The sequence below is a fragment of the Dipodomys spectabilis genome, unplaced genomic scaffold, assembly GCF_019054845.1.
Source record: "Dipodomys spectabilis isolate Male_0828 unplaced genomic scaffold, ASM1905484v1 ptg000092l, whole genome shotgun sequence".
Taxonomy (NCBI): domain Eukaryota; kingdom Metazoa; phylum Chordata; class Mammalia; order Rodentia; family Heteromyidae; genus Dipodomys; species Dipodomys spectabilis.
The window spans coordinates 11,480,108-11,552,196 of NW_024870769.1; positions in this window are offsets into that span (position 1 = coordinate 11,480,108).

A 72,089-nucleotide genomic window follows, 5' to 3' on the forward strand; every position below is an offset into this window, starting at 1 on the left:
AGGTGGAGCATATCTGTTAGAAAAACAATCTTGCTTATGAGAGTATCTCTGGCTGGCCTCCAGGTCCAAGGAGGCACGTCTGGATATCTTGCCTGGTGGATTATGAAACTGTCTAAAGAGTTCCTTGAAATCCCTTCATAAGCTTTTCCTTCCAATTGTTCTTTTCTGGGTGAATTCTGATTGGTTTTGCTGTAGCCACCAAAATGGAAAGATAGGCATTGTTTCTGAGTGTCAGATATAGCACTTTTCATTCTGTGACAAGACAGTAAATTTAGAGTTGGAACCAAGAAATTGAGCACAATAATTACAATAACCAAGTTCAGAGAGGATTTCCATTATGGCTTACAGTGATATTGTTTTTAAATTTTAAGGTTTATGTAATCAGGTAGGGTGTTTTCAATATTTTTAGCTTGATTTAATACCACTAGATTGTTTCATGGATTTGCATATCCCCCTCTCATGACTGTTACTCTGGTCTAGGTATCACACTGCATAGACATAAAATCATGTGAACAAATATAATGTCCATAATTCTATGTGCTAACAAAAAGTAATAGGGAAAAAGGAGACAGAGGTTTTGCTCTGCTCAGATGCTGAAACCATGGAAGACCCACAGTGGTGCAATGCTACTTTTCAGAGCTGCACTAGCAAAGGCAAAGGCTGAAGGACAGCAGGATTCTGGGATCCAGAATTAAAAGGGTCTTTATGCTTCTCTTTGGAAAAGCCAAGAGTGCTATTGTCTTCTCTGAGAATCTTTCTGAAAGGCCATAAAGATACTAAAAACTAATAGAAATCTGGAAGCAGGAATGCCTTTGAATCTCCAACCAGGAGTTGCTTCATCCCAAGTAGGTAGAGTGGGTAGTGACATTTTGAAGATCTCAGAGCAGGACTAAACTCAATCTCAACCACACAGATATGAAGTTGCCGCATACTTAGCTTGTATTGTGTAAGAGAAACTTGTTAAATAAACAACAATTATGTAGGAGTCAGGGAGGAGAAGAAAACCTTGATCTCTAAATATATCTAAAGTAACAAGGATCTCTCCTCTTCAGAAACAGTGTAACATAAATCTGAGTAGGAAAAAGAAGTGAATTTAATAGGCGCATTATTGGTGTTAGAACCCAAGGGAATTCTGTGTTAGAAATGTTTTAGGTATTAGCCAGTAATTCTATTACTTTATTGCAATTGATATTAACATGTTGACTCAAACTACATTTCTGCTTCTAGGAATGGTAAAGTGGGGTTGTTTGAATGACTCCCGCTGACAAACAACCAGCATACCTAGATAAAATAGTTTCATAGAAAATAGCTATTCCATTTCTAAGATAATGAGGTCAAACTCTGGAACAGATAGGAAAACATGAGTACACCATCATTTATTTGCAGACTCTGCCTGTGTCTGCGTGGCTCAGAAACTTGGTAGTGTTTTGGAAAGATTCTTTTAAAAAAGCAATACAACTAGAATTTAGACCTTATTCAGTTAGAAAATTGCTTTCAAATACCCAGAATTCCACTCTAAGTATAAAAATGAATGGAAAATAGACCTACAGGGTGAGTATACTAAAACTAGTGTACATTTCCAAAGCTTTAGTTATAATAAAAGCTACTTGAATTAAAGTAAATAGAAGAAAGTTGGAGGGAATTCTTTTTTTTAATTGTGAAAATACCGTACAGAAGGGTTACAATTACATGAGCAAGTTAACGAGTACATTTCTTATCAAGCATTGTTGCCTCCTCCTTTGTTTCCCCTTCCCATCCCTCCCTCCTCCCCCCCCACCCCGCCAAAATTGTAAAGTTTGTTTTTCGACATAACGTCTTGTATACCTCATTGTTGCAATGAATCCACCTGTATCCCTAATTAAACAATTTGTTTTTTTCCTTCCCCTCCATAAATTATACCAACATCAAATACAGTGAGAATAGGGGTTATACCGTGGGGGAGGGACATATAAAGCAACAAAACAATCATCTTATGAATATGTTAGAAACAATAGCAGAAAGAAAAACTATTTGTGTCCTTATCTTGGGGTTCATTTCGCCTAACATCAACTTGTCTGACAGTTTCTGCTTGTCTCAGACATATACTAGTTATTGCAAATAAGGGAAACCATGGGACCTATGTTTCTTTGGGCCTGGCTTACTTCACTAAATATAATTTTTTCCAAGTCTTTCCATTTCTAACAAATGAGGCAATGTAATTCTTTCTGATGGAGGCATAGAATTCTATTGTGTATATATACCACATTTTCTTGATCCATTCATCTACTGAGGGGCATCTGGGTTGGTTCCATATCTTAGCTATGGTAAATAAGGCTGCAATAAACATAGATGTGCTGGTAGCTTTAGTATGGTCTTGTTTGTGATCATTTGGGTAAATGCCCAAGGTGGAGGGAATTCTTAATACTCATTGTGATGGAAAGATTGTGATGCATCTATTAGTAAACGACAGACCAATCCCACCAAACGATAAATGTAAATATAGCACATCAGAACAAAATTAACAATTGAGCTAGTTAACCTAAATAGAAGGTTGAACACAAAACCTCAGAATCTGGTTTCCAAGAATTTCTGGAATAGTTACTAAGCTGGACTTTGTGCTGTGTACATAATGCATAGATCAATTTGGCCCAACCATTTTGCAAAGCAATCTATATACTTACTACTTCAATTGTTTCAACATAATCTTATCCTTTTATTCATTTTTGTACTAAGAACATAATGTAAGTTAGGCTTTTCTTCCTTCTTTTCTTCCTTCCTTCTTTCCTTCTTTCTTCCTTTCTTGTTTGCAAACATGAATTACAATGGTTATATTATAGGCAAAATATTCAGAATAAGTAGAAAACTTATCCTATACATGCACACACTCACATAAATACCTGTGCATATGCAATGTAATAGAATGATGTCATTAAGTTTGTATGTTTAATCAGCAAGCTTTAAGAGAAACAGAAGATAAAATCTGAAATCCTAATTGTGTACAACCATTATATAAATTCTACTTTCCAGCATTTCCTCCCACACTGATTTACACTAGCCATTGAATTTTATGAAGACATTGCCAGAGAAATATATTTTTTTCTTCTATATTTTCACTTAATGTTTTCCTTCCTCTTTGCTTCCCTTTAATAGAGTTTTGTGAAAGAAAAACAGAATATACACAGAACTAAAAACACAGTATTATTAAATAGTCTCTAAAGAAGCATGTAAAAGAGTTCTACAGAAGTCATACAATTTCCAATTGTATAATACTATTCCTAATCTACATGTGACAACATTTTATTACATTTTGATTAAAGATTTTTGTAAGCTACATTTTTTATGTTTACAAAAAAAACACAGCTAAAATACTAAGTACCTAGCTTTGTCTAACCCTAGAAATACACTGTAAGTAGAATCAATTCATCCCAAATCTGTATTCTTTGGCACTTTGGCCTTCTCTTGATTCATTCGTCTTATAATATGTTCAGCTTTTTCAGTGTTTCTGGGGATGGGTCAAGTCACTGAATGTTTCCCTCCAGTGCTTTCTTTCATTTCTTAACCTGCCCAGTTTCACTTATTAATTCAGAAAGACAAATGTACCATCACTCTAAAGTCTACAGAACTCTCTGGGTGGCGTCCCTGACATTCATATTTTTGCTTTGCAGAGTGTTAAAGTACAGTCCTTTCTTTGGAAACTCCTTTTCTGATGGAGATTTCCTCCAACTAAAAAGATTTAGACTATGGGAGAAACACCTTTTCCTAGCATTTTATCACATCAACCAGAAAAACCTACATGTCATGACATTATAAAATCTTCCCTCAAACATGTTTTAAAAATACAACAGACCTAGAGAAAATAATATCTGTTGCTGTAGTTGTTGTTATTTTATTTTTTATTGTTTGGAATAGAGTGTAGCTATGTTGCCCAGGCTGTCTTGGAGTATATAATCCAACACCTCTGATTCACTAATGCTGGGACTGAAGCTAATAGCCACCTTGTTTGTCAAGAGGAGGATGTTTGGAATGATGTGATGAAAACACACTGTGAAGGGACCAAGGAACAAGGAGTCCTATAATAGGAAATGCTATTTTTGTCAGTTTATTTTCTTCTTATGCTCAGGCACAATTTTTTGTGTTCCTTATAAAACAAGCAAAAATGTATGCCCCCAATAACAGTTCTCTTCCTCATTTCTTCTTTTGTTTTGGTGCCTGTACTGGAGTTTGAACTGCAGCCTTTTTTTAAATTCAAGGCTGGTTCTCTGCCACTGAGGCCACACTTTTATTTCCAGTTCTTGGCTAGTTAATTGGAGATAAAAGTCACATGAACTTTTCTGCCCAGGCTGACTTTCAATTGATAGCTTCTGATCTAGCCTCCTAAGTAGCTAGAGCTTTAAGCATAAGCCACCAGTGCCTAGGCTCTATTCATTCTTTTTTTTTGTCAGTCTTAGGGCTTGAACTCTGGGTCTGGATGCTATCCCTGCATTCTACAGCTCAAAGTGAGCACTCTACCACTTGAATCACGATGCTACTTCTGGTTTTCTGGTAGTGAATTGGAGATAAGAGTCTCATGGACTTGTCTGCTCAGGCTGGCTTTGAACTACTATCAGATCTTAGGCTCCTTAGTAGCTAGGCTTACAGGTGTGAGCCACTGGTGCCTGGCTCATTCATTCTTATATGTAGCATGTAAATACTCATGTATAAATGTCATTGATTAATGTCAATCAATACAAAAAGGACATATAATTTGAAACTGGAAACACTACATATCACAGCTAGATTCTAACAATCAACAAATTACTGAGAATTAAGGAAAAGATTCCTTAACCCTTCTTAAAGATAAGAGAGGAAAACAATAAAACCTTTTAAAATGGCTGAAAATGTGTGTTTTTATATTAAATTGATTCATAGTGTGAATATCAGACCCTGAATTTGATTATGACAGGAGGACAGTGCCCCACCCTTGGTTCCATCTGTCTTTCTCATTACAGAAACAATCACAATCCTATCAAGATAGACTGTAAAGCCTTACAGTAAAAGATTACCAGCCAAACCTTCAAATTCTTCTTGGTTCTCGAGTATCTTTGCTCTTCAATTGTGTTGACAGAGGTTGAGTTTGCAGTGCTGGTTGTTTGGGAATTCACGATTGTAGTTTAACTGTGCAATTTTGAGAACTGTGTGCTGACCCTTCCAAAATGACATTTCCATTGTTCAGAAATTCTGAAGCCAAACAATGCAATCATCTCCTGTACACTTGAAATATTAATCTATTTCACATGTCACACTTGAAGTCTTCTACTTCTGCAAACTTACAAAAAAAAAGATGAAAGTAAAACTGTAAGAATAGGGAAGATAAATAAAACAGCAAAAAACAAAGCACATTTGAAAGATGTAAGTTATGCACAAATGCACACCCATACTGTGCTATTTCAATACCAGCTTTAGTTCAGAGGAGTGAGATAATGCAAATTGAGAAAGCTTTAGGATAGTACAACCTTCTGAGTTGGTTGATATTAATTATGTGTAAAATGTATTTGCAAGGCATACAGGGTGGTGCCTAATGGTCAATCAAGGTGGACTTTCTTCTTCTTTCTTTGGCAATAAACTGGAGGCCTTTATTCTGGAACATTGAAGGTCATGTTTTCCTATCCACTCAGCAAGTTGGATTTTTGAGCGAAGGGTTCAATATACATGCAGGTTTGTTGGATAGTTTTTCTTTATTTTGGCCTGTAGTTGTTAACCAATTGGCACATTGTCTCTTTCTTGTCAGCCCTAGTAATTAAATTCTTTCTTTCATCACTACAATTCCTCTGTGGTACTAGTTTTAGTTAATAATACTCTGATCCAAACATCCGCTTTCATGCAATCAGACAGCTCTATTTCTCTTGCAGCTACATTGATTCTTGCATGAGTCAGCTTTCTTTCATTGTAACAAAATACCTAACACAGTCAAAATACAAATAGAAAATACTTACATTTGCATCATAGCTTTTGGAAGATTTTAGTGCACAATTGGCTGGTCATTGCTTTGAAGCCTGTGGCAAGTAGAAAATCACAGTGGGAGCTTGTTGTAGAAGAAAGGGAAAGAAGAAGACAGGAAGAGGCCAGCATTCCAGTATCCTATTCCAAAAAGGAAGAAGAGAAATATAATAAGGAGGAATTTCACCAAAGCAAGACAAAACCCAGCCGGGCGAACATTAAATCTTAGCACTCCATATCTAGAATTCACTGCACATGTTCTGGAACATGAAGGACCAGAGGGCTTGGGCAGTTCCTACTCTATTCCCTCACCTACTGACGTCCATGTACCACCCTCCCGGGATGACTCTGCTTGCTGCCTGAAGTTTCTCTGGGCAGCTTTTCCACATCACTGGCATCTCAAGCTTCCTAGAGTCTCTGAGCTTTCACTTCACAGCTTTAGGCAAAACTCTATCAGGGCTGCTTTCAGAATCTCTGATCTGAGTTACCCAGTGTCCTAGCCTTTCCTTGGAAACCTTCAGGGGACAGAAACCAGCACCATGATATGACAACTCCTAAATTAACTATGCTGGTCCAACCAGCATCATATAGATAATGTCCACTGTCTGTTTCCAGCATGACCTGTAACTGGGCCCACTAGAGGCACGGCTGCAGAAGATAAAGAACATTGCACTCCATGGATGAACGCAGGAGAAATTGGAGGATACAAGGATCTCAAGAAAAGAGCCCCAGAAGGATGCTGAAACTAAGCTATATTTTTTGAGTCTCTAATAAATGGGGTGATTTTGCTGATTTTTGAGATGCTTCTGAGGCCTCTTCTTTTTATCTCAAGGCAAAGCACTTGGCTTCTTTATCTTGTGCTCGTCTTTTTGTAATTACTCTTCTTAGCTAGTCTATATACACTTCTGTAGTCAAGCTGAGGATTTTTTAAGTGTTTCTACTCTACTCCTTTTTGCTCCAAACTCTTGGCTATAAGCAGCTAATCACTCCAACTAAAGCCTGAATGCTTCATTGCCTGAAACTTGCCTTCACCAGATGAACTTTAACCTTTAACTTCACCACCTTTAACCTCAGAATCCCACAAGGTTCACGACATGGGTAAAATGCTTCCATATTCTTTGTCTTGTTATGACAAGGTTGACCTGTGGTTCAAGCTCACAATAGAGATCTCAATTTAATCTCTTACCTCATCAGTCTGGCCTTTCCTCTGTGACCTCATTTTCTGTACCAATTTTCTCTTAATCAGATTTCAGTCTGCATAATGAAATATCTGCGGTAATTAACTTACAAAGAAAAAAATGGCTTTTATTGTATTTTTGTGAGACAAGACTCAACCCACTGTGTTCTATAGTCTAGGATATCCTAAAACTTGCACATGTTTTGTCTCAGCCTCTCTCAAGTTCTGGGATTACAGCTGAGGAAAAGTTTATGTTAGATCACAGTTTTAGAGGCTCTAAAACAAAAGATTGGACAGAGTCATTTTTTTGGGCGTCTGAGAGTTGTACCATATGGTAACACTGAACAACTGAGAGCTTATGACAAAACTAACCACTTACCTGAAACCACAAAGGAAAGAGAAAGAGAAAGAGAAAGAGACAGAAACAGAGAAAGAGAAAGAGAAAAGGGTCAAGGCTCCCCAAGGACACATCCCCATTGACCTCATGAGTTTGCATGTGGCTCCATCTTCTAAAGGATTCACCACATCTTAATGGCTCCATTCTGGGGACCAAACCTTAAATACACAGATTCAGGGGGACTCACCCTCAATTCTGCAAACAACTTGAGCTCCAAAGCCAAATGCCAGTAACTTATGCCTCTATTCCTAGCTACTGAGAAGGCTGAGACCTGAGGATCTCTGTTCAAAGCTACCACAGCTATTTGCAATAACTAGTATATGTCTGGGATAAGCAGAAAAGGTCAAAAACTATGCACATATGACCATGTAAGATGATGTTAAGTGAAATGAACCCCAAGAGTAGGACACAGTGGGTTTTTTTTCTTGCTTGCTATTGTTCTTAAAGTATTTATAATGTACCATGTGATTTTTTTTGTTTCTTTGTATGATCCTTCCCCATAGCATAAACCCTGTTTTCACTGTATTTGATATTGGTGTCCTGCATCCTGTATATACACTTCTCTAGCTTGGGGAGGGGAAGGGAAAAAACAAAATGCTTAAATAGGGATACAGGTTGACCCATTCTAACAATGAGATGTACAAGACGCTACGATGAAAAGTGAACTTTACAATTTAGGGGGGGAGGGGGAAAAGGAGGAGGGGACGAATGTAGTTGTGGAGGTGGGAGGGAAGGGAGGGTAGGGGAAAAACAAAGGAGGAGGTAACAATGCTTAATAGGAAATGTAACCCCTTTGTACAGTATTTTTACAACTAAAAAAAACGCATTAAAAATAAACAGTACTACATACCACCTCACAAACATTTATTTTTTTAAAAAAGTTACCACAGCAGACAAACTCAGAAAATATCATCTTTAGTAATCAGTGTGTGGGGAGGGGGAGGAGTAAGTGTCTGCAAAGAGAGGTGTGGCTCAAGTGGTAGAATCCCACCCATGAGCAAAAGTAGCTGAGTCACACACATCACATGCACACACACACGCACACACACACACACACACACACACACACACACACACAGGTACACAGACACACACTAACCAATTTCCAGCTGATTCCCCCAGCAACAATTGTTTTTTTAACCCTGAATAGTTATCACATAACAGACGTTTCTTCACAGTATTAACTGCAAAGGTACATTAATAAAAATCTCCATGGGAATCTGACTGAGATGATGTCATACTGCGTCATATTTTTAAGAAAAAGGTAAAATAAAGAAAAAGAGAAAGCTCCCACAGATAATGATTTTTTTGACAGTCTTTCTTTTGTGTTTAGAAACAAGGTCTTCTTTCTTCCTGTATCTTTCTCACTGAGTCTGGAAATTTCTCCCAGCTTCAGTCTTTAGTATTCTCCAGGTTCACCCTTGGTTTGAAAACAATTTTATTCTCTTGTGTATTTACCTACTTCATTTTATGCAAAGAAGAAGTTATGATTATCATGAAGGTAAAGTGGGCATTTGAAGGCTTCAAGGCTACAATCAAAAATTTTATCACCTTCCAATGAGGGAAAATTTTACATAATGAGACCTGGTGGAAAAGCGCTTCCTAACTGTTGAATTGCAAAGCTGACACATTTGAAAATAAAACATGCAATCTAAGCCAATTCCTTGTGAATTAAATATCTGCTGAATTAGCTATGGGAGGTACCGAGAATCCTGTCCAGGTCATGTGGTCCTAACTTGCCTGAGATTCTCTGAAAATGGAACAAGCTCAGCAATCCTAGAGTGTGTTCGGCAGGACACACAGCCTTGGCTTTGATTAGCAGGACAGGTCCCTCTGGAGTCATGAGCCGAGAGAAATGCTGTTATCATCCCACAATACTTCAAGTTTTTGCCTGTTAAAAAATTTAATGTTGTTCAGATTCAATTATTTCTATCAATCTATGTCCACTTTGTTTGATTTTGGAACAGCTCAGGAAATACCATCTCCCAATCTGATGCTATGGTGTAATTAATTGCTTTGAGCCAAAGGCACTTGTGGAAATATAGGCACAACATTTCTCAGAGCCTCTTTGTCTGCCTAAACTTAGATTCTCAGAAAGGAATTCAAGTATCATCTGACTTCTCCCCCAAGGCATATTACCCACCCAGAGGAGCCAGGAGATTCATTCAGCTCACTCATTCAGGCAGAAGGACACCTATTCCTCTTAGGGGTGCTTTAATGTTTTCTACATCACTTGACACCTTTTTGATAACAAGACAGTATTTATTCACCACAATTCCTCTCTTCCCCTTCCTGGACTGTGTCTCCAACACCACTACCCACAAGTCCAGATTTCCTATTTCTTTCTGTATTAGGGTACTGTAAAATCCCCTGTAATGTGAAGGGGAGATTATTGAAACCTAGATAGCATTATACCCTTCTCGAACTCTAATAATTTGTGAGACTACTATAATCATATGTGTTTCTTTGTTGTTAATCTGTGTATGTTGATTGGATAGCCTCACAAAATTCTCAGAAGTGTAGAGAGAAGACGTTTTCTCAGTTTCTTTTCTCTTGTCTGCTCTGCTTGTTATCTCTGTTCATTTAGTAAAATTACGTTTCCCCTTCTTTTCTCCCTCTTTCTTCTTCTTCCATTTTCCCCTTTTGTCTCATTTATTACATTGTTCACTGTCCTTTTACGTGTGTCATCATTATCTTTCATTTCCTTTCTCAGTCTTTTCTTTTTTCAGTATATTTAAAAAATATTTGCAATGACTTTTTGGGAATTTACAGTATATATTGTTCACCCTTGATAGTTAATTATAACATCAGGGTCACCATATGTTGACATCTGTTGAGTGTTTTGCCTATGTTTATTGACATGATCTTTGTCCATACTTACTAATTCTGGATATTGCCTTGGCCTTTTTCATCTTATTAATCAATCTTGTTTAAGATCTAAAAGAATGTAAATTTATGTGTTTAATTTTTCAAGCTGGTAATCACCGTAATTAGGTTCAGGTTGTACTCAACTTTTCTTCACTGTCTTTAATCTTAATGCCACTTTCTTAATTCCTTATTAAGTATCACTTTGGTTTGACCCATCAGCTTGCTGCTCTGTGTCCGTTACTGGGTATGGGTCCTAGCTTCTATTCTTTGAGTTCTTCATGATGCTAAAATTGGCTCTGCACAGGAATTCATAAGCAACTTTGTGTGGTGGCTTTCCTGATTTCTCCCCGGTCTAACTTCTCTCTAATACTTTCCAGTTCTCATTGCTTCCTCTTTCAGAAAGCTGAGGCTTTTGTTGCATTTTACCAAGGAGTTCTCTAATTGTGTAGCGAACCAGAAACAAGTGACTAAAGGACAGGAAGGAAGGAGAAACTTGGTACGTGTCATGAAGTCACAGCCTTCCTGACTTTACAGGTAGATTTAGCTCTGTGGCTGAATGTCATAGTATTGTTGTATTGTTTGGAGATAATGGCCCAGGAGAATAAAGGAAAATAAGAAGAGACACAGAAACTTATTCTGTTTTTGACTATTTGAACTTTTATTTCTCATTCTGAGACAGAAAAAGGCTCCTTTGCCTGCAATCATGTTGATATTACTCACAACATAGTAAATGAGAAATAGAAAAGACATGGCCATTTAGGTAGCTTATTAAATTATGACCTTTATTTATAGTTGACTGAATACTACTTACTCTTGAATTTTGAAATCGTTGGTCTTTCCATTCCTTCCTGATTTTTATTTGCTATGTCCTATAGAAACATAGAGAGTTTATTCCATTCTATATCCTTTCCCAGGATTTTAAAAATTAGAATTAATTAGAGTACCAAAGGGATTTATTTTCACACACACACACACACACACACACACACACACACACTATATATATATATATATATATATATATATATATATATGCAATGTACCTTGATCAGACTCAGTTCCTCCATCCCCTCTTACATTCTACCTACCTTTTGCCCAAATCAATTCAGTAAGCTTCATTGTTGATTTTTCATACAGGTATATCAAGTATTTTGACCATATTTACCCTCTTTCACTATCTGTACTTGCTTTGCCCCACTCTCACAAATATCCCAGCCCAGAAAGTACTGTTTTATATTGGTATAATTTATTCATTTATTATTATTGTTTTTGGTGTTGAGGACTGAATTCAGGCTTGCACTTGTTAGATAAATGATCTTCCCATTAGCAAAATTCCCAACCCTCCAACATTTATTTTTTTAAGTGTATGCTAATTGTTCAAGAACTTCCTTTTATTTGGAACTAACATGTTAGCACTTTTAACATATTAATTAAGAAGTATTAAAATTATCTATGGAAGTAATTGTGAGTTTTAAAACTAGTTGCATCACTTTCTGAATCTTCATGTTGACATAAATATATGTATCAAGGTTGTGGGGAGCCACACTTCCATTCACAATGTTCAAAACCTCATTGTAGATCCAAGTCCCTGTGGCTTACAGCATAATCCTAGACACTTAGGAGGCTAAGATCCAAAGAATTGTTATGTGATTCAAAGCCATCCAGAACAGAAAAGTCTGAGACCTCATCCTCAAAATAATAAAAAGCTGGACTGGAGGTCTGGTTCAAATGGTAGAATGTCAAGTAAGCAAGAAAGTCCAGAAAATATGAGCTTATGAATTCAGTCCCCAGAACTGCCAAAGCAAAGCAAAGTGAAGCAAACCAAATTAGTCTTCTTTTCAAAATAACCATGGAGGAAATCAGCCACTACCTTACTATCAGCAGGAGCATATCACAGTAAATATTCCATAAATGGCTTTTGGGCCAGAAGCAAAATAAAAGCATTGTTTGAGATTTACACACTTTTAATGTTTAATCATCATGCTAAAACATTTTAAACTATTCCTCTTCAGCATTTTTTCAGTTTTCTATTGATATCATCAATGAATTAGAAACAGGTAATTCAAGAGTTAGATTCGTCTAGCAGAGCTATAGTCCTGAGCAATAACTTCACTTATAGAAAATGTTTATTTAGTAGTGACACTTCCTGCATTCAATTTTGTGATCCTTTTCAATTTCCACTTGTAAACAAATACATTCATGCTTTATGGCTGTATCTCAGCGAGTCAACTACCTAGAAGTTTCTTCTTTATCTCTCTGCACCGCACCTTAGTCTGTAGGTCTGTGTGTGTGTGTGTGTGTGTGTGTGTGTGTGTGTGTGTGTGTGTTGTCTCTTAATTACTCTTAATTAACATACCCCTTTCTAGCACTGCTCTGAAATAAGTATAGATGTTTAAAGACAACATGCCATTATTGACTTATTTTTTCTCACCAGTCTTAAGCATGTAGCCCCAGTTTATTTCCTGTTTCATTCAGAGCTGCTGCAGACCCTCATGAGGTGTTCATGAAAAATAGAATAGACACCGATTCTCTGGATGATAGGCAAACTCATCCTCAACCAACATTTAACTTGATTCTATGTGCTCACCTTGCCTTTCCATCTTGACTGTTGACGTTTTACCAAGTCTCTGCCTTAGACATCTTACTTTTGTTAAGCATGTGTTAAGCATTTGTTAATATTCTGGTTCTTCAGCTAACAATGCAAATGCTAAGTTTTAAAAATATATTATTCTAGTTGTAACTTTCCTCACTTTCCCCAGATCTTACTTCCTCTGGACAAACTGTTCTGAGTGGCCCAAATTTTCCTATAACAGTTGCCCAATGTATGAACTCTCCAATGTTGAGTTTCTTTTGTTTTGTTTTCAACATTTAAGGAAGCTACCTTCACTGGTGTGATGGGACATTCCAGTAATCTGAACACTTAGGAAGTGAGGCAGGAGGATTGTATGTTTTATACCAGCCTGAGTGATGTAGAAAGATCTTGTCAAAAAATACAAAACAATAAACAGGGCTGGGATGTGGCTCAGTGGCAGAATACTTGCTTAGGATGCAACAAAACAAAAAGCAGAAATCAAAAGGGAACAGAAAACATCCAAGACATATAAACATGTGTAGCAATATGATTTCCTTTTATGATTAGAAACAATGAATCTAGAAAGAATAGCAATAAAAATCATTAAGACACAGGAAATTATTTCTTAAAAAAATCTTACTCTCTTATGTCCCAAATATGAGGGCCAGTTTAATTTAAAGATGACCAAAAATTACAATGAAAGAGTTTGCTAAATCTGACACAAATTTTATTAAGCATTAGAATCATTTTTTGTGTGTGTGACTTTCAAATAGTCTTATCATCCTTTATTAACACGATTTCAAACTTCACGGGTGCAGGCTTTGGTTGAAAACCTCTTACTGTTGGTTTCTCTTTTGCATAAATATAAGGCACTTAAAACCCAGCTAAATTCGCAGTGTTTTCAGGCATTTAGTCACAGGCATGCTGAAATAAAATACCACCATTTATGCAGAAGCAGGTCTGAGGGCATGCGTGAAATATCACACATTACAATAAGCCAGATTCTGGTGATCTTTTAGCAGGAATCCTTTAGTCCTTTAATTTGATGTGTGTGTGTGTGTGTGTGTGTGTGTGTGTGCATGTGTGTGTGTGTGTGTGTGTGTGTTTAGAAAGTTTCATCTAACTTTCTTCTTACCAATATCTACAAGAAGTGTATGGGAAATAAGCCCAATAAGCTACCTTTCCAGTAATTAGGTCTTACTTGCAATGCTCACAAAATCTTGTTCCATGTAATAAGCATTATCTTTCTTTGATTAGTCAATAAACCTTTGGCCAGAGATAGTTAAAAGCATATGTGCTCATTATTAGTGAAATTATTAGTGAAATAAAGACAGAAATTGTCTCATATTTCTTCATGTCTTTCCATTGCATTGTGTTGCCTACATAACTTTGTCAGTTATTAAAGAGCATTAGAATTATATTATTGAATACTTGATCAACAATAAAGCTTTAGGATGACTTACTGTTTTAGAAAAGGAAACAATGTAAACACTTTAAATCTTCATTTCAGGAAATAAATTTTTATCAGTCCTGATAGAACAAAGCTGTGGAGTGTATTGAAGATGTCAGATAAGGCATTTAAGATCTGCCATCTCTAGGGATACTGGTAGAGGAGTGAAAGGCATTAGGTCTTTAAAATGCAAATTAGATACAAGCAAACGAACACTATGCTTAACATATGAAACCCATTCTGAAGTCTCCATAGCAACTACTAAAATGCTGAGCATAAATTATGTGATTAAAGTTACCACCAGATAGTTTTCTATCAACCTAAGCAAATTCAAATCAGACGATAAGCTTGGTTCTAGTTTCCAGAATTATCTACTAAGTACTCCTCTGGAAGATAATTAGAACAGCTTTTACCTTTGATAGACAAATCTGATTAATAATTTTTGAAATGTAGTACTTTAGTACAAGTAGACTTTAGGGCTAATCTGTATTTTTTAAATGGTATGCTAGTTCTGGTTTGGCATCTCTTATTAGTTTGGTAGCATATGATGTCCTGCTCTGGGGTAAATGGGAACAAAGCTCCATATTCCCCATAGCATTTTAGTGGTAATAACCATGTTTCAATTAGTTTATAATTAATGTTATTCTTTGTATTAATTTGTCTGTGTACCCATACTAAAAATTACCTTGTCTGCTGGGCATTATACTCCTAGCTACTCAAATCTGTAATCCTAGCTACTTGAGGAGATGGGATCTGAGGATCTCACTTTACTATCACCCAAGGAGGAAAGTCCATGAGATTCTTATCTCTTGTTTACTCCCCTTAAGCTGGAAGTAGGGCTAAGGCTCGAATGGTGGCACACCAGTCTTGAGCCAAAAAAAAATACAATGCTCGATAAAAATGTACCCATTACCTTACTCATGTAACTGTAACTCCTCTGTACAGTATTTTTACAATTTAAAAAACCGTATAAAATAAGCTAAAAAAAAAGCTAAGGGATATCATGCAGGCCCCAAGTTCAATCCCCACTACTAGCATGCATATGTGCGCACATATACACACACAAATATATTTATCTTGAGCAATTACATACCCATCATTTGGAAGGGTAGCAGAATATTTCATTTTGATTTATTATACTTTGAAAAACATTGATTTGAGCTAAGACAATTAAGTAGAAGATATAACAACAACAACAACAAGAACAAGCTTTCTGACTGCTCCTGTATATCTAAAAGCAGTAATTTTATGTATGGAAAGGTGACTTTTCCACCAGGAAGGACGAAGTTTAACAACAGAGATGCCTTGGGACCAATATCAATCTAGAGGCTACAACAGAATAACCTCCACTAACCAGTCTTTATTACCCCTTTGCTTTTCTTGACCACTTGCTGGCCCGAAGAAGCCTGTGATCTGTTTTCTTCTTTTTATCACTAGTCTAAACATTTGTTCCTCTTTCTTGAAGATGCTGCTTCAAATTTTGGACTTTTAAGCCAACTTCCTAAAAATTGTTTCCTGTGTATGTCTCACAAAAACATTAAATACATTTTAGCACACTTGTTTGTTTTTCTGTTATGAATCTGTCTTAATTCCAGCTAAAATCTCATGAAAGTAGACAGAAAAAAAAGTCACTTTGTTTCTCTTGTACAGATTAGTTTCGGTCTTTTTAAAAAGAAAGACCAAATGACAAATAATGAAATCATAATTAAGAATTTTGTGGATATCATTTATAAAATATCCTAGACTTCATCAACTGAATATCCCTCTTTATAACTCAGAAATATTTAACAAATGTTTTGGGCAGTAATTCAGTTTTTTATCATTGGCCTTGTTATGCAGCTCTAACAGTTGAACCACACTGCTAATACTAAATGCATATTTTATGTAAATTTCTTTAGCTATTTGTAAAATCACCGCAATTTCTTCAAGCATACTTTTTGTGCCTCTATACTCTTTGAAAAACACTGTTCAACAGTATAAATCTGATTATATTGCAAAGACTATTTAATTTAGATAGATAAAAATTTAGATAGATAAAAAATCAGCTGATTAATAATGGCCCAGGTAACTGGTGCAAAATATTTTATAAACAAGTCATATATATATATACATGTATGTATACATATACATATATACATATACATGTATATATACATGTATATATGTGTATATACGTGCACATACACACCCACACACACACACACACATATATATATACTAGTAATATTATGGAATGTCACAGCAGGTCAACAAACTCGCATTCGTAGAGAACAATTTGATAAAAGGACAGATTGCCTTGAAAATACAAAGATGAATAGAAGCTCAAATATATCTAACAGATAAATAATTTTCCTTTTGTTCCACAATACTGCATTTATAACTGTTAATGTTCTTGAGAATGACCAATTTCTTATTGCTTTAATTTGTGACTTTTACTTTGCAAAGCTGTAATGTCATCACAGTAATATTTATATTTCTTTCATTTGTAGCTTAATTCCCTTCCCATGAGTACCTGGTCAGGTATGGCTTCTACCCTTGGTAAACCCTCTCTTCCCACTCTTCCCTTCGTAGGCTGGGACACTGTCTTTCTCTTTAATGCTTGCCATCCTTTTGCGGCTTAAACACCTTTCCTTTTTATTCTCCTTCAATTTGTGAGCGCACCTTGAGTTCATGCATGACCTTACCACATCACATTTCTGCAGTGTCTATTTAGGTTTTATTTTTATGTCTGCCATTGATTTTGGTCTATTGTGAGCTCTTTCAACATTGCACTCATTTCAGTTTCCATTTTTCAGTATACACACCCATTTTCTGCTCCTTGTACTAATCCTTCTTCATAAATGACGATATGTCTTTGCATTTTATTCTCTCGATATTTTGAAACCAAAACTCAGAAAGACTTGGTGTCTTTTTAAAAATCATCTGGATTAAGGTGTCCTGTATTTTGATTGCTGAAATTATGCACTGCTTGTAGTTCTGGCATGTTATTGTAAATCTCTTCATGCTGAGGTAGATTTTATTTGAAAATTTTCCTCTGTACTGTGACCTGTTGTCTCTGTCTGTCCTTCATTGCTAATATTTCTTTCAAATTTCATCTTTTCATTGAGAGTTTGAGAGTTTTATCTGTGTATAACCCCAACTCTTAACCTGTTAGCTGTTAACAGTTTCCTGAATTTTCTATTCTTCTTTGAAGTGCAGTAATCCAAAGTGAATATTACAAAAATAAAAGTACCCTTGATTAGAGCCTCGACATTTGCTTGATATTCTTAATAGTTTTTTACATAGAATAACTCAGGATGGTGCTACAGGATGGGTGTAGCCATTATTCAAATCGTAAAGATGGTACAACTGAGCAGAGGGAGGCTGAACAATGTATCACAAGTGATTTAGACTCAGGCCCAAGCTACTCCTTTCATTTCGGTTTGCAGACATTTCTGATACTTAGTTTTGAAGATAGCCTGGTTTTCTGCCCATCTCTTCCAACCATTACTTATATTTAGTTCATTTCACATGCTAAGCCATTCTGGATTGCCACTGTATTTTGCTAAGTCCCTATGTCACTGATATAATGAATAATCCCATAAAATCAGGATGACAGGGAAGTCAATCTTCCACTACAATTCCCCACTGGGGTTTCATGTGCCCAACAACATTTCTGAGGTCCTGAAGCATTCCATAGCTAGGCAGAATACATCTCCATAGAATGCTATGAAAGGAGATTATTCTGACAATTTAAATAAATCCAGGAAACAGATAGGACAGCAACATTTCCTAAAGCTTCAGCCTATCGCTTTAACCCAGATGCACAAACTACCAAGGATTTCCATGACAGTCCTTACAACTTGGATCCTGAGAATAAGAAAAACAAGAAGAATACAAACATCTGCATATCATACCCCAAATACAGAAAATAGCATTATTAAAGGAAATAACCATTGCTAGACATTTGGCAAAAGAAGAAAACTTCGTATTACAGATTAGACATATACTTGGGAGAAATCTAAATTTAGTGTTAGATGTGAATTTATGTCATGAGCTTTTTAAGCTAAACTTACAAATGATAAATACAGGGAAATAAATGTATGCTGAATATAAGAAATTTAGCCAAGCATTTTGTTGGGAGAGGAATTGGTAAGGGCCAACTGTCCTTTAGGAAACATCACCTACTAATCTGTTTTGTGTGTGTGTGATTTTGTGAATAATTAACTTTAAATTTGTGATTGGAATAAATATGAAAGATGAAAGCCATCTAGTCTTATTTTCTTTATATGTGGGGGAGAGGATTAATTTATTATTTCTGATTCAACTACTTGATTTACTTCACATCTATTTAGATTATCTGTTTCTTTTGATTTTGATTCTGTAGTGCTTGCTTCTCTGATAATTTCTTCCATTTTACCTATGCTATGAAATGTATTGGCAGGTAGTTGCTCACATAAACCTTTCGAGTCTTTATTTTATTTCATTAAAATAAAGGAATGTAATTTAATTTAAACTTAAATTTAGATTGATTTGCAAGGCTGAGACTTGAAAATAATGATGCAAAGCCAGCCCAGGTAGGAAAGTCTGTGAGAGAGTCCTGTTTTTCTTTTTTTTTTTTTTTTTATCATGGGGCCTGAACTCTGGGCCTGGGCTCTGTCCCTCAGCTCTTCAGCTCAAGGCTAGGGCTCTATCACAGTGCCACTTCCGGATTTGTTTGTTTGTTTGTTTTTTGCTTCTGTGGTGCTAAGGAATTAAACCCAAGGCCTCATGCACGCAAGGCAAGCACTGTACCACTGAGCCACCTTCCCAGGCCCATGTGAGGGTCTTATCTCCACTAAATTACAAAAAAAAAAGCTAAAGGTGGAGACAAGGCTCAAGTGTTAAAGTGTGAGCCTTAAGCAAAGAAGCTCAGGACAAGTGCCCAAGCCCTGAGTTCAAGCCCCAGAACACTTTCTCTCTCTCTCTCTTTCTCTCTCCCTCCCTCACTCTTTCTCTCTCATACACACACACACACACACACACACACACACACACACACACAAAATCTAGTTTAACACATTCTATCTTCTAGCTAGGCTGGTTTATTAATTTTTATTCAATTTCATGCACAGTCGGGTTTGTGTGTTTCATTGTACTTTTCTCTACATCTTCTATTTTTCTGTTCTTTGTGTTAGCATGCTTTTATATTAAGTGTATTTCTTTTTCTATTATTATTATTATTATTGCCATTATAAAGGTGATGTACAGAGGGTTACAGTTACATGTCAAGTAAAGAGCACATTTCTTTTTGTATGTTACTCCTTCTCTAATATAATTTTCTTTCTTTTTTTCAACTATGTAGCGTTTTAGTTTCTTCAGAAGATTTTTTAAATAGTTTTTGTTTATTTGTTTGTTTTTGTGGTTCTGGGAAATGGTTTACCCAGGGTCTCATAAATCCTGGACATGCATTTTCCCTCTGACCTATGTCTTCTGCCCTCCTCTAAGTTTAACCTGTACCTCATCATTTTAGAAAATCTTCCTTATGCTTATAACATGAAAATTGTGATGTAATGGAGTCACATTCCTCCTATAAGCTTTATTTTTTTTTTTTTTGTCGGTCATGGGGCTTGAACTCTGGGCTTGGGCGCTGTCCCTCAGCTCTTCAGCTTAAGGCGAGCACTCTATTACTTGAACTACAGTGCCACTTCTGGTTTTCTGGTGGTTTATTGGAGATAGAAATCTCACAGTCTTTCCTGCCCGGGCTGGCTTTGAACTGTGATCCTCAGATCTCAGCCTCCTGAGTAGCTAGGATTACAGGTGTGAGCCACCAGTGCCCGGCAAGCTCTATTCTTTTTTTTTTTTTTCATGAGAATTTGTGTGTTTTTTTGATATGTTTTTTTGAATTTTTATTGTGAAAATACTGTACAGAGGGATTACAATTACATGGGCAAGACAATGAGTACATTTCTCATCAAGCATTGTAACCTCCTCCTTTGTTTCTCCTACCCATTCCATCCTCCCCCACCCCCCACCTAACCCTCCTCCCCCACCCACCAAAGTTGTAAAGTTTGTTTTCAACAAACATATCTTTTATTATTGTTTGAACTTGGGACCTTGGACTTGGTAGGCAGGTGCTCCCCCGACTTGAATCATCATTCCAACCCTTTTATTTCATTTGTTTTTTAATAGAGTCTTATTATCTCCCTCGGCTAGTCTGGACTGTGACTTTCATAATTATAATTCTCATATGGCTGGAAGACAGACATGCATTTCCACACCAAGATTTTGTTGGTTGAGATGGGGTCATATTGAACCTTATACATCCAAATCTGATCCTCATCTCATCTTCCTGAGTAGCCAGAGCATCTGTGCCAGACTTCCTAAGTGGATCTCTTCAGGAGGTTTTGTGCTTATAGATGGAGTAAATTGTGTTAGTTGTTCTCCTCAAATTTCCCCTAGAAGATTAATGATAGTTAATATATGCACTTAGTCTCAAACCTGGCTGCTGCTGAGAGCTTAGAAGCAGAGAAAAGCGGTTCTCCAAGCTCACACGAGATGGGGACTGATGCAAGATGAATTATAGACCCTGAATAGGTCAAGACTGATGGTGTCAGAAGGAAAGGGTGTAACACAGGAACTAAATCATCCAGTACACTTCCGAGTCTGCGTTTTTAAGGGAGTCACCAGTGTACCCTGAGGATTCTGACATTATGCCAACTCAAAATGTTGTTTAGAGTAATTTTCTGATAATATGAGGGGTTGTGGCATGTATGCACACACACACACACACACACACACACACACACACACACACACAGTGAAAGTGAGAGAGGGAAGGAAGGGTATGGGAGAGAAAAGAGAGAGAATGAGAAAAGAAAAATTTCCATACAAATGGAACACACTGAAAATCCGTTTTCATGCTTGATACAAAACATAACAAAGCAGTTCAATCTATGTTTAGGTAAAGTTTAAAATAGTATCACCTGCTCTATCATCCCTATATCAACATGAAGCACAGAAGGAAAAACAGAGAAAGAGGAAGAGGTGCAGGGGATAATTAGGAGAATAAGAATGATGAATCAATGGAAGAGCAATAAGAGAAATAGGAGAAGGAGGAGAAGGTAAAGTAGCAGAAGGACGTGAAAGAAGACAAGCAGGAGGACCAGTAAGAGTCAGATAAGAAAGAACAGATAAAAAGAACAAAAGATGAGGGGATAAATATGAGTAAGCAAACATTTGGAAAACAGTATCTCAAATATTAAATAATGTCTTCTCAGGGGTGGTATTGAGAAAATGGGTAATCTTTGTTTATTTTCCTTATACTTTTAAACCTTTTAAAATACCACATAGTGGCTTGAGGTAATCATGTAATTATATGGAAACAATTAAATAAGGCTGCACTGTGGTCTCCACTGCAAATAGATGATCACACTCTCATTTCTCCAGTTGCATCCTTTATTCTCCAGATGATGAGTGTTGAGAGGTGAGTGTAGCATTTTTCTGGGTGCACTTTAAACCTCGTGTTCTAGATATAATCACTTGCATAGGGGAAACTATATCAACTCCACTAATTTATATTACAGTAATGTACTTTGATAATTCAAGTTGGGATGATTGAAGTACCCCATTAGAACCACCTGACCAAACTTTGAAACTTCTCCAAATTAATTTCACATTTATAACTCATTTGAATAGCTAATTCAGAATTCAAAAAATCTTATATTAAATAGTGGTTTGTCATTGATGTCATCTGAAAATCAAACTTTTTTTTATCTCTCAGTCATAAATGATATTAATAGATGACTCTCCATGCTCAAGGGTGGATTTTTTTTCAGATTGCATTCATTTCATAAATTTAATTAAATTTAGTTACTATTTGTGTAATAACACAATTCAAACCAATAGCTGACTCTATATAATAAATTATGTAAAAGATTACTAGAGGGATTAAAAGGTCTGACATGGGACATATTTAGGATAGCTCAGTTAAAATCACTTGTGAGTTCTTTATGTCCATACTGTACCCTCCACTCCATAATATTTACCTTCTCTCTTATCTGAATTTCTTTTGGTTGAGTTTGCTTTTTACATTTCACTATGGTATGAACTGCCTAAAACCTGAATGAAATTCTAATCACTTCAAAGTGACTGATGTAGAGTTGGCTCAGCCATTTCCTCTGTTTTATTAACTTATCAATAAGACCTATGGATTTCTTTCTTCTGCCTTATTTTTATACTACTGTGGTCCAAGCTTGGTAAATCTCAAAAAGGCTAAGTCCCTGTTACCTCTTCCACAAACTGCTATACAGTCTTTTAAAAAAGTTTTCTACTTTAGTATTTCACAGTAATTTTCCTGTCTTCAGTTCAATCCCTGCCCCGAAACAGAGTGATCATGAAGTGAAATCTAAATTCCATTTCCACTTAGAGTGGCATAAACAGTGCAGAGTAAGTCCCTTGCCCTCCATGTGTTTAGAACTGACACGTTCACCAAGACACACATGTTAAAGGGTTGGTTCACAGCCTGCGGTGCTACTAGGATTTAGTAGAAACTTTAGTATAACCTTTTAGGAGATGAAGCCTCATGGAAGAAAGTTAGGTCACCGGGGTCATGCTCTTGAAAATTATACTGGGACTTTAGCCCTGTCTTGGGATGCTCTTTTGCTGCTGGGCAAGGAAGTAAATGTTCTCCTATATCACTTGCTCCTGCCAGAGTGTGCTGCTTTGCCACAGGTCTGAAAGCGATGGAGACAGCTGACTGTGGATTCAAAACAAGAGCCAATATAAACCTTTCCCTCTTATAAGTTGATTCCCTGATGCATTTTGTCACAGCAGCAGAAAACTGACCAAACCTATCCTCCCAATGTTTGCCACTACTCTCCCCATCCAGAATCTTCCCCATTGCTCTGTCTTTTTGCCATACTGTTCCTTTTGCCAAGATGCTTTTCTCTCAGCACACTTGAGAGCTTCTTACCAGCACCACCTTGGTGCCTTGACCATCCCTGTCACACTCCAGCTGATTTTCATTACCTAAACTTGTTGCACTCATTTATGTGTTTCCCCTTGCACGGTCTATCTCTTTGCCTGGACCTTGACTTCTACATCACCAAGGTCCTTGTCTGCTTGCTGTCTACAGAATGCAGAATACTGCATAATGCATAGGACTAAACAATCAATTCTGAGAGCAGATGACATTATTTCCATCTCCAATTTCCTTTTGCTATTCTAACATATCTTATTTCACATACTTTAGTGAACTCACTAGTATTTTTGTGAAAGTATAACTTAACATTTCTAAATGTCAGACTGTGAAGCAACTTATGTTGCTGCCCTGGTCATGTGGTGATGAGTGTAAGGTTAGGAAACCCAGGAATATGGTGCATATCTAAGTGTGAAGATGGCACATGCCAACTAGGTCCCTGACATCCTTAAACAAACAGCAAGAAGCCTCTGCACTGTCACATTTGCTGTGATAGTCTTTTCATCACACTCAGTGGTATACACAGAATCACACACGTGAAACCTTAATCAACAGAAATCAAGCAGCTATCAAGCCATGAACAGACATGGAAGGAAGACCCATGCATGTTATTAATTAAAAACAAAATTAGAAAAGGCTACAGGGGCATACTTCCAACTCCTGGAAAAGGAAAATCCAGATAACCAGAGAAAGGATGAGTGAAGTTGGAGGGAAAAGGAATAATTAGAGGGAACACAAGCCTTGGGACAATGAAACTCTTCGGTATATTACTATCATTGTGGACCCCTCTCATCTACAGAAAGAACAAAAAACAAGAAAGAATACTAAGGCAAACAATAATTATCTAGTCATATTTGTATTTGGATTATTATCAAAGCTCCCTATTAGTATTTGCAAATGTTTGTAACAGGGAAGGCTATGCAAGTATGGGCTCAGGAATGCTAAAAAAAATTATCTGTCTTGTTTTCAAATTCACCATGAACCTGAAATTGCTCTAAAAAGAAAGTTGCTTGAAAAACAAATAAAAGATGTTTGGAACAAAAGGTTATGTTTCTGTTGTTGTTTGTTGTGGGGCTTGAACTCTGGTCCTGGGTGCTGTCCCTTAGCTCTTCAGTCAAGGCTATTGCCCTACAACTTGAGCCACAGCATCACTTCCAGTTTTTTGGTGGTTTGTTGGAGATAAGAATCTCACAGACTTTCCTGCTTGGGCTGCTTTGAACTGCAATCCTCAGATCTCAGCCTCCTGAGTAGCTAGGATTACAGATGTGAGCCACCATCCTTTTTTTTTTTTTGGTCGGTCCTGGGGCTTGAACTCTGGGCCTGGGCACTGTCCCTCAGCTCTTCAGCTCAAGGCGAGCGCTCTACCACTTGAGCTACAGCGCCACTTCCAGTTTTCTGGTGGTTTATTGGAGATAGGAGTCTCACGGTCTCTCCTGCCCGGGCTGGCTTTGAAACGCGATCCTCAGATCTCAGCCTCCTGAGTAGCTAGGATTACAAGCGTGAGCCACCAGCGCCCGGCTGCCACCATCCTTTTTTGGGTGTGTTCTGGTCACTTCTGCTGGGTTAGGGTGGTGTCTACAAAAGGTGTCCCACTGATAAGGTAAACACAGGTTAGGGGACACTTTGAGGTTTTATCTTCTGCATAAGGTGGGTGTTGGCCTCACAGACTCCCTACTCAATTGCCAATACTCAGAGATGCCATTAGTGGAATTTAAATACAGAGTCACTATTCTCATGCTATGCCACTTCCAACCCCAAAGTCTTAAAGCAAAATTCTGGTGCAAGAAAAAGGTGACATTGATCAAGACACATTGTATTCATAAACTCCTTTATTGAGTGGCAACTCCTTTGTATAGCTACTTGAAGATAATAAAAATATATATTAGAAAAAAGACATTTACATGTAATTACAACAATGTCATTGTTTAGGTTATTCTAGTAGAGTTTTCCTCCTAAATTCTAACATTTGATTTTCAAGGAATGAGATGCCCTCAAATTTTCAACTTAAAACCTATTCCTTAAGTTTCAACAACCACTGGCCACATTACTTTGGAATTTTGCACATCCTTTCACTAAAAAGTTTAATACTTATTGTCAGATTCCTGCATTGGAGAGATGTTACTTATTTATTCTACATATTTATACTTACTGATTCTACTGAGCAGTACAGGTAAACAAAACTATGAATCTAGTCTACATAAGACGTTCCAAAACATTGTACTTTATGATTGGTACCAAGTTTATAATGTTTGGGATTAGAAACTTATGAACACTATCCATGGGATTTGTTGCTGGGATGGGGCCCATTGCCCCTTTCTGGAGGGCAGCCCTGGCCCTAGAGCTTCTTCATAGATAGGCAAATACAGGGCTGCTGTTTGATGTGGGGCTTTGCCTATAGGGTTTGCTTGTACTTAACTTTCTCTGCTGCTACACTCTGGAAGCATACAGCATCTTCCTAGTTACGGCTTTCACTGCTTCTGTCAATTAAAACACCAGATTGAATACATGGATTCTGGCTCTCTTCATTCACTTTTGTAGTATCTTATATTGGCTAGAAAACGCATTTTATATAATTTCTGAAATAAATGTAAGCTCTGTTCTCTGAGAGAGATGGAGCCTGATAGCAATCTTTCTTTTCATCACTGAAGCGCCATAACATCAATTTTAGCTCTGATTTTAGGGAAAGAGGAAGCAAAGAACTAGAAGATAAAAATTATGTTTTACTTCAGTAACATTTTCAAATAATAAAAGAGTTGCGTTAAAACATTGCTTGGAAGACAAATGTATTTACAAATATAAGCAGGGCAGGTGCTGGTGGTTCCTGCCTATAATCTAGCTACTCAGTTGACTGAGATCTGAGGATTGAGGTTTAAAGCCAGCCCTGGCAAAAACAAAAGCCCTTGTTTAGTCAGCAAAAATTGCCAGAAATGGAGGTGTGGTTCAAGGGATTGAGCCTTGAGTATAAAAGCTAAGGAAGAGCGCAAGGGCCTGAGTACAACCATATATATCAGCAATAGCTGCCCAGATTTCTGATTCTAGTGGTTTTTCTATTTTTGGATTTCAGTGCAAGGAAAGGAGGAAGTAGTGTGAAGAGAGAAGGTGATGAAGAAGATGACATGGAAGGAACAATTCAATTACAGCCCAGTTGTGATGGTTAAAATTGTGTCACTATGAAGTATGTTTTGGACGGAACTAGCATTTAAACTTGTTATCTTTTGTTGAAGGAAATCACTCTCCATAATGTACATGTGCCTCATTCCTTCAGCAACAGGCATGAATAGATCATAAAGGCTGACCTCTGAAGGTGAGAGAATTTTCTAGAAATCTGTTTCAAACTGCAGCACTGCACCCATGGCTCCTTTTCTTTTTCTCTGTTGCTTTTTTTCTTATTTTCTCATCAACCAGGTACATGTGGTATTTATTAGTTTTGTCATTATGCGAGCAAATTCCTTGTAACTTATCTTTTCTCCCTCTGCCTCTCCCTTCCTTCCCCTCTCTACTTTATTGGGTCTATTACAGAATTTGATACCAAGGTAGTCCTAGGCATTAATTGTTCCATCACTTCAGCCATTCCCATATTCCTTTAGGCCTCGGTTAATTTGTAGTTTTTATTCTGTAGACAGCAACGAATCAAGGACAGAAAATACATTGGCAATGTAGTTGTCAAGATCCAGGGAAGAATTTCACCTGAACATATTAATTTATGAGTACAATGAATTTTGATCAATATCACTCCACCATCATTTTTCCTTTTTCTATTCTAATACTACCCATCCCTTCAAAATTAGTTCTTTTTTTAATACTTTTTTTAATTGTGAAAATACCGTACAGAAGGGTTACAATTACATGAGCAAGGTAATAAGTACATTTCTTATCAAGCATTGTTGCCTCCTCCTTTGTTCTATTTTCACATATATACATTGATTTTTATGAGGGTATGCACTGAATAATCCTTTTTCCACGTATCTGCTTTCCTTTAAACAAATCCCCTCAGACTCTTGGTATTCCCTGTGTTAAACTGCCAGTATACTCTTTAGAAGAATTGGACTACTGGAATGCTCCCCTGTATAGGCTGTAGTTCATTCAGTTTGACTATTTTTATATGTATTATTTCCACATATGAAAAATAATGTGCTCTTTGTCTTTTTGGCTTTAGTTATTTTTAAAGACTTGTATACACAGAAAACTTAAGGTCAAGTGGGCAAATGTTTGACTTGAATTTTAAACCCAGATTTCTTGGCCCTAAATCAATTCCTACACATGAATCAGGTCCTTTGGACCCAAGGCTTTTTGAATTAACATGAAACTGGGTCCACTTGAAGAAGAGCTGTGATAAAATGTTAAGCTTATGTTTAATCCTCACTGTACCATAGGGATTTAAATCTTTTCCTCGGGGTACATGAGCTCTGGGGGAAAAGGAAATAATTAGAACTTGTAGTGGACAGTGGCTCTGAAACTGACATAATTTTTGGGAGACACAACTGGCTACTAGTGAGCGACGGTTAGTGAAGGGGCAGTTGGAGGTCAGGTAAATGTCTCACAGTAGACCATGATTGCTCTTGATCTATTCTGTGATTATTTTCTCAGTTCTAAAATGCATCCTTGGAATAGGCATATTCAGCCATGCAGAGCTCCTCCAGTGGTTCCATGACTGTGAAATGAAGAGTATTATGTGGGTAAGCCTAGGTTGAACCTACCAAGCCGGCTTCTACCTAGGGAGATCATAGACCCAAGCAAGTCTGCATTCCAAGAGGGACTGGAATTACCAATGCTGAGTCAAGGGCTTGGAAAATGGAGGGCTTGTGGTCCACATGTACATTTATTTTGACCACATTTGTCTTCCTTCACCCTCTGTCTGTTTTATGTCAAGAACAGAATCTCCTTGATCTTATAGTGTTCCACAACCTTATGTAGGCTTCAGCTGGGTTGAGTACAGATTATATATTAGATATTTTACAGGCTTTGTAGCTTATCATGAGTGCTTCAGGAAATTACAGAAAGACTCTGGAAGAACATAAAATAGTAGATTTTAAAAGGAAGTTTATTAATCCAGGGGGAAATATTCTTGAGAAAAACCAGTACATATTAAACTTTTAAAGCAAATAGAAGTTTAAGAAATAAAATGTGTCCACCTGTTATGTGTGTTTGTGTTTTGAACACCAAGTGCACTGGTGTATTAGCAAAGCAAGCTGAAGGCCGCATCCAATCTCATAGAGCAAAAGCAATTTGCTTTGTCCGACTAATTAGGGCATAAATAATTATAATGATCAGTCTTGTAGAAAATAAAATAGTCTCATTAAAAGAAGGGTGTGAACAAGAGTACAATGTTAATTTGGTCAACATGCCTAGGCCCATATTGATTTTCAAACTGACACTCTTGAATGTCCAATGTACAAGAGTCCAACAAAATGTAGCATAATCCTTAATGCTTACTTCTGCAATTAACCAATCCAATTCTTCAAAGGGTAGCATTTTTGTGTATGTATATGGACTTCCAAAGTTAGAAACAATATGCAGTAAGGTGTTAATAAACTCTGTGGGCAAGGGTCTTTGAGGGACTATGGAGAACTGGTATTAAGGAAGCAATGTACACCAATTAAAAATAGGGCAGGTGTATGAGGATGGGATACAAAATCCTACAAAGTCCTAAATGATAGAGCTGATGAAATTCCAGCAGGGAAAAATCAGTCTTGATCTTAAATGTTTCAAGAAAGTTTATTTGCTGAGCCCTCCACCAGAGGTGACAGCCATGGTACCTTGGAAGAATGAATCTTATGATTTCTTCAAGTTCCTTTATAAGAAGCAATTAATTGATGACTACATTCCTAAGGATGTCTGACAAAGAGGAAGCAGAAAATCTCAAGGTATTATCAAAGAATAATTTCCAACATTTTATTTCCTACAATGCTTCCAGTTGAGATGGGAATTAAGACTATCTGTTGACAGGTTAAGTTGGTAAACTGAATACAATTTACCAATAGAAATAGAAAATAGTGTTTCTTATACCTTGCATCAGATCACAGGAAAACATATGTAATTCTTGCTTTTCTCCAAAGACCAGTGGTTCATGCCTGTAATCCTACCTGCTCAGGAGAGTAAGATCTGAGATCATAATTGGAAGGCAATCCAGGTAGGAAAGCCCATGAGATTCTTATTTCTACAACACTAAAAAAGGCAGATGAAGAACTGGGTAACAGTGGTTTATGCCTATAATCTTAGCTCCTCAGAAGGCTGAGATCTGAGAATCATGGTTCAACGCTACCCCAGGCAAGAAAGTATATGAGACTCTTATCTCCAATAAACTACACTAAAAAGTTGGCAGTGGCACTGTGCCTCAGGTAATAGAGCTCTTGCCTTGAGGAAAAAAAATCTCAGAATCAGCTTCTAGGCCCTGAGATCAAAACAGAAGGAACAAACAAAAAGAAAACCAAAAAAAAAAACAAAAAATGCCACATTTTCTGACACATCTATCTATTATACACACACACACACACACACACACACACACACACACACACACACACACACACATCTATGTTAGCTATTGAGCCTTTGTGATCCTTTCCTAAGAATATCTTCTTTTTTACCTATATTATTAAACATATTTCCTAGCATTTTCTTTGAACTGATTTTATACTTTAAAATTCAGGTGTATTTCTTCTTTTAAAATTTAATATATATTTTATTGTAAAGATACTGTGCAGAGAGGTTACAGTTACATGAGTAAGGAAATTAGTACATTTCCTATGAAGCATTGTTATCTCCCCCTTTGTTTTTCCCCTACCATCCCTTCCCTCCCCACTTCCCCTACTCTTCTCCCCCCCACACACACAAAGTTGTAAAATTCATTTTTAACATAGTGTCTTGTACATCTCATTGTTAAAATGGGTCAATTTGTATACTCATTTTAGCATTTTGTTATTTTCCTTCCCCTCCCCAAATTAAAAAAAATATATCTGCAAGATGTCGGGCACTGGAATCAAATACAGTGAAAACAGGGGTTATACCAATGAGGGAAGAACATACAAAAGAAATAAAAATCAGGTGTATTTCTTAACATGTCTTTTTGCTTGAATCTATTTTTATTCTTAGTCCATCCATATTGTATATTTGGATTTTTTAAAAGCCTATATCACACAAATAGAGGATCCAGAGATGAACTTAATGATTTATAGTAATGTTTGATATATGTCTATTAGAAAAAAAAAAAAAGAATCCTCAGCAACGTTTTATTCAATGTGAATCTTGTAGATGTGGAAAAAGAACATGATCCCTAAAGAAGACATGAAGCATCATGGAGTCCATTTTTGTAAGGCATAGGATTCCTTTGTGCTGATCAATTCTAACAAAAATGCTCCAATACCTTTGGGCAAGTACAAAGAGCAGAGTGAATCCCATTTTGAGGATTCGAGTTTGGGCTGTGACATTGCAAAGCTGGCCAAAGAAACAATGCCTTAGGATTGGCATAGAAACAGGAACAACAAAACACTTAGAACAAAGCCTGGCACTGAGTAAATATTTAGAACTGTTTGTCATCATTAATTATCATATATTTATTTGAAATGACTGCTTTAGATGCTCTTGCATTGATCACAGATGAGGTCATTGAAGAATAGCCAGACAAAGCCCTGACCACAAGCTTTTTTTTGGCATTTGAACAACTAAGTGTCAGTATAGATGTTGATTTTTAAGCAGCATCAGACCAATATGACAAAATAAGAGAAGTGTTTGTGTGGTCCAGCTGTTATGGTCTCTAGCCTTCCATCTGATTATATATGTCTTGTCCATTATCCTGAATTCTCTGTTCTCTCACTCCTATATCTAGGGAAACAGATGTGTGGGTGAAATTCTCTACTTCTGGGATTATTTTTCTAAAACTTCTTCCTTCTAAAGCACAGCATAAAAGACACACAAACATTTCTTTTCAAATATTACTGTTCAGGTGGATCACCAGGAGTTCTTTACAACATGGGATTGGAGTATAGCTTTGTGGTAGAGCATAGGATTAACATGCACAGAGCATTGATTTTAACCATAACAACAGCAACAGTAGCCACAAAAACAAATAATAGATACTAATTTAGTATAATTAGTGTGAAGTCTGCTTTCAGATCAGTTTAATAGTGGTGGTGAATTAACATACCATAGCTAAGCAATGTTATAGGAGCAAATTCAGTCTCTTCAGTTGCTCTTCTCTACTACTCAATACACAATTATTATTATTGTTATTATTATTATTATTATTTTATGAAGAAGGGCTTGGCTGGGGTTTGAACTTAGGGGCTCATGTTCTTGCTTAACTTTTTGCTCAGGGCAGGCACTTAACAATTTGAGCCACACATCAACTCCTGGCTTTTTGCTGGACTCTCTAGAATTTGTCTGCTCAGGCTGGCCTCAGACTTCAACGTGTTCTAAGTAGTTAGGATTGTAAGTGTGAGGCAACAGCACCCAGATAATTTTGTTTTAATTTTTAGTCCCTTTATTTATCTTATCAATTTTTATTCTATGGTCATATGTCCCAGGCACTGAAAGATACTTTTAGTATATGCATAAATTACAAATGAGGAGATTTCATATCTTCATGGAATTTGCAATATAGCATGAGAAAATAAATAATAAGTAATTAAAAGAAGAAAGGGAGCAGGGCAGCAGTGGCTCAGCCTCTCAGGAGGCTGAGATCTGAGAATTGCGGTTCAAAGCCAGCCTGGGCAGGAAAGTCCATGAGACTCTTATCTCCAATAAACCACCAGAAAACTGGAAGTGGCACTGTGGCTCACGTGGTAGAGCTCTAGCTTTGAGCTGAAGAGCTGAAGGACAGCACCCAGGCCCAGAGTTCAGGCCCCATGACCAACAAAAGAAAGAAGAAAGTAAGTTATGAAATTCTACAGAAAAAATATAGAGGAAGTCACACAGCTCCAAGTAGACTGCAGATGATATTTCAAACTGCATGGTTTAGGCTCTGTTGAACAGAGAGCATGAGAGAAATATTCTGAGAGAAATATTTGGATTCTGGGTACACAAAAGCAGAGCCCAAAGGACTTTTTTATGGATTGGAAGTGGAGAGAGAAAGATGGGGAGGGAAGATTCTAGAGGGAATTGATCTGGATGAAAGTGTCAAGGCTTAGTAAATGTGAGCATCAGTCTATTTCTTTTGGATTTGTGAGAATATTGAAAATACGGAGAGACCACTGCATCAGTCCCTCAGAAGCAAATGTTACTTCTCCATGATGTGTTGAGTCAGACATTTTCTCTTTCGTTGTGCCTATACTTTTTTTTTTTATCAGAAGCTGTTAATAAGTTTCTGACTATTCTGCACTCTTTTCTCACTTATAAGCTGTTTAGGCTTACCACACTTTGCAAATTGGAGAATCCATTTCTGTTTAGTTCTACAGTTAAGATCGTGGCATATTCAGATAAATTGATTCAAGGTAACTCATGTATTAAATGTTGTCATGCAATTAGTCTCTGGAAATTGGAGGTCCCATGACAATCTGACTGATAGCAAGTCAGATGCTGAGTGGAGCTCCCGTAAAGACCCTAATTCGGTGCTCTCAGAGTGAGTGTTAATGAATTCTGTTACAGAATTAGAAGTTACAGACCAAGAGCATCCATTCACAGATTTAAGAGTTCATGGAGATAAAGTTGTTTAGCAAACAAGCTCTTACTTCCCATTCCCTTGGCAGCTGGAAGTCATCAGGTGAACTAAATGCTTACTCTTCAGAGTGATGATAGAGATTTGGGGCTCCTGGGAATGACATCTGAGCAATTATGCCCATAGATTGCTGCAAAGCATCTGCGGCTTCCAGTCCCAAACAACCCTTGGAATAAATAAATAAGAAAAAGTAATAAAAAAAAATCCTCTCTCCTATTTGTTTGGAAGTGGTGAACAGACTCATACCCTCACTCAGGTTCCAGTCCTGGTAAGTGGATGTTAGAGACAAACAAAAGTAGACAAGATAGGATAGAGTCTGAAATGAAGTAGGTATATGCATAGCAAAGAGCTTTTATTAGTGAGTAGATAGGGAGCTGTCTTTGCCAAAGTCATTGGAGGCAGAAGAATGTATTGATATGGAATAAGGCTCTTACAGGATATTGTGAGCATTGGACTCATTTCTTTCTCTACCTACCCTGCATCTCTCCTGCCCTCCTTTATCATCTTCTTTGGACCACATCTTCATTGCTTTAACCCAACACTAATTCTTTACCTGGATTTTTAAAAATCACCTATGGCTTAGTATTATTCTCAAACTATTGTAAAGAATACACTGATGCACTACTAGCTTTAAGGCTTCCCCCAAAGATTTGGAATGACAGTCATTTACAGTGGAATACGAATGTATCTATGTTGCTTCAGGGCATGAGGATAGAGAAGAGACACTTAACGTTTCCTCAGTTCCCAGATGCTTCCCTGAACTATGAAAATACACAATACTGTATTAAAAAAATTTAGTCCAGAGCAAAGTTTTGAAAATGATTATATTTCGGAAGCCATGAATGTCCATCAATGCTTAGTTTAGAGAAAATAGCTATGTCCAAATTCCTTGTACAGAAGCTTCCACCTTGAGTGATCAGTGGTGCATTATCTAAAATGATAATTTTCTTGAACAGATGTAAATATCATGCCAATGAGGATTCTCTTACTCCCTAAGCAATAGTTTCTTGCTGCTCTGGACACAAAGCACTTTTTTTCAGACCCATTGATGTTAGAATTTTTATTAGCAGCTTGGCTAACTTCCTGCAATGAAGCTTTGCCCTAGCATTCAATCTCAATGACACATGCCCTGTGAACAAGTCTATTTTAATGTTCAGTCTTTCCCTCTGCTCATCATACTTGTCATGTCAGATGTGACATTAAAACCTGAAGTGGGATGGACAAACCATGTTCCATTCCCCTAACACAGTTCGTCAGATAAAATTCTTTTAGGGAGTCAGAGGTGAATAAGTACAAATGATGCTTTTCTGAGGAAGAGGAACTACAGAGCAGTTGTTCACCAGGAACATTCACGCTACCTTAGATACAAAGCTATGCTATATCACTCACTAGTTTGATCAAGTTATAAAAATTCTTTGTCTCCTTGACTGAAAGACTAATGATAAAGTAGTATTCATGTCATCTTGCTGGTGTGAGAATTAAACAAGTTTAGTAACATAAAATACTGAAAACTGTGCTTGGCAAAAATATGCACATAATAAATATTATCTACTGTGTAACCTGTTTTCCATGAAATTGTAAAGCTCAGAGAAGTGAGGAGATTTTTTGATAGTTTGTCCACTGCTATTCTAGCAAAACATAGTGTCTTCGACATGATGTTCAGTAAACATTTAAGGAACAAAAGAGTAACCTGGTTATAGTTTTAAGGTTGGTGTGAGTGGAGAATTTCACATATGCACAATATTGTTGTAAACAGTTTTGAGATTCAAATATGGCTTTTTTTGAAACTTAAGGATTTGCATACAATTATGGATGTAATCCTCTTCTGTACAACTACAACACTCATTAAGTATGATTTAATTAGGCTATTTTCCAAATGTATATAACAGAATAATTAATTAACAGCTTCAGAGTGACATTTGTGAAAGAATAAGTATCATGCAAAAAGCACAGAAAGCACTGTATTCATCTCATACATAAATACTGTTCTTGAAAGTTAAAAGAATGTTCCTTATCTTAAAGAAAAGTTACAAAGAAAGGGTCCCAAGTGGCATAGCATCCAGCTAAAACAGAAGATTGTTCTGTGGAGACCAATCAGGCTCTGTCAACATACAACAAAATCATTAAAATAAAGAGCAATCAAAAGAATAAGTCAAAGTATTCATTTAATACTCAGTGAAAGTGAGAGGCACTTATCACTTTAGAAGATACCTATCATTTGAGAAAGATCAAAGCTTTTGAAGGTCATTGTCCCACTATGATTTTTTTTTTCTTACCATGACTGTTAGCAGGTGCTATAGAAATTTTGGAATCTAATATAAGCAGCTTGGTCACGTGTAATCCTCATCATTAACAAGTTAAGGCCTACAACAGGATGCGTCTCCAAATAGTGAGTTTTTCATATAAGTATGTAATTTTCTTCTTGAATGCATTGAAGCAAGCCCATTTCCTATTGAGCTTCAAAAGATATTCTTTTCCTCAGTTTGCCTGGAAGGAGTCAGGATGGCATCTTTGTCGTATATTCATTACTTCTGGGGAGAGACTGAGAGTCATGTGACAGTTGAGCTGATACCTCTTTGTCAGTTACCTTATATATTCCCAAGAACAATTGTCTTGACTTATCAGCATTAGTTACTCTTTCAATTTTTTCTGTGTCAGGATTATTTGATCCAGCACTGTGTGCACGTCTTCTCTCTACCGTCTCGAATATTGTTGATTGCTTTGTGATTGACAATTCCAGGCTTTGCATTTGACATTTCCTGCCCAGTACCATAAACCATCTTCTACTGGCTCATAGTTTATACTTGGCTCCTGAGACAGGAGCTAGTTTCTTATCCATGAACAGAGAACTATTGTGCATATGCCTAAAATGCAGTTGTTATTTTGAAGACATTTACATTGAGCATCCTCCTACAATGAAAAAGTAATAAATGATTGGTTCTACAAGAGGCTTGAATCGTGACTCTTAGGTGTTAGTCATTCAAACAGCTTCTTAGAATACATCTCAAGTTCTCAGGGCTTCCACACTTAACATATAATTAAAGACTGCCAGCTGTAAATCGTAGCTTTCTTGGGAAGATGGTTTAGTTGTTTGAAGTAATCTATAATGTCGTTTTGAAATATGTTGTAGTATACTGCGTTCAATAGCCAGGTAGGTCACCTACATTTTTCTTGGAAGGAAATATCATAAATTTCGTATGGCAGGAGTTTTTGGTCTCTGTGGTATACTATCTCAGGAAATTCTTTTGTGTGGTATGGTAAAGACTAGGTAAATGATTTACTAGTATTTACTAGAAGGAATGATACTGTTCATATAAAGACATTATTTATTCATTATTTATAGAGAAAAAACTGAAGAAAAGATAATCTGTTTGGAGATTGGTGTTAGAGATTGATATGTAACTGATTGGTGATCAGATTATTCCAAAATAGTTAGATAAATGAACTTGAATTTATGTGGTGGATTGTGATGTTTTCATCCTTTTTTTTGAAGAAGCATCACTGGTTCTGCAAATAACATTTTCAAAGTGTGACAAAATGCGTGATTTATAAGTGATCATTAAAAAGTGGTTTGACTGGCAGACCTTGCTATTTGCAGCTGCTTCCCAGGTATAGTCTGAAGCTATGAAGAAGGAATGGAGTAATGTTCTCATTGATGAGTCTGCAGTCAATTAACTGGATAATGAATTAAAACTTGTGTATGTGCAACCAGTTCCAGAGGCAATGTATTAGCATAAGAGGGTGTACATATCCAAATAATGTGATGTTTCTTTAAAGAGAGTTGGCCTGCAAAGTAAAAAATAAAGGCAGCCTAAAGACCTATTTCCTAGGATTTCAAAATATTGATGCCACTGACCTTCATCTCTGTCCACTGAACAATGCAACACTGTGCATCAGGTGGGTTCATCCTTGAATAGATTGTATAGGTGACTCTTATTTCTACATATGGAAAACTGATGAGTTGCTCTTGGGCAGATGGTGTGAACTGTAACACAAATCCAGACAGTGGATCTGTTTGCTCTAGTTGTATGGGAAAAGAGCAAGATCTGAAAAGGGACAATTGTTTTGTCTGGAGAGACATAGCCATCCCCAATTGCCTTCCTGCCAATGTAGTATTTTGAGCCAGAGATCTTGTTTTCATTTTTCTGGGGTGATGATAATGATTCTTGAGCTTATTCTTTTGTGATTGATTTACTCAGGAGTCATTTGTGACACGTATCCCCACCAACCATAACAGTACTTGGCAGCAAGTAAAAGCAGATCGAATTATCTGATTAACGGTGCTCAACTAGGGTTTCAGGTCCCACTGTTGATATGTTTGTGTGCTTCCGCTCACATTTTTCCCTACCAAGGAATGGCAGATAGAGTGACTGGCACAAGAATTGCTTTTGAAGCTCTACATTTGTAAATATAAAGACATTTGCAGGAAGAATGGATACTATAAAAGAAAATTTAGTTCAGAATATGGAATCGGAGGGTGTATTCTGGAGAGATCTAATAGAAGGTCCTCAAGTTATGTTTTGAATCTGAGCTGCTTGTAGAACCAAGAGAATCCTGTGAAGTCGGCTCTCTAGGAGATTTATTTACTTCCTAGAAATAACTAACATCTACCTATTTATATGTCTTCAAAGTCATGTGTAATCATTTTTTGGAAGTGGTAGAAATTTAGCATTAGAATTAGAATTTAGTATAAGAACACAGACTGCAAAAATATATTGCAAAACTATAAAATAATATGCACCTTAAATTAAAAAAAAATATATGAGCTAGCATAAATACCAGCCAGCCTACTTCTGGGTACTTATCCATCCTAAATCTACAGCTTGGTCTCCACTTCTTTATTTATTCTTTCTTTCCTTTCTTCCTTTCTTTTTTAAAATAATTTTATTGTCATGGTGATGTACAGAGGGGTTATAGTTATATAAATAAGATAATGAGTACATTTCTTGTAAAACATTGTTACCACCTCCCTCATTTTTCTTCCACTTTCTCTCTCCCCCAACTCCACCCTCAAGTTGTAGAGTTCATTTCTAACATATTGTCTTGTGAGTATTGCTGTTTATTGGTTTTCCCTTTGTCCTTTGTCTTACCATTTTGTTATTCCCTTTCCCTTCCCCAAATTAGGTAAATGTATATACAAGATACAGGGTAGCAAAATCAAATAGAGTGACAACAGAGGATAAACCAAAGGGAAAAATGAAAGAAAAAAAGAAAATTTCACACAGCACAATAGCAACAACAACAATACAGAAAAACCTCTTGTCTCCATATTTTGGAGTTCATTTAGATTAGCTCAATAGCTATGTACATATGACCATATTAGATGGTGCTTTAAGTCTTTAGCCCACTTATTAATTGGGCAGTTGTTTCTTTGAGGATTTGTTGTTGGGGGATTTATTTTTTTGAGTTCTAAGTATATTTTAGATATACTTTCTGTTGTATGGCTAGTGAATATCTTCTCCCAGTCCGTGGGCTTTCTAGTGATCTTGCTAGCTATGTCCTTTGCCTTGCAGAAGCTCAGCAGTTTCATGCAATCCCATTTGTCCAAACTTTCTTTGATTTTTGTGCTTCTGGTCTCTATTAAGAAAATTTTGGCCTGTGCCAAGGAGCCCTAGAGTTTCTCCTATTCCTTCCTGTAATGTTTTCAGGAAGTCTGCTTTTATTTTGAGGTTTTTGATATATTTGGAGTTGATTTTGGTTCAGGGTGATATATACAGATCTAGCTTTAGTTTTCTACAAGTGTTTAACCAAAAGGTTGTCTTTCTTCGATTCTATTTCTTTAACTCCCTTGTCAAAGTTTAGGTGGTCTGTGGGTTCATTTCTGGGCTTTCAGTCCTATTCCATTGGTCCTCTGGTCTGTTCTTCTGCCAGTACCAAGCTGTTTTGATTACTATGGCTTTGTAGTAGAGTTTGAAATTTGGAATTGATATTCCTCCAGCACTGTTCTTTCTACTAAGGAAACAAGAATGGTCAATAGACACATGAAGAAATGTTCAACTTCTCTAGCTATAAAACAAGTGCAAATCAAGACAAAATTGAGATTCTACCTCATCCCAGTGAGAATTATTATATTATCAAGAATTATTATAATATCAAGAAATTTAGTAACAACAGATGCTGGAGGGAATGTGGCCAAAAGGGAACCCTAGTGCAGTGTTGGTGGGAGTATAAATTTATTCAACCACTCTGGAAAGCAGTATAGAGGTTCTTCAAAAGACTCCACATACAGCTCCCTTATGACCCAGCAATTTCACTTTTGGGCATTTACACAAAGGATCACAAACAAGGTCATACCAAAGCTACCAGCACAACCATGTTTATCACAGCATTATTTGCCATAGCTAAGATATGGAACCAACCCATATGCCCCTCAGTAGATGAATGAATCAAGAAAATGTGATATAGATAGATAGATAGATAGAGAGAGAGATGGATGGATGGATAGATAGATAGATAGATAGATAGATAGATAGATAGATAGATAGATAGATAGATAGATAGATAGATAGATATAATGGGATTCTATGCCTCTGTCAGAAAGAATGGAATTGCCTCATTTGCTAGGAAATGGAAAGACTTGGAAAAAATTATATTAAGTGAAGTAAGCCAGGCCCAAAGAAACATAGGTCCCATGGTTTCCCTTGTGTGCAATGACCAGTACATGTCTAGAACAAGCAGGGAAGGTCAAAGGCTATGTATATATGACCAAATGGGATAATGATAAGCAAAATGTATCCCAAGACAGGGACACAAGTGGTTTTTTCTTTCTTGCTATTGTTTTTAATGTACTTATAATGCTCTATATGATTCTTTTGTTTCTTTTGTAGGTTTCCCCCCCAAGTTATAACCCCTGTTTTCACTTGATTTGATGCCGGTGTTCTGCATCTTGTATATACGTTTTTGTAATTTGGCTAGGGGAATGGATATAGAAGAATGCTTAAATAGGATGCAGGTTGACCCATTGTGATGATGAGATGTACAGGATACTACGTTGAAAATGAAGTTTACAATGCCTGGGGGAGGCAGGGGGAGTTGGGGAGGTGGCGAGGGAAGTGATGTAGGAGAGAATCAAAGGAGGAGGTAACAATGCTCGCTATGAAATGTACTCATTACCCTACTCTTGTAACTGTAGTCCCTCTGTACAATATTTTTACAATAAAATATATATAATAAAAAAAAGGATATGGCAAAAAAATGAGCCAGAAAACTTATCTCTCTCTCTCTCTCTCTCTCTCTCTCTCTCTCTCTCTCTCTGTGCAATTTCTCAGCCTTGAAATCAGGGAATGGAAAAGCAAGAGTTTAATGGGTTAAAATTTTTAGAGAAATTAAAAATATTTTTTTAATTCACATTTGAAAAATAATAATTTTGATCATTTTACATTGAATTATTTATTGTGTTTATTGTTTTGCTTATTAAAATCATGCAAGCTTTGTAAATACAGGCCCCAAACTCACACATAAATGGTTTGTTCATAGATATAATTTCAATTTTACTACTAAAGGTCGAGGCTCAAATTGAAATATTTCCGGAGAGTTCTCAAGATGGCGACGGGGCAGTAGGGAAATGCCACAGCTCTCTCCAACCAAAAAGAGAGTTCGAGTTCCAACCTTTAATCTCCCCAAGAGACCGACAACAACAAAAAGACGAACACTCAGAGAAAAACCAGAGGTGGAAAATAACAAAAAAAGAAAGAGAGGAAAAGAAGAATTTCAGAACAGAGAAGAGCGAAGACCCCTCCCCCAACCTTTACTGGCCGCGCGGCAGTGCGCCAAGCCGCCGGCCAGCCGGCCCGGCAGGGGCTGCCGGAGCCACAGAGACACAGGGGGCTGCTTGCAGATCACCAGGTACCGGATTGCAGAACAGCGGATCGCCAGGAACAGAGAAACCTACCAGCCGGGAGTCTCCAGGAGGATCCCACCCCACCCATCACCCTCCACCGGAGCGGAGAGGCTCCATCCCGCCAAAGCCGCCCGGCACCAGCAGCGCCACAAAGGGACCTGTCGCGATCGCAACGACCCGGCGGGGGGCCGCCCAACCCAGCCCGCAACCACCCCAACTGAACTCGGACTGCAACAACAACTGACGGACTGCAACAACAACTGACGACCTACAGGGTGAGTACCCATCAGGGGACAGGGAATCCATCAAGGGAGACCAGAGCTGGAGGGAATCCCCAGACCCTGACCTAGACTCCCTACCCCAACACCCGGACCACAGGACCCACTAAAACTGGGAACTGTTCGAGAGCCCCACCAGCCGGTGGAGCACACTCTGCTGGCCAGGCCAGAGCAAGAGCGCCCCGGGAAGGGAGCTTAAATGCTCAAGCCAGGAACAGTGCCCCTGGGTCAAGACTACCAACAGTAGAAGAAATTTGAACTGTGTCCTCCAGGCTGCATAACCAAGGTGGTATACACATTAGCACAGGCCTAACGAGCGCGCTCCAGGCTGGGGCCGGAACCAGGCCAGGGGACCGGCGCCTGAACAAAGCAAAAAGGGTCAGAAGTGGGGCTGTGGCTCAAATGGTAGGGTGCCAGCCCTGAGCTGAAGAGCTGAGGGACAGCACCCAAACCTAGAGTTCAAGCCCACAACCAGCCCAAAACAAACAAAAACACATCAGGAGCCCATAGCAGACTCCAGTATTTGGGAGAGTGCATCCAGAGCATCTGATCTTCCCAAGAGCACCCGCAGGAGCAAACACAAGCAGTCTAGGCTGCTCAACCCTTCCAAAGGCGGGAATTGCTACAGCAGAGAGCTGAGAATCCTAAGTGAATAGCAGCTGGAAATAGGCTCCCAACAGAATCCAGATCAGACACAGACTCTCTCTACCAATAGAGAATCAGCAACCAAGCAAAGACAGACACACCAAAACAAGATTGAAGAGCAGTCTCCTGAACCCCCATGCGAAAATCACAGAGAAAAATCACAAGGTTTACCACTACCCAGGACAGCAAGCTCACCTCAAAAGCCAGCAGCCACGCAGGGGAGAGCCCCAGTGGGAGCAAAGCAGGAATGGAAGACAAAAACTACATCCAAGGGTTGCTGGAGGCAATGACTCAAGAAATAAAGCGAGAAATGGATCAGAAATTGAAAGAGCACAAGGATGAACTATCAAAAGATATACAGGATATCAAACAAAAATTGGATGCAAAAATAGAAGCTGCACAAACCTCAGTAAGAAGTGAGATAAACGCCAAATTAGAGGTAATGCATACTGATATCACCTCATTGAGAGGTGAGATCAGTACTCTGAGAACCAACATTGAATCCATAAAGGGATCCATTTCCATCATGCAAACCACAATAGAAGCCACGGTCAACAGAGTGAATGAAATGGAAGGTAGAGTGTCAGATACAGAAGACAGAATACACCAACTGGACCAAAAAGTGACAGATATGGAAAAATCACTCAAATTAAACCAAAGGGAAATTCAAGAGCAAGCAGATAATGCTAAAAAATTTAACCTTCGCATAATCGGAGTGGACGAAGGTGAGGAATTCCAGAGCAAGGGAATGCAACACCTATTTAACAAGATAGTCAATGAAAATTTTCCCCACCTCAAAAACGACCATCTTAACTACATCACAAAAGCTTATCGAACACCCAACAAGCAAGATCCCAGGAGAAACACTTCTAGGCACATAATAGTAACAATGATGGATCTGAATAATAAGGAAACAATCCTGCATGCAGCAAAAATGAAGAAGGAGCTATACTACAACGGGAAAAAAATTAGAATCACTGCAGATCTCTCCACACAAACAATGAATGCAAGAAAAGCCTGGGAAAGCACCATACGAGCCCTGAGAGCCAATAACTGCCAACCCAGACTGATATACCCGGCAAAGCTAGCATTCACATTCGATGGAGAACTGAAAACTTTTAATAGCAAAGAAAAACTAAATGAATACATAAACATTAAGCCAGCATTACAAAGAATTCTAAGAGGGGGGACACAACCTGAAGAAAGCAACCAGGAACTGGGACCTGCCCCAAACAGGCATTACTCAAAGTCTAACTGAGCAAGCACAGGAGGAAAGGAAAGAAGAAAAACTTAGGAAAACGGAATGGCAGGGACAACAATGCATCTCTCTATACTTTCTCTTAATATAAATGGGCTGAATTCGCCAATTAAAAGAAAACGAACTGAGGACTGGATCAGAAAACAAGACCCATCCATCTGTTGCCTTCAGGAGACCCACCTCTCAGCCAAACATACAAACAAACTCAGAGTGAAGGGGTGGAAAAGGATCTACCAATCAAATTCCCCCAATAAGAAAGCAGGTGTAGCTATCCTGATATCTGACAAAATAAACTTTTCATTAAAATCAGTACAGAAAGACAAGGACGGACATTACATATTAATAAAGGGAACAATCCAAGAGGAGGATATAACCATCATCAACTTATATGCCCCAAATATCGGTGCACCCAGATATGTTAAACAAATGCTCTCAAACTTACAGAATAAAATAGATCCCAATACGATAATACTAGGAGACTTTAACACGCCACTCTCACCAAAGGACAGGTCTACCAACCAGAGGATTGGCAAAGAAGCTACCGAATTAAGTGAGGCCATACTTCAAGCGGAATTAACTGACATCTACCGAGTATTTCACCCTAAAACAACACAGTACACATTCTTCTCAGCAGCTCATGGAACTTTCTCCAAAATAGACCATATCATAGTTCATTCAAGGAACTTAAGCAAATACAAAGGGATCGACATAATCCCCTGTATCCTATCTGACCACAGTGGAATCAAGTTAGCTCTCAATAACAAAGCATACCGCAGAAATTTCTCTAATACATGGAAATTGAACAGCACACTCCTTAACAAGGCCTGGGTAACAGAAGAGATCAGAGAAGAAATAAAGCATTTCCTAGAACTCAATGAAAATGAAAACACCTCACAAAGAAACTTGTGGGACACAGCAAAAGCAGTCCTGAGGGGCAAATTTATTGCCCTCAGTGCCCACATCAAGAGAATGGAGACAGACCAAGTAAATAATCTCATGTTGCAACTAAAACAGCTAGAAAAACAAGAAAAAATGGGACCTAAAGCTACTAGACGAAGCCAGATAACCAAATTGAGAGCAGAGATTAACCAATTAGAAAATCAGAAAACCATAACCAAAATAAACCAAACAAAAAGCTGGTTCTTTGAAAAAATAAACAAAATTGATGGCCCGTTGGCAAGATTAATTAAAAAAAGAAGAGAGGAAACCCATATTAATAGGATTAGGGATGCCACGGGAAACATCACAACACGTACCCAAGATATCCAAACAATTCTAACAGACTACTTTCAAAAGCTATACTCTCTAAAGGAAGAAAATCTGGCGGAAATGGATGCATTTTTAGAGAAATACAAGTTACCCAAACTGAGCAAAGAAGAAGTTAACCAATTAAATAAGCCAATATCCTATAATGAGATACAGGAAGCTATCAAAAGTCTTCCAACAAAAAAAAGCCCAGGACCAGATGGATTCACAGCAGAATTCTATAAGACCTTTAAAGAAGAACTAATACCCATACTCCTCAAGCTCTTCAGAGAAACAGAGAAGGAGGGAGCTATCCCAAACTCATTCTACGAAGCCAATATCACACTCATCCCCAAACCAGGCAAAGACCCAACCAAAAAGGAGAATTACAGGCCAATCTCCTTGATGAACACAGATGCAAAGATCCTTAACAAGATTCTAGCTAACAGAATCCAGAAACACATAAAAAAAATAATACACTATGATCAGGTAGGCTTCATCCCAGAGACACAGGGATGGTTTAACATACGTAAGTCAATAAATGTAATCCAGCATATCAACAGAGCCAAGGTCAAGAATCACATGATTATCGCCACAGATGCAGAAAAGGCCTTTGATAAAATTCAACATTCATTCATGCTAAAAGCTCTGGAGAAAACAGGAATAGAAGGAACATTTCTAAAAACAATAAAAGCCATTTATGACAGACCAATAGCCAATATTATACTTAATGGGGAAAAGCTACAACCAATCCTCCTAAAAACAGGAACAAGGCAAGGATGTCCACTGTCTCCACTCCTCTTCAACATAGTCCTAGAACCCTTAGCCAGGGCAATAAGGCAAGAAAAAGACATTAAAGGGATCCGCATAGGGAAAGAAGAAGTGAAACTATCCCTTTTTGCAGACGACATGATACTATACCTCCACGATCCCAAAAACTCCATCCCCAAACTTTTAGAAATCATAAGTCACTTCGGCAAAATAGCAGGATACAAAATAAACCCACAAAAATCAGTTGCCTTCCTATACACTGATAACGCACAGGAAGAGAGGGAAATAAAGGGAGCAACCCCATTCACAATAACCTCCCAAAAAATAAAATATTTAGGAATTAACCTAACCAAAGATGTAAAAGAACTATTTAATGAGAACTATAAAAAGTTAAAGAAAGAAATTGCAGAAGACACTAGGAAATGGAAAGACCTCCCATGCTCCTGGATAGGCCGACTTAATATAGTAAAGATGGTGATACTTCCAAAATTAATATACAAATTCAATGCAATTCCTATCAAAATCCCAATGACGTACATCACTGAAATACAGAAAACAGTCCAAAAATTTATATGGAACAACAAAAGACCTAGAATAGCCAAAACAATTCTAGGGGATAAAGACAATATGGGAGGGCTATCCATGCCGAACTTCAAACTCTACTACAGAGCTATAATCACAAAGACAGCATGGTACTGGCACAAAAACAGACCCGAAGACCAATGGAACAGAATAGAAGATCCAGATATAAATCCACAGGCCTACAGCCAGCTGATATTCGACAAAGGAGCCAAAGACATACAATGGAAGAAACACAGCCTCTTCAACCGCTGGTGCTGGGAAAACTGGGCAGCCACATGCAGAAAACTAAAAGTGGACCCCAGCCTATCACCATGCACCAACATCAACTCAAAATGGATTAAAGACCTTAACATTAAACCTGAATCTCTGAAACTACTGCAGGACAGAGTAGGAGAGACACTTGAACTAATAGGCACAGGAAGGAACTTCCTGAACAGAGTCCCAGGGTCACAACAAGTTGGAGAGAGACTCGACAAATGGGACTACCTTAAAATAAAAAGCTTCTGCACAGCTAAATCTATCGCAACTAAGCTAGAAAGACAACCAACTAATTGGGAAAAAATATTTACCAGCAATATATCAGACAAGGGGTTAACATCCTGTATATACAGGGAACTCAAGAAACTAATCCCTCCCAAACCTAACAAACCAATTACTAAATGGGCAAGGGAACTAAAGAGGGACTTCTCAAATGAAGAAATAAAAATGGCAAAGAAACACATGAGGAAATGTTCATCATCCCTGGTGGTGAAGGAAATGCAAATAAAGACAACCCTGAGATACCACCTTACCCCAGTCAGAATGTCCCACATCCACAAATCAGCCAACGACAAATGCTGGAGGGGATGTGGAGAAAGAGGAACCCTATTACACTGCTGGTGGGAATGTACACTTATACAACCACTTTGGAAAGCAGTCTGGAGGGTCCTTAGAAAGCTAAAGATTGACCTCCCTTACGACCCAGTCATACCACTTCTAGGCATCTACCCTGAACAACAGGAACCAATATACAAGGACACGTGCACCTCCATGTTTATTGCAGCACTGTTCGCAATAGCTAGGATATGGAAACAACCTAGGTGCCCCACCACAGATGAATGGATCCAAAAATTGTGGTATCTATACACAATGGAATATTATGCAGCCATTAGAAATGACAAAATAATGGCATTTGCAGGGAAATGGATGGAGCTAGAAGGAATCATGTTGAGCGAGGTAAGCCAAGAACGAAGAGACAAACGGTACATGGTCTCCCTCATAAGTGGATGCTAAATCCAAAAGGTTAGTGATACGACAAAACTAACAGGACTTAAGAAACAAAGAACTCCCGCTCATCTGGTTGAACCACTACTAAATATCCTCATGCTGCTGATCACAAATATGGTATATAACATGTGAACACTGTTATATATTACAGACTGTGGTAGACAATTTGCTCCAGGGAAGTTAGAATGAACTTGTGACTTTGAAATTATGTAATCATTTAATCACAATCAAAAAAAAAAAAAAAAAAAAGAACCTCGGGGAAGGGAGGGAGGGAGGGGATGGTAGGGGGAAAACAATGGAGGGGGTAACAATGTTCAAGAGGAAGTGTACTCATAACCTCACTCATGTAACTGTGACCCTCTGTATAGTAGCTTTACAATAAAAAAAAAAAAAAAAAAAAAAAAAAAAGAAATATTTCCTTGATGCTGCTGTTTGTAGTGCAATTACTATCAATGTTTTCATTTTCATTACTATTATTTATTTATGTGTTTATTATTATTACTACTTAAATTTTCATCAAGAGCTTGCTCAATCCAAGATGGCAGCTATGTTATATCCCAAATACAGCATCTGCTCACAGTCATGGAAACGAGAGTGATTCTATTTCATGATTTATTTTTGTTCTAGATTTCAACAGGTTTATATTTGTTCTGGGTTTTAAAAATTCTTTAAAATAAAATAATGCTCTTTGGGGTTTTTTTTAGTACCACTCAAGGAAGTTGATATAGTTTTGCTAAACTTTTATTTGTTACTTCAAACTTCTGCTCTGCTCCAGTTGAGATATAAGTGGCTGACAGTCAGGATCAGCAGAGTGATCCTTTTCATGCCAGTTTAAGCCTGAGAGATGACCTGCCTGGCCTTTCAGGTCCATCTAGACCTGACATAGCAAACATGCTCTTTTAAGAGAAGCAAGGTTGGATCTTTCTGATAAAACAGTCTCCTCAGGCATAAAAGAAAAAGAGGGTCGATTATTTTGCAGTCTTCATTACAAGAGGAAAAACCTGCAAAGAACAAAATGATAAATGCTTTATAGCAGTGTCCTCAGTTGGTGAAAATAAGAACTTATTAATTCTAGTAAAAGTTGTTTTCTTATTTTTAGAAAACTTTTGGATAGTTGGTTTGTTCATGTTGAAATAACTGTTTATTGTAAATGTGTTGTTTTTTATGCTTGTGCAAAGCTCAATATTAATTATTTACAATAGCAAGCCAAAGCCAAATAAAAATTTAGATGATTCAGTGTAGCATAGGATAAAATGATGGTTTTATTAGATTAAGGAACTTAAGGAACAGAAAAGAAGCCCTTGAGGTGGTTGCTATAAAGACACCAGACATGTTAAACCCAACGTAGCTACACTATAATCTATACTTGTTTTCAGTATTTCATACACACAACAAGCACATCTTGATTGTTGGTTAACAATATAAACACCTAATTCATGGCAATGGATGTAACAATCATATAGACAGATGGGAAAATAAGAAAATAAAAGAAGCAGATCATATTTATCTACTTGTATCTTGTCTTATCTTGTCTTGTATATATGTATGTCCTTTTATTTTTTTCTTGTTGGTTGTGGGGCTTGAACTCTGATCCTGGGTGCTGTCCCTCAGTTTTTCAGCTCAAGGCTAGCACTCTACCACTTGAGCCACAGCTCCACTTTCGGTTTTCTGGTGGTTTATTGGAGATAAGAGTCCCATGGACTTTCTTGCCTGGGCTGGCTTTGAACTGTAATTCTCAGATCTCAGTCTCTTTTGTAGCTAGGGTTACAGGCATGAGCCCATGGCTCCCAGCTATAAATGTCTTTAGTACTGAATACAATTTTATATATTGTTTTACAGTAAGTTAATTAAAATGTATATGACTTCAGAATAATGATTGAAATCAATCTAAATGTCTACAGTGGCATTGAGCAATGTTTAACATCAGCCCTTTGATATTTGTTTTCACATGTACAAAATTCTCATGGGAAAATAATAAAAATAGCTCATAGAATGAAACTTTATGTATTTTTACCATTAGAAATGTGTAATTATTGAAAATATGTTTCACAATGATGAGGGCATTAAAACTGACATTGAGGAAGCAAGTAGGGAGTTGGACAGATTACTGTAGCTCCTGCTTAAAACAAGTGTTGCTTTTCTTTATTAGCAACTTTCAGGGGTTCACTTTAAGGGTACTACCCTCAAGATAGAGTGTCCAGGACTAATTCGGTTATGTATAGCAAAATGCAATGAATTTGTTTCATACACTCTCTAGTATACTGTTTTTCAGAATCCTACTGAAACAAAACAAATACTGATGGACAAATTTTACTGTGCAACATTGTAAGTGGAAGAAAGGTTTTCCAAAAGAAAGCAAGTGGAATATACATTGAAAACATTGGTACTGAAATACACATTACAATAAGTAAATCACTGGGATGGAGAATGGTCTCCATTTAACACATTGTTTTTCCCCAGAGCTTACCCAGTTTTCTCAACATCTGTAAAGGGAAGCCCTCTTAGTGGTCCACAGAAAGGTCAATAAAACTACCAGAATTTTCAAATGCATCTACCAGAATGGTGTTCTTGACAAAGGTTGTATGTAATTCTCCCCATAGATTAAAAGTAGTGAGAACATGCTTACTGAACTAGTTGAAGCAGTCACCAGTAAAAGCAAAAGCACAAATGGCAGGTGCTGAAATCTTTCCGGAGTGTTAAGTATACATACTAGGTAGTAAATGAGTGATATTCTGCGAGATAAGTAGAAGCAATTAAGCTGAACATAAAATGTGGCATATAGAATGGGAAAATAGAAACAAGACAAAGCATACTCAAAAGTCATTGAATTTTCTGTAACTCTCACTCATCAACAAGTCAAATTTGGACAGTGGTTGCTGACTCCATTTTGACTCAGTGTGCTTTCTGCCCAGGGCAGGTGAAATGCTTACTTGTTCAGAGTTGTGTTGTCTCTTTGAAAGGGCAGGCCCATGATGGTCTGGTCTTCTTCCATCCATTCAGCCAAATTTCTCATCCTTATGCTGGTTCTCTAGGCCACGGATGCAACCTAAGCCTTTACCTGAGCAGCAGGAGCACAGCACATATGTTAACATATGTGTTACCATGTATGTAGAAAGTCCATCCCTATCATTAGCTTATTGGCACATCCTCCTAGAAGACACCAGAATAAGGACAGGAAAATTTGGCTATTTGTTACAAAACAATAGACTAAATTATAGGGTTGGATGTTTCACTCAGTGGTAGAGTATGTGCCTAGCATATGTGAGTTCCTGGGTTCAATTCCCAGCACTAGAAAAAGAAGAGAAGTTGATCAGGACAAAACTGAAATTGAATATGGAAATAATAAAATCATCTTCAAAGAAACATATCCAATTTTACTATTGTGATTCTATAGGGATTTAGGAGCAAATTAAACTTAATGACCAAATCATTTATTTTGGTATATTGTGTTCTGATTGTGACTTTCAATCTTATTCTCTGTAAGCATATGCATGTATAAATATGCCAAAATTATTTTCTAAAATGTATATTGGTTAAATTCCAAGTAAAATTTACATTGTATCAGATACTCTTACCCACATGTAATTTATTGACAATACAAATGCATGGAACTTACAGGCATAAAAATGTACATGCTACTCTCTCAAAAAATTAGATAAAACCTTTGGCTGGGGGTTGAGTAGCAAACAAAATTGAGGTAGCACAGCTGGTAAATTTTACCAAAACTTTAAAATTTTGAATCACAATCCATTAGGATCTATTGCTATCCATGTGTAACTGATCCCATCTTTGTTTCTTAGCTGTTCTTTTACTGACTTGTTCTTTCATTTTGATGGCCTATTTAATAAAGAGCTGTAAGTTTCAATAACAAATAGTACCTGTATGGAAGATGCTGGGAAGCCACAAAATATACAGAGAGAAACCAGCACTGGAAGTCATCAGGCCAGTACAGCCACTATGAGGTCAAGGTGAAGAACTGGTCTAGGTCAATGCCATCCCTGCTGCTCACGGACATCCTTTAGTGCTTCTGTGATGCTCTGCTGATAACTTAACATATGTTCCAAAGTTTCTTTGGTTTTTGTACCTAGGATCTTGCTCCTGAGGATGAATTATTGAACTTGTAGATCCATGAGCATTCCTTTCATGGTTATACTTCCCAAGCTTCAATGACACTGATCTCCAATCTTCTGTGTCAGTGAGTAGGAAATCACAATCCATCAATTTGTCAGTGGCTTTTGTGCTTTCCATGTTTTGTATTTTAACATTTGGTGGATCCAGCTAAATAGATAGCTTTGGTCCTCTCAAAAGAAGTAACAATGTCAACTTCACCCTCACTTTATGATGGAAAATCTTTTGCCATCATGGTTTTCACATGAAAGATATATTTGCCACTTCTCAAATGTCAAGTCCAATAGAAAGGGGATATAAATGACAGATTTCTTTGTAGCCATCAGCCCTTTAAGGTTAGGACATACTATGACACATTTATTTGTCATGATAAAGTAAGCATAAAAGCAAATTTTTTTTCATGATATGATAAAAATCGTATCAGAATGATGAGATAATTATATGTTTTTTTGCCTTTGACATGTTTGTTTTATTTATTGATTATCTGTTTATTTAACGGTGCTGAGATTTGGAATCCAGTGTCTTTTATTTGCTAATCAGACACTCTCATTTTCTGAGCTCTGCCTCTAGTCCAGACTTGTTTCACAAATTGTCCAACACACACATAAGTTAACAAGCAGAGGTCACAAAACATTGTTTGCCACTATTTCAAGTACAACATTATTTGAAATGATTTCTAAAAATAATATTATCCCTCATCATTTGACCCACTGTTCCTACTGGGTCCCACCAAATCTCTAATGCCTATTAGCAAGCACATGCAACATAAATGTCAGCATCTTCCTCAGATAATTAAATGCCTATGAAATTTTAAGTACTCACCGAACTCACTTTTCTTCAGCTGTAGCCCAAGACAGTTTCATCTCCAGATGAGCAAGGAGTCCCTCTCCCTCTCCCCTGGCTTTTGCCATCACAATGATCAATGGCTAGCTGGCTTGCTTTGAGGAAGTAGCACTGAAGTACTTAAGAAATTTATTAGAAAAAGATTTTCTGTTGAATAGATTGAGCTCTATTGACAGATTGACCTTTGTATTATATGATTGCATAATCTATGTGAGTCTATCTATCTATCTATCTATCTATCTATCTATCTATCTATCTAGAGTAAGTATACCTGAATTTTATAGTATATGCAGACATTATAAATATCATTTAATATAAATAAGATTGGTTCACTTTTAAAATTCAGCTGGGTGCACGTGGCTTACACGTATAATCTTAGCTACTCAAGAGGCAGAGATCTGAGGATTAAGGGGTCAAAGCCAGCCCCAGTACAAAAGACCATGAGAGTCTTATATCTGATTGACTACAAAAAATCCAGAAGTGGAGCTGTGGTCCAAGTGGTAACGTGCTCGTCTTGAGCTAAATAGCTCAAGGATAGCACGCAGGCTGGAGTGTAGAATATAATGCCATCTTTGAATCATGATCAATTGGTAGACATACGTATTATATCTGTTCATTCTATTCTTCATCTTATAAAGTGTTTTATACAAAATAATTTTGTATTTTGGTTTTCAGTATATTTAGATTTTATTATCTTTTTTTTTTTGCCAGTCATGGAGGCTAAACTCTGGGCACTGTCCCTCAGCTCTTCACCTCAAGGCTAAGGTCCTACCCACTTGAGCCACAGTGTCACTTCCGGCTTTTTTCTGCTTAGGTGGTGCTGAGGAATCGACCCAGGGCCTCAAGCATGAGAGGCAAGCACTCTACCACTGAGCCAACTTCTCAGCCCAGTTTTTATTATCTTTAAGAGGTTGTACAAAGGGGCTTCAATTCAACATGCCAACTTACAAGTACAGTACATCTTGATTAATGTCATCTCTCCATTATCCTGTACTTTGACCCAGCACTGTGTCCTTACCAATAGACCCATGCCCTTTGTGAACAATATCAGCCTAAGAAGAAGAATCTAGTGGTTTGATTTTTTAAAATCCTAAGTCTTAATTTGGTAGAAGCACTTCTTATAATAATTATAAGAAGAAAACATTACACGATAGTAGTAATCATTTTTTACTTAGTGTCCATTATGAGAAGCTAGGTACTTGAATGTTTCGACCTGCACCCCAATGCCTAGGGTAGGAAATTATTATACCCTGCACATAGGTGGGCTATGGAAGTAATGTATGATTGAAATCTAGGACATGCCAGAGACGGGATTTGCACTAAGAACAGAGGCTCCAGCTGTGTGCATGAACACAAGACTATGTTCCCTCTTTATATTCCAGGATGGTAAACAGTGATAAAATTCATAACCATCAGAGGTTCTCACCAATCGAAGACTAATCTAAAGGCCACTACATGGAGATTTTGCTTGGCTTGTGATAATAAACATTTTCTTCTGAACCTCAGATGAATTTCCATTTCTTTTCTGTCCAAATCTGCATCATTCTCTCACATGAATTTGACTTGTGCCATAACTGTGCTATTTTTTAATGCTATATTTTACTTGTATTAACTTTCCCAATATCTGGAAAACTATGGTCCTTCTTTCAAACACAACATTTTAAGCCAACTTTAACAGTCGTTTAGCTGGGCGCCAGTGGCTCACGCCTATAATCCACGCCTAAGGAGGCTGAGATCTTAGGATCACAGATCAAAGCCAGTCTGGGAAGGAAAATCCATGAGACTCTTATCTCCAATAAACCACCAGAAAACTGGAAGTGGTGCTGTGGTTCAAGTGGTAGAGTGGTAGCCTTGAGCTGAAGAGTTGAGGGACAGCACCCAGGGTCTGTGTTCAAGCCCCATGACTGACAAAACAAAACAAAACAAAAAAAGAAAACAAAAATAAAAGTAAACAAAAACAAAGAAACAAAAAAGACAATTGGAAGTTCTTAAAAATAGCTTCAGATTTATGCTTACCTTTATATTTGTATGTTAATAAGATAACAAATATGAAAATGGTTACAAATTATTTTTATACATTCTCTCTATCACACAGTAATAATGTAAGGCAAGATTTATCTTACAGAGATTTTCCTCTCAATATTGGAAATTCAATAATAATGCAAGCTACATAAACCCAGAATAGTTTTTTTTTTAAATCTGGGCATCTGGATATAGCTACTTTTAGTTTATATGGAGTTAAGAGTGGATTTTTATGTTATTTATATGTTTAAATAAAATCTCTGACAAATGTTGGCCACCCTAGAAAACTTACACTCATTTCCATGTGTAAATATTCTTGGTAACAGTTTCGTTGTAGTTTAATTTCCATAGCAAGTGTTATAAGCAGATGGTAGAAAATATTTTTCTCTCAATTCCCCTGCTATATATTTCTGCAGTTATGCCAAAATTTATGTGAGATTTTGAATCCTGAAAATCAGATGTTAATTTGAATTTTTAAAACCTAATAAATATTTGAAGTTCACAGTACTATTTAAAGTCACCTGCCAATGAATATTTTAGAACTAAGATAATGACTTCCTCAATTATATGATTAAGAATGACACCATTACTATGCATAGTTGCATAAACTGCTTTTTAAAAATAAAATCATTTCAGCTTGTAGATTTTTCATCCTTTCTTTAGTACTCTCTAACATCCTGAATCACAGGGAAGTTAGCCAATTCAGTGCCCCTAACCCCTGGGAGAAACTGAGAGTTTTATCCATATACCATCCATCATCTTCATAGGTCTCCTTAGGTCTTCCTACCTTTAAGGTTCTCCATTATTGGACAGATGTGGGGAAATGGAGCCATACATTCGATAAGTTCAGGGTACCCCAGCAAGGTAGAAGTGCTGGAGGTAAACTTTATTTAAAACCAGAAATAACTACCCCAAATGAGCGATCCCATTGAAGTAGCCACTTACAAGTTATGTCTGGTTTCTGCTAGGTTCTTCATGTTTCTGCCATTCTGCTTATTTCATTAGAAAGTTTTAGAAACAAAAACAAAAACACCATCCTGGAGAAGAGAGAGCGTTTGTATTTTGTAAGAATAATAATTTAGAATGGGAGTTATGAGTCCATGGAGGCAGGCAGAGAAAGAGAAAATGTCAGCAAGGAGAGAAGCAGGCTCAGGAAGCCACTGGGTGCTGAGATTGCGGTGAATGCACCTGGGTAGGTACAAATGAGAGGCACTTGGTCTTCCACGGTTGAAAGGACTCTAGATGAGAGGGAGGCCTGCTATGGAGTTTACTTTCCTTGCTGTCAGGTAAATTCAGTGCAAGGCCTGAAACATCCAACAAAACTCCTCTGGCATGCTTTGTCAGTATATGTCTTTGGTACTGCCTATTGTTTATTTTTTCCATTGTATAGAATCAAGGCAAGAGTTCCAGTGTCTTGACTGTCCTGCTATGACTACAGTCAAAAAATGTGCATGTGCAGGAGACTAAAGTGACCTAGTCTTCAAGGCAACAAAAGCAGATGCTCAAAGAGGAATCTCCAGGAATGTGAGTGGGTCTTTGAGCCTTCATGGGTCATGAGAGGGAAAGTGAGGTAATATTTTCCAGATATGATAGACATGACATGTCTGTGCTCTATGAATTAAACAGAGCAGGTGGAATACAACTCAGTATAGAAATGAAATGCCAAAAAGATGCAATCTGCCTTTCCTGGAAGCTGTTTCTTACATCCCATGTGCAGCTATTCATCATCACTACGTGCGACAAACCTCAAAGTTCTGAGAAAACAGAGGCCTAGAGGCATTCAGGGCACAAAGAAATCATTTTGAAGATATGAGTAGTACCATTGAAGTTCACTGTGTCCACCTTAGATATCCAGAAATATAAATAAATATCCCAAAGTATAGACTGTTAATACTAACAATCAATAACTGCCTCTCCCTGTGTGATGTACTATATAAGGTGAGAGTTTAATTGGAAAATAAATATGGAATCCATAGGAATGCGCTCTTATCTTTGTAATGTTTTTGTTAATTTAGGCATTGTAAAATGAATAGCTTCTTAACAGACATCAACTCCACTGCAACTCTGTAGCTCTCTGCTTTCCTATCCAGGCAATTGTTCTCCCTCTCCCTCCAATAAATAAAAGAACAATATATAGAATCTAATTTCTAAGCACTGCAAACTCCTGAACAAATTAACTTCTCTAACAAACCTCTCACAGCAGTCCTCACTGATGGAGAGGCTCCTAAGGGCTCCGCACCCTTAGGCTTCATTTTCCCACCTCTGGATTTCATTATTTGTCTCCATTACTCATCTTTACATGTTTTTATTTCATTGCTACATGCATGACTTGTTCATCAACTAACAGAGTGATCCTGCTAGGCTGAGAGTCCTAAATTTGCTGATATCCAAGGGCTGCCCAGTTAAGTTGTATCTGGGTAAAATGTCAGTGGGCACCTATTTGATTATACAAATTCTCATTTAGCTGCTCAAAGTACTTCTTCTTTCTCCTTTATTAGTCTGTTTGTTTTCCCTGTACATCATTATGAGAAATAGAGGCTTTGTGCTGTATGCTTGAAAATCCATGGTGAAGGGTTCATTGTCTATGGAAATATGGTATCTTTTCCTAAAGTTTTATTGTCCTTTGACTTAGGAAAACTATGGAAAAATCAGGGGCCAGTAACTCATGCCTATAATCTTAGCTACTCAGGAGGCTGAAATGTGAGGCCTGTGGTTAGAAGTTAACCAACACAGGCAGTAATGTTTATGAGACTTTATTTTTCAGTTTCCAAATAAGAAGTAAAGAATTGGAAGTGGAGATTTGATTCAAGTGGTAGAGCACCAGCCTTGAGCAAAAATAGCTGAGCGACCGTGTCCTGGCTCTGAGGTCAAGCCCCAATAACAGCACTGAAAAAAGAGAAAAAAAAAAACAAAAAAATGGAAATTTGGTTTTATCCCTTACTCTCTTTTCTCAGCAAGCCAAAGTATTGCATTTCATTTAAACACAGTCCACTAGCAAACACCTCTTCCCTTATACAACCTGTGGGAAAGACTGTTCCTCTTTTCTTTCCATGAAATGCTAAATTCCCAAGGAGGGCATAGTCTAACCTTATATGACCCCCAACATTTATTTCAGCCCAGCTGGTTTTCCTGTACCAGTGGCAAAGCCATAACTGCAAGGTTTTGCAGTATGGTAATCCCTGCTTTCAAACACAATTTATTACTATTATTTTGTATATATGTGTGAGTGTGTGTGCATGTGTGTGTGTGTGTGTGAGTGAGTCTGTATGCATGTGTGTGTGTGTGTGAGAGTGAGTGTGTGTGCAGGCACATGTGTGTGCCCGCTTAGAGCCTGGGCACTGTCCCTCATCTTTTGTGTTCAAGGCTAGAACTCTATCCCCTAAGTCTCAGCTCTACTTCTGGCTTTTGGTGGGTGCATTGCAGACAAAAATCTCAAGAATTTCCTTTATGGGCCAGCTTAGAACCATAGTCCTCAGATCTCAGCCTACTGGGTAGCTAAGATTATAGGCGTGTGCCATTTGGTACCTAGTTGACACAATTTATTTTGACCCATGCTTTATACGTGTGCAGCTGTGAGACCCCTTGCACCTTAGGGGTTCCCACAAGCTCCATTCAAATACAATAGTTTACAGTAGCAGGATATAAGTGCAATGAAAATTTCTAAACACTAGAATCCAGGATGTATACAGAGCAAATTGTGTCATTCATTTCATCAGTGTGTAACGTAGTATTGATAGAGGCACATGATGATTTTAGTTAATTATGTGCCTGAATTAGCTTGTATTGGATGAGTAGAAAAGACTATCTTAATTTCTGGAACATGTTTTAATTAAACCATTTATTACATGAATGATCATGGGTTATTTAAATGGCAAAACTCCAGCATCTTATGAGCAATAGAAAGGAGAGAAAGAAGCAGAGAGAAGAGTTGTTTGATTTTTACGTTTCAAGATGTGATGTGATTGATTAATTCAGTATGTTCCTTACACTGAACTAGAGATTCTTAAAGATTTCTTTTCTTACTACATAAAAAAACGCACATGCTTAGAAAATTCAGTCAAATGCATGTTGAATGGCAGAATAAAAAGTGGCTTCAGTAAGGAAGTGAACTGCCTAAGATTACAGCATTCATGTGATTTTCTAATGAGGACTTGAAAACAGAAATGATTAGCACTATAATAAAATGCTAAATGTCTCATAAGTGATCATTTGTAGACAATGAGGCCTGATTTAGAACAAATTTTGGCTTAGTGTTTTTTTATTATGTCGAGTCTATTAAATGATTACTTAACTTCCTGAGTTTTCCAGGTAGACAGTTGTATAAATCTATTACTTTTTTATATCTTTGTGATATTCACAATCCCATGTTTATGTCATTATTAATTGACTATGACCTCTTCAAGCACTATTTAAAATCTTAATGATGTGAGCCATCATTAGGGAGTGCAACAATTTTAAAAAGCATTTTCTCCAACTTTTGCCATAGAAAACAAGAGTTATTACTTTCCTTCCTATGCAAAGAAACATCACTGTATCCTACCATTGAAAGATTTTTGCATTATTTTCTTAGTCTGAGTACATTTCTTTAATTATTTGTGCTAGTCCTAGGGTTTGAAGTAAGGGCCTGGGTGTTTTCCTCATGGATTTGAACTCGAAGCTAATACTCTACCACTTGAGCCATAGCTTCGCTTTTAGCATTTTGGTAGTTAATTCAAGATAAGAGTGTCAGGTATTTCTTGTGTGGGCTGGCTTTGAACTGCAATCCTCCAATCTCAATTTCTTGAGTAGCTAAATTTACAGGTATGAGCCGCAGATAACTCCAGCCAGACAGTACATTTAATTAAGAGATAAGATAGTGAAATCACTTAATGAAAAGATACTGGTTGTTTTGATGTATTATAGAGAGGCCCAAATATATCAATACCTACTTCACTCTTGGCCTGAATCCTATTTAATATTAGTAGATTATTTTAATATAACATTAATTTAATTTTCTTGCATTTTAATACAGTGATTTTTATAACTGTAATCCTTAATTGGAATTGATTCACTAGGGTTTAGAATCAGGATTAGTATATTATTAATGTAAAGCCCAAAGCTGGAATCTAAAATTACATTTTTCCTCAAATGATACAAGTCTGCAATTCCCTTAATATTTAGCAAATTTAATATAGGGAAATAGAATATCATGCTCTTACTTAGACTTGTACCATATGAAAACCTGCTTGACCCTGGATAGATATACATCAGCCATATCAACAAATCTCCTACTTATTTTTTGATGTTTGAATGGCTATTAAAGTCACTCATGCAGAGAGTAATATCTATTTTGATTGTCTTATGATTACCCTGCCTATTCTCTCCTGCAAAGATTTTTCACCTTTCTCAAGAGGCAACATTCTCTTGGGAAAAATCTTCATTCCTCTTTCTTATATCATCTCATTTGGAAACAAGCTGGTTTCTTGGTACATATGCTCACCTCTATGGGTTGGAATATGAACACACAAGTCATAGCAATGATCTCAACAGCATAATAGTGTGATTTATGTATTTATTTATATATTTATGTATCTATTTTTATTATCTCTAAGTAGTTGTGCAAAGGAGTTGTTATTCAACAAAGCAGTTGATCATCAAGGTCACTCTTCTCACATTCTTATTCATCCCTATACAACCCACTCCTTCTTGGAGGGCTTGGTTAATGTGACTCAAGTGATGTCAGAATCCTTTGGAATAACTAAAATATCAGCCATAAGTGGGAGGATCTCTGCCTTTCTGTCCTCAGCAAGTTCAAGGACCACTTCTCTCATGTCTTCTCAAAGCCCTTGTTCCCAACACTGAGTAAACCCAATTCAATAAGTGCAGGTGGCAGAGGTGCAGGCAAATGGACAAGATGCAAACTTAGGTCTCTCGCAGCTGGCAAGCAGTCAGGTCCACTTGGATATATAAAACTAGAAGCCGTATGTTCTTCCCACTATGGTCTATTCCCTGTTGGAACTGTATTTGATTTTGGTACCCTGAATCTTGTATATACGTTTATCTAATCTGGGGAGGGGAAGAGGAATAACAAAATGCTGAAACAAAGACACAGGATGACCCATTGCAACAATGTTACTCACAAGACACTATGTTAGAAATGAACTTTAAAACTTCTGGGGTGAGGGAGACTTCTGGGGTGAGGGAGTGAGGGGACATGGGGGAAGGAAGAAGAAAAACAAAGGAGGGGTAACAATGTTCAAGAAGAAATATACTCATTACCTTACTAATGTAACTGTAACCACTCTGTATAACATCTTTACAATAAAATAAAATTAAAATTAAAAAATAAAAAATAGAAGTTCTAGTTTTGATTTTTTCCCCATTAAATGGCATTCTCATACCATATAAGCTGGTTTATAATGAAAATGAGTACCTCCTGGCTAAGCAGAAACCAGACTTGCTACTGGATTTGTGAGTGGCAGAATGCACCATTTGGAATTGATCTAACTGCGTGGGACTGAAGCAAGCAGCATTCTCTGAAGGAAATCAGCAGGTTAATGTGTTGTTGTTTGTGACTTGGGACACCAGCCAGGGGTCTCACAAGCTAAGACTCCAGAAATACAGTAGCAAAAGTTGATAGCTTGCAGCAATCAGTGAGCTACTTGACAGAGGCAAATTCTAAAGCAAACTGTGACATTCTGACAGCAGAAAGAACAGCAAACAGTACTGCTCATTTTGACTACATCTGCAGGTAGCCTGCCAACTAAGATAAGCTTGATTGTTACTGGAGTCAAAGTCTTGGCCTTTTGCTAAAGTCACTATAAGTGAATGCAAGGAAGTAGATGGAAGGAAAGGCCTGAGGGTAGTGAATGAACTCTCTCCATTATCACACCCTCATATTCTCCCTGACCAGATAATGACCTTGAAATTGACATATGGTGCCCCATTAACGGTAACTGGTTCCTGGTTATAAGTCCCCTACATATATCTTCGGAGAGACATAGTCCCATATTCCTGAAATTTACCAGTACAATATACTAAGAAAAAAAACTTATTTAGCTGAGGTTCTGGTGAGCCACAACACCAGCTTTCAGTTTGCTTGATGACCAACAACCAATTAGAAGGCTTAAGATTCCACAGACCATGATTTGGCCAACTTGCAATTTTTGTTTCTTAAACACTCCAGAGAAAACAAATAAACAAACATGGTTTCCACATCCTATTCACAGAAAAAAAAATCCTCTCTATTCCTAGTATTGCTGAACTTATGCCTGCTGAACTCGTAGGTGACTTGTGGCCTCAGAGGCAAACAGTAGTTTGTTGCTTGGGAAGTGCATCCCTGCTCCCTGAATTACTGACAGCTCTTTGCTATCCATCATTTATTGATTTGATCTTTCTCTTTCACACTGCTAAATTTGTTCATGTGGCTGCTGGTCTGATTTTATGTATTTGTATTTCAAGTACAGGTAGCAATTTGTGGTCTTTGTTGCTAGATTCACAGGTATGTGTGTTTTGATTGAGAAGGCTCCCTGAAATCCAGGGCTTGTTTATAGATGTTGCTGTGACTTCCCAAGTAGAAGAATGGTTTTTCTGTAGGGTGTCCACTTACCCTCTAAAAGTTTTATTTCTCTCAGCATCAATGAATCCATCCCTTTATAGCACTTACTCTAACATCGTTCATGTTTGTTGGCGATGTTTGTTTTCTTCTAATTGGTACAGTTGGCTTATTGTATTTTCAGAGTCTGTCTAACAATGGATTGAAGAATTTATCTAACCATAGATTTTAAAGATTAGGAAGGGGTAGGAAGGTGGCTCAGTGGTAGAGTGCTTGCCTTGCATGCGTGAAGCCCTGGGTTTGATTCCTCAATACCACATAAGCAGAAAATAAAAACACAGAAGTGGCACTGTGGCTCAAGTGGCAGAGAGCTAGCCTTGAGCTGAAGAGCTGAAGGAACAGTGCCCAGGCCCAGAGTTCAGGCCCCACGACCGACAAAAAAAAAAAAAAAAAAAGATTAGGAAAGTGTTGCATCTGCCATGATCATAGACAGAACTTGTTGGTCATTACATCATCATTGCACAATTGAACAACTTTAACAACTTTTTGCATAGCATGCTTCATATTATATTATACATAATCTAGGAATACTTTATAAGATGGTAGGTTTTATAAACACAATGATTTTGTGTGTGTGTGTGTGTGTGTGTGTGTGTGTGTGTGTGTATGTGTGTGTGTGTGTGTGTTTGAACTAGCACTAGGGCTTGAACTTGGGGTCTGGGTTCTGTCCCATCACCTTTTGGCTAAAGGCTGGCATTCTATTACTTGAGCCACAGATAGACTTCCAGCTTTTTGGAGATAAGAATTTCTTGGGCTTTCTGACTCAGGCGGGCTTTGAACTGCAATCTCAGATATTATACAATTGAGTAGCTAGGTTTATAGATGGGAGTCATCAGCACTTGGCTAACACTACGGAATTTTCTATAAAAGACCTGAATACCCATGGCTTTTGGGATCTACAGAGATTTCTGACCAATGTAGATGTTGTGGGCCAACTATATTATATTTCAACACACTTTTGTAGAGCTGGGTAGAGGAGATCCTTTCCCAGACAATGAGCAATTGCCATAATTTGTAAGTAAGCAGACCTCTTCGAAGAGGAGTGGGACCATTAGATTTAAAATTCTGTGGTAAAACAAGGCCCTCACCTGGTGAGCAAGACAAGAAGGTAGGTACTAAATCTCACAAGGTGATTTTTCTGGATAACAACATGAGGCTTTAACTTCTGGATCTGGGTGAGGCAACTGCTTTGTCAAAATATCAATGTCTATATGGTAAAACAGATACAATGAATGATATGTGATTAGATATCCAGAGGGTAAGTTATGATATTTATAATAGGATAATTTGGGAGCAGTTGCTAAAAAATGAGGATATTTTACAAAAAGAATAAAAATGATTTTATAAACTTTCATAATTCTCTATAGAGAATTAGGAGTGACATTGATCAAGATGCTTTGTACTCACAGAATTACATTTTGAATGGAAACCCCTTTGCACAACTCTTTAATGATATGCATATATACACATATATGTGCATATATACACACATACACATATATACATAGACATATGTATATATAATGAATTAAGGGTACAGTCAACATGGAGATCAAATTTGAAACTTGTGTAGGACACTTGAAAGTAATAAATGATACAGGAGTTCTAAAGTAACTGTAGGTTTGGAACAAGAAAGGAAAACATTAGTTTTGAATTGTGTGTGTTAAATATAAGATTGGTCAAGGAGACCCCATTGGACATGCCAAGTTACCTTAGGCTTGTGTAACCTTAGATCTTAGAGGAGAGGGCTAGCCAGAGATGTAAAGAGGGAAATCAATTCATCAGCATGTAGATGAGGATTACAGTGTGAGTGTACAGTGAGAAGACAGGAGAACATAAAGCACAGTAATACTATTTCTGATTAGATCCTTATGACATATAATCAAAACCCAGGATGAAGTGATTTAAACTCAGAAGATTGTACTCTTTATGTGACGTATGTAGTCAACACTGATAGTCAGGGTTGGTGATTCCTGCCACTGTCCATATAACTTCTCCATCCGTACCTCTCCCAAAATGGTCCAAAATGGCTGCTGGAGCTCTAGCCATCAAGTCTACTTTGCTATCTTCAGGAGGAAGAAAAGGCAGAAATAAGTATAGGCTGTCTTCGATTAAGGCTCTATCCAAATTGTTGTATATACTATTTCTATATGCATCACATTGGGGCAGAAGTTAGTCGTATCTCACCTTATTTCATTTGGTGGGGGGTGTTTCACATTTATTATAATATAAATCACTTAAAATAACAGAAACGGATTGTTCCCAGTGTGAAGGTTATGCAGTCCAATGTCTTGATTTCACCATGCTTGGCATGTGCTCAGTTATTGCACTGGCTTATGGGGGAGGGAGAGCACTTTCTCTGAGTCCTCACATTATGAGAGGGCCCAGCTAGCAATCTGAGGTCTCTTTGATAAAGGCACTGATCCCTTGGGAGTGGAGCCCAACTAATCTAGCACTTCCATGTCTGTCATACTGGGCTAGTTGAAGGGTCTGGACGAATGTAATAGTAATGTTTCTTCAGAATGGGCCTTTGGTAGCAGGTCATCATAATGGCAAGGCCTCAAACTGCATATCTATATATTGATGGGTAAGGTCTACAATAAAGATCAGCTCTGTTCCCTTCTATATTGAGCACACACACACACACATACACACACACAGAGTAACTGAAGAACTTCAAATCTGAACACACATCTGAAAGGAGAAAGTAAAGGGAACTGTAAGAATGGCAGTGCATGATACACTGAGAGGTAAATTTGCTAGAAACAAAATGGTGAAAGAAAGAAGAGCCGTCATCCCATAGGAGGGCTTGCAGGTTTTTGCATACTACATCAATACAAAATGTCAAGAAAACAGACAGTGAAGACAGGAGGAACTGATCCTGCTGAGTTCCAATGGGACTCCATTAATCAGCAGTGCAGATTTAGGATGTGCACACTAGACCTCCTGGAAGGCCAGCATCTGGGCAAAGGATGGAAATTCTAACAGTTGTGTAACCACATGTCTAGTCTGCTGGAAATCACTAGGTCTACAGAGATTTTTTTCCAAGAATAGTTGCAAAAATATCTATAACATAGTCAGGAAGAAAACATGTACAAGTGAAAATGGACTTTAGAGATTTAGGTTCTGAGAATATCCTTGAACTGAAATTTTAGGGTTATAAAAAGCAAATTTAAGAAACTGGCATTTCAAGAAAATGCAAGATGCATATTTATGTATCAAGGCCTTATTTATTATATATGTGGGGGGGGGTACTGAGGCTTAAACTCAAGGTCTGGGTGTTGTCCATTAGATGTTTGCTCAAAGGTGGTGGCTACCACTTGAGTCACAGCTGCACTTGTGGCTTTAATTGGAGATCAAAATCTCACAGTTTCCTGCATGTGCTGGTTTCAAACTGCTTCTCCATCCTCCAACTTAAGCCTCCTAACTAGCTAGGTTACAGGTGTGAGCCACCAGCAATCGACTCTCAAGTCTTATTTTAGTTAACAAATGTCATTCTACAAAATGTGATAAACATCTATTGAAATCATAAAATTCTATAAAACATAAAATTCCATACTTCAGAAAATGATTTTGCAGTATGAAATAAGAACATAAATTTCTAAGAGCTTAAGTTGAAGTGAAAGTAGATTTATGGCCTTAGGATTTCAGAAATATTCCTGAGATGATGAAATACAAGAATTAAACACCTGCTTGATCTGTGTTTTAGTAGTCAGCCTCTGCCCCTGTGACAAATAAGTGTTTCTGTCTGAGATTGACACCTTGATAGGACCAAAAGCTGGTTTGGCTCATGGCTTAAGAGGCTTTGATCCATGGTTATTTGTCCCTATTGCTTTGATCCCATGGTGAGGATAAACATGGCAGGGAGTGAGGAAGAAGAGCAAAGGTGGGCATTTCCTTGTGGATGGCAAGTAAGTGGTGGAGACGGAGACAGAGGTAGTGAGGGAAGAGGGAAGAGAAGAGCTGGACTCTCAATGTCCCCTTCAAGGGCATGTCTCTAATAACCTAATCTCCTTCCATTAAGCCACGCACCCTAACCTTTGAACCATCTCCAACTACATACGTGGGATTGGGACAAGCCTTCAAGACCTACGGTGGATACTTAATCAACATACCCTGAAAGAATGGGAAATCCATAGCGCCCTTGGGGAAATCCAACCTGCACCATGGAGGACACAGACCCATACTTCAATTGTGATGGTGTAATGAGAACACTGGATAAAGGACAGAGGCTGAAGTTTAGAAGGAAAGTACTTCTGAACATGAAAGAATATGTTAGCATTTTGCAGAAAGCGTTGATGAAAAGATAGAGGTTTGGGGAGGTGGCAGAGTCAGGGAAGATTTCATGATTTTCATAGATGTTATTGGACTGGGTTCACTTTGTCATATGGGTCACCCTATATACTTAACATTGTGTATTAAGTATGTGACTCAAGTAAATTAAATCTAGTTTAAAAAGTACTGTTGGCCAGGCATGACTCAGGAGACTGAGAGAGGATTATGCGTTAGAGTCTGCCTTGGGCTACACTGAAGGACTCTGTATAAAAAGAAAGTTAAACAAAAAAGTTAACAAAGGAATGAGCAACATAACTAGCATTTGTAAAGGAAGATGATGGTGATTCCAGGCAGGCAGTAGATATGGGAATATTACTGTTTACAGCCAGCCCATGACATCAGTTAGTGAGACTGTATCTCAAAGCAAGCTGAATATGGTGATAGGACCCTATAATACCAGCTGCACAGTATGTGATAAGAAGATCACAGTCCAAGGCGGGCACTTGTGAAAAGTGCAAGATCATATCTGTAAAACATGCACATCCATGTTTATTGCTGCCTTAGTCACTGTAGACAAGTTATAGGGATAGCCTACATGCCCTACAAGAGAAAAGTGAGTAGTAGAGAGAAAAGAGAGTCTAAGGTGACATGTTTTCTCTCATTGTGGAAGTTAGAAATAAATTATAAAACATATACAGTGTTGGGCTGGGAAGGTGGTTCAGTGGTAGAGTGCTTGCCTTGCATGCCTGAGGCCCTGGGTTCGATTCCTCAGCACCACATAAGCAAAAAAGAAAAAAGCCGGAAGTGGCGCTGTGGCTCAAGTGGTAGAGTGCTAGCCTTGAGCTAAAGAGCTGAGGGACAGCACCCAGGCCCAGAGTTCAGGAACCCACGACTGGACCCAAAAAAAAAAACAAACCAGAAACCATATTCAGTGTCTAATTTATAAAACATACTCAGTGCCTTATCACTAAATTGACTAAAGTATTGTATATGCAGGTGAGGATTCCAATAGAGTAACTACTTTTTTTTTTGTTGGTCATGGGGCCTGAACTCTGGGCCTGGGCACTTTCCCTCAGCTCTCCAGCTCAAGGCTAATGCTCTACCACTAGAGCCACATCACCACTTCTGGCTTTTTCTGCTTATGTGGTATTGAGGAATCAATCCCAAGGCCTCATGCATGCTAGGCAAGCACTTTACCACTGAGCCACCTTCCCAACCCCTACAGTAACTGCTTTGAACAACTAACTTACAGTTTATCAAAATGAATACCAGAAAGATGAAACCTGTATGTGAGGGGGTGAGGTCAAGGGAAAGGGTGGAGATGAATGGAGAGAGAAAGAGTTGGTGAAGGCAGTCATAGTATTCAATGTATATATGTAAAGATAGAGCAAGTAGGAAAATTGAGGGGATGGGTGCAGTTGGATGAAATGGGAGGGATAACATTGATGGAAGGGATAACATTGATCAAGATGCATTCTGTTCACAAACTGAAGTGTTTAATTGAATCCACTCTATACAGCTATTTGATAATTTTTTTTTTTTTTGGGTCTGGTCATGGGGCCTGAACTCTGGGCCTGGGCACTGTCCCTCAGCTCTTCAGCTCAAGGCTAGCCCTCTACCACTTGAGCCACAGCGCCACTTCCAGCTTTTTTCTTTTTGTTTATGTGGTGCTGAGGAATCGAACCCAGGGCCTTGAGCATGCAAGGCAAGCGCTCTACCACTGAGCCACCTTCCCAGCCCAATACAGCTATTTGATAATTTACAAAAAAGCCAAAGCAGAAACACCTGTGGAAGTGACTCAAGCGGTGTAACACATGATTAGCAAGTTCAACGCCCCATACTACCAAATCTAACAAAATTAAATAAATTTAATAAAATTGAGTGTCAAAGAATAGAGCTGCCTCTTTGGAACAGAGAGAAGAAAAAAAAAAAGGTATAAATGCCTGAGAAAAAAGAAAGGAAGAAAACACCTACCATTTCCTTCTTCCCCCAGTAACTTGTAGATTAAAAGAACTTACACCTGAAACAAAACTATTAAATTTAAATGTATATGCAGAATGTTGTGGGTGTGTCTTCAAGCATGAGATGCATCTTCTTATTGTTAGTAAAAAATCTTTACTAAAGCAACATATAAATAAGTGCTTAAATACATTGTTTTAAATGACAAAGTATTTTAGCTGTTGGCGAAAGAAAAATATAGAAATATGACAAGCCATATTCTATATAGTTAGAAAGACATAGTTGAAAATTTTTAATTTGATGTGAATCAGGAAATGATTGACACTCCATGATGTATAAGTTTGAAAATTGGAGATAATTTGACATTCAGACTGTTCAGAATAAGTAGCCAAAGTGAAAATGTCCATACTTTCTATTTTTATCCAATAATTGCACAAGATATAACATATATTTTTCATAAATTACACTTTAGGTCTTATATGATAAAATTATATACTTTAGAACAAAATGATTTCATCTCTGTGTTATGTTCATGTTTTATTGGATTATTTCAGATTTTCCTTCGTTTATATGGTTTCTGATAGGTTATTTTCATATTTTCACTAATAAGTAACTGATTCTTCTAAAAAATAATGGAGATACTTGTGGTAGGAAGCTCAAAGGTTACAAAATTATGTCAGGTAGAAAGTTAATTCTTCCTCAATTATTTCTTGTAATATTTAAATTTGAACTCAGGATCTCATGATTGGTAAATTGGCATTCTATCACTTGTGTCAGACTTCCAGCCTGGTGTTTTGCTGGGTATATTGAAGATGGAGTCTTATAAACCTTTTCTGCGTAAGTTGCTTTTGAACCCCAATCCTCCTGATCAGCCTCCTAAGTAGCTAGTATTATAGGTGTGAGTCACCAACATCCAGCTTTATTTTCTTTGAACTCATTTTTCTTTCCCTCCTTTGAAATTATTAATTTCTCATTTATTCTTTATATTTGAATGTATATAGACATGATTTTAAAAGCAAATATTAGTATATTACATAATATTGTTTTGGAAACTTTAAGTATTAAATACAGTTTGTAATGTTAATACTTTCAAACCCTAATTAGTCGGCATATTATATTGTCCACTTTTACCATACTATTATTGTCTATTGCCTTGAAAAGGTGGGAGAATATAGGCACATATAAGCAAATGAGTTCAGTCACAACTTTGACCATCTTTGCTCATTTGTACATACATACACACATACACATATATAATGTATATATACATATATGTGGTACATGGGATTGAACCAAAGACCTCCACTTGCTAGATATACCCTTTATCACTTGAGCCACATTCATAGATCTTTTTCTTTATATTGGATTATTTGTAACTTGATCCTCCTTCCTCAACCAATTTGAGTTGCTGGGATTACAGACATGTGTCAATATGCCCAGTCCTATATTTATATCTTTAGTATAGGTTTAGTTACCTGTCTTTGGAGCAACTAACAAATGGTTTAGGTAAAAACTCAAAATGAATAAAAGAATCATTGCATGTATTGTTGATATTTACTATATCTGACTCTTCTTTGTCCTATGGCCGTAGAAGTATTGTTGTGGCCTTGCCTTCGCAGATGGAGAGAGAACCTTTCCTAACCACTGAGACAATGCTGTCCACACTGGGAGGTCAAATTCTTTGGCGAAGTTTTCCAATTTATTTCTGCTAGTTTGATTACAGAGAAGCCTCCTGATGAGATAGATCAGCAAGATTAAATTCATCTTCACAGAAGAAAATTGTCCTGGAGTCATTCAGACTCAATCTGGATAGAGTATGGGGGAAAAAGTGAATGTTGTGTGCCTTAATGATCTGTGTGTGTGTAGCTCGTCACTTGTCCAGAACAACAGGAGAGAAGAAGCTTCTGGGCTTCCTTCTTTAACAGATAACATAGGTGTTTGGACTTCTGGTTTGTGCAGACATACTTTTTCATATTTAAATTAGTGAGTACACAGAATCACCCATGCACTGTTTGGAATCTTGTTTATTCAGCTGCATAAATACCTGGCTGTTCATTAAGAGTGCTTCTTTTCTGTAGCTCTGTACTATCCCATCTGGACAGTTCATCACTGAAGTGGGCTAGTCTAGAGGGAACTAATGACTAAAAATAATTTTCATACTTATTATTCTGGTTTATATTTATGCACAAATATGAAGACATGGAAGAAAATTGGCTATGGAGGCAAAATATGTATGTTTCAAGTTTTGGCCACCAAAATGAAACCCTAAAATTTTCCATGAGCACCAATAAACCATTTGATGAGTGTAATTTTCAATATTATACTAGGAAAACTACCACATACTTGTTCTGTTTTAGAGACAGGAAGTTTATGTTGGCTCACAGTTTTATAGGTGAATAGTAGGACCACATTTTGTGTGTTATAGCCTTTCACTGGTGGGCTCAAGATGCTGGGGTATAACAAGAGACAGGTAATACACATGCACCTGCACTTCTCTGTGTCTGTCTCTGTCTCGTCTGTCTCTGTCTGTCTCTTTCTCTGTCTCCTCTCTCTGTCTCCTCTCTCCTCCCTCTCCTCCCCCCTCACTCTCTCTCTGCCCCTCCTCTCCCTTTCCATCAGTACACAGACACCACGTTTTCACTCTGATGACTTCATGAAATCCTACTCACTTCCTGAGGCCGCCTGTCAGAGCATCAGAACTGGATTAGTGTTCTCCCCCTTAATCCCTGACAGGAATCTCATAGGAAACTAACTGTTGTGTAGAATATTTAACTTATTTTTTTTTATATAAAATCAGGTTACTGTTTTTAAGCTTTAATAAATGATTTTTCTTCACTTAATATCAAATTATCCCTCAAGGGTTATATTTCAATTTGTAAGTTGAACATGTGACATCAATTGCTCCTGAATTAATCAATGTATTATGAGGCACTTTGACATTTTCCAACGTCAAGTATACCTATTCTAGCCTGCCATCCTGAGAAACAAAGCTTTGAGTGCTGAAGAGCCTTTCATAGTGCCCTTGCTGGGCATATGTGTTCCTACTCATGAATGGAGTCATATATTATGGAAATTAAAGTCTCACCCTTTCTAGAGTTCAGTCTATTATGACAATCATTAGGTAAGGGAAACTTGTGTACTGGAACATTGCAAAATGCTTATTCTAATGCATTATACCGAATAAAATATTATTTCTAGGTATTTCTCTATACCTGCTGGATTGTAATAACACTGAACATATTATTCACACATGTATGTATATATACCATATACATGATGACTGTTCAGCATATTTGTAAATATTTCATATACCATTCAGATAAATTTATTTAGTAAACTGGGTTAAATTAAAAATTAAATTAATAAACAGAATTAAATTAATAAACAGAATATTTTTAGTTTTTAGTTAAAACTTTCCTTTAAAAAGTTCATGTTTCTTTTCATTATCTTCCTTCCTCCCTTCCTCCCTTCCTCCCTTCCTTCCTTCCTTCCTTCCTTCCTTCCTTCCTTCCTTCCTTCTTTTCTTCCTTCCTTCCTTCCTTCCTTCCTTCCTTCCTTCCTTCCTTCCTTCCTTCCTTCCTTCCTTCCTTCCTTCCTTCCTTCCTTCCTCCTTCCCACCCTATCCCTTTCTCTCCCTCTCTCCCTTCCCCTCCCTTTCCTCTTCCTTGATTTTCTCCTCTCCTCCCCTTCTCTTCTCCCTTCTTTGAGTGCTGAAGAGCCTTATACTGGGGCTTAAATTCAAAGCTTTGCCCTTGCTAGGCATGTACGTGACCACTCAAGCTACATCCCAGCTCCTTCTCTTCTAGTTTTTTTATCAGATGGGTCTTCCACTTTTGTCTAGGCCAGCATGGACCTCAATGCTCCCACTTACATCTGTGTAATTGGAATGGCGGGTGCCTCACACCTTGCCAGCTACTGGGTTAGATAGGTTCTCACTATCTTTTTGCATAGGCAACCTCAAGCTATGACCAAGCCCTCAGGTATCTACCACCCAATTAACTGGTATTATAGGCATGAGCCACTTTACGCAGGCCTTTTTTGAGTTTTAAATTCTCTTCTAATCTGTTTATTGAAAACTCTAAGTAATCTTCATAAAAACTCACAACATTTTGGCTTGAAATGTTTATTATCTTTAATTAATAAAATATTTCATTCAGCACAAATATTTTTCATATAATTTACACAATATACACTGAAATTATAATTTCTCTAAGAAGCGTTTTCAACATAAAGCCCCTATGTTTCATCAGATTCCATAGTTGTAATAACCTAATCAGACATTAATTTGTTGTTTTCTTTTTTTTTAGTTGCACTGAGGTTTAGACTCAGGGCATCATAATTATTGGGCAGGTGTACCACCCTTGAGTCTCATCT